The sequence below is a fragment of the Elaeis guineensis genome, chromosome 9, assembly GCF_000442705.2.
Source record: "Elaeis guineensis isolate ETL-2024a chromosome 9, EG11, whole genome shotgun sequence".
Lineage (NCBI taxonomy): Eukaryota > Viridiplantae > Streptophyta > Magnoliopsida > Arecales > Arecaceae > Elaeis > Elaeis guineensis.
In genome coordinates, this window is record NC_026001.2 from 17,544,305 (window position 1) to 17,616,393 (window position 72,089).

At 37.4% G+C, this 72,089-nt stretch overlaps 2 protein-coding genes and 1 non-coding gene across 6 annotated transcripts; all 3 read left to right on the forward strand.

Moving 5' to 3' along the window:
• Positions 1–8,386: 8,386 nt before the first annotated feature.
• Positions 8,387–8,469, forward strand: TRNAL-UAA (transfer RNA leucine (anticodon UAA)). The gene has a single exon. It is a non-coding gene; the product is annotated as a tRNA-Leu (tRNA).
• A 22,552-nt stretch (positions 8,470–31,021) lies between these two features.
• Positions 31,022–41,188, forward strand: LOC105051400 (cycloeucalenol cycloisomerase). Its single transcript, XM_010931841.3, has 8 exons — positions 31,022–31,147; positions 31,236–31,399; positions 31,754–31,837; positions 32,855–32,896; positions 35,114–35,224; positions 36,071–36,262; positions 37,625–37,722; positions 40,809–41,188. Exons 1-8 carry the CDS (start codon positions 31,141–31,143, stop codon positions 41,014–41,016), a joined length of 906 nt encoding a protein of 301 aa, XP_010930143.1. The 5' UTR covers positions 31,022–31,140; the 3' UTR covers positions 41,017–41,188.
• Positions 41,189–45,350: 4,162 nt separating this feature from the next.
• LOC105051399 (argininosuccinate synthase, chloroplastic) lies at positions 45,351–56,691 on the forward strand. 4 transcript variants are annotated; one of them, XR_003801791.2, is made up of 12 exons: positions 45,351–45,658; positions 46,292–46,350; positions 46,446–46,527; positions 46,929–47,027; positions 47,155–47,320; positions 47,569–47,617; positions 47,965–48,147; positions 52,348–52,422; positions 52,503–52,688; positions 53,716–53,804; positions 55,599–56,404; positions 56,489–56,691. XR_003801791.2 is itself a non-coding variant. In XM_029266558.2 (11 exons), the coding sequence occupies exons 1-11, from the start codon at positions 45,598–45,600 to the stop codon at positions 56,149–56,151; spliced, it is 1,602 nt and encodes a 533-aa protein (XP_029122391.1). In that variant the 5' UTR covers positions 45,351–45,597; the 3' UTR covers positions 56,152–56,691. The 4 variants fall into 4 exon arrangements, 3 of the variants coding, with proteins under 3 accessions (XP_029122391.1, XP_010930142.1, XP_019708499.1); XM_029266558.2 differs by having other exon boundaries at positions 55,599–56,691; XM_010931840.4 differs by lacking the exon at positions 46,929–47,027 and having other exon boundaries at positions 45,355–45,658; positions 55,599–56,691.
• The last annotated feature ends 15,398 nt before the right edge of the window (positions 56,692–72,089 follow it).

Below are 72,089 nucleotides of genomic sequence, written 5' to 3' on the forward strand. Positions count from 1 at the left end.
TTGTGATAGCTTCTAAAAATACATTTCACCCATAGTTTAAAAAAAAACAAATTTTAATTATGATAAGTAACATATATTATAGTCATTAATCTCTAGTAAACAGTATTACTCAAATGAAGTCCTTTTTTCATATACGGTCATAGTGGTCTTGGAGGATGACCCTTATAATAAAGAGTATAACGGCGTCAACGGGGTAAGCTCGCTCGAAGCCATGAGAAAGGTCGTCTCACTTTTTTTGGTCCCAAGGGAAATTATGACCACAAGCTAGCTTTTTTCGCACAAAGATGCATCCATCACGTGCTCCAAGCGAGATTCTTGCTTCCTGTGGGCCAAAGCAGGTGGAAATCTGGTGTGGACCACCAGCTGCCGACATCAATTAATACGGGAAGGGATTGAGAAGCTGTCTTCGTGTCACAATTTGATAAAAGTAGTACAAGAATCATGGGCCGACATCATGATCTTGGACAAGCAGTGCTACCAACTCACGTAGACTCCCAGATATTTTGACAAAATCCTCTCATGAGGCTGGCAAAATTGCAAGTTGTTTTTATTATAAACAAAAAATCATGGCTTGAGTTTAGCCTAAAATTGGGCTCAATGTCAGTTCATTTTAGCTAAATTTGAGGGGCATGAACTTGCATTTGAGCTTGATTCTAATTAGCTTTATATATATATATATATATATATATATGAGAGCTAGATTGGACGGTATTTGAATAGATCTCTATGCAGATTTGATCAGTTCATACATCGATAATCTAAGTTATTGAATATAAAGCCTAGTCTAACTGTGCCTGCTTTGTGCAGAAGCTTGTGAGCAATGTTGATTTCATTTTCAAAATTTTCAATTTTTTCTTTTAGTTTGGAGTGCCGCTAGCATGGCAGTAAGGGACAGCACTTTTTTTTCCTCTCTCGATTTCCTTGTGCATGGTTGGATCATCGTCTCTAGCCGCTATCGGCCATGCCACCACTCCCCCTTCCCCTCCAGCCATCTCGGTTGCGCTCGTGTTGGGCCACCACCCCCCTCCCTTCTTGGATTTTCAAGATCCATAGGAGGGTTCTATTTTAACCAAAGAAAAGAAAGAGAAGAGAGAGGAAAGAGAAGAGAGAGGATATTGGAAATAATCAATCAAAACATCCAGTGAGAAGATGTTGGAAATAATTGATTAAAACATCCAGAAATTGCTATTGTTGTTCATATAATTTTAAGATGATTTTAACAAAAAAAAAAGTACTAAAAGAAATAAAAAATTGAAAAGACTTTATCTGAATCAAAGTGTGTGAAACACTATCCTAAGAATATGATTCGTCCTCTATGTGTGGATCTTCGACGATCTCATCCCCAAGATACAACGATTCAGCTCAATCCGATCCTCCTCTAACAAGCACGATTGTTGGGGAGGTAGGCATAAAAGATTTCCTTCAAATACCTAGAAGAAGTGGAAAAAGAAAAAAAGACGGGCACTATCTCAAAAAGAAATAGAAAGAGATAGAACACAAGAAGAGATTGAGAGTTTTTATTTCTATTAAAACAGTCGGATCTAGAGCTTATTTATAGACTCTGTTTGGATTATCAAGAAGATACCATGATTTCGAAGAGATACGATATTTTAGAAACATCATATTTTTTGAAAACCAATGTTCTCTTCCGAATAGTCAAATCTCTTCAGAAAGAAGCATTTAAGTTAAAAATAGAATTTTAATTTTTTAAATAATTAAAAATTAGGAATAAAAAATTTAAATCTTTTTTATTTTAAATAAAACTTCAATAAAGGAAAGAGAAGAGCGAGAAAACGAGAGGAAAGGGGAGAAACAAAGGGCAAAGAGAAGAGAAAGAAAAAAAGAGGAAAGAGGAAAGAGGATAAAGAAGAAAGGGAAAGATAAAAAAGAAGAGAGAAAAGAGGTAGAGAGAAAAAGAAGGAGATAGATTCAATCTCTCGAATCCATCTTGTGAATCAAACTCTAATCCGACTGAGTTTAGATCAATCTAAACCATATAGATCTGATTTGTGAATCAACCCAAACTCTGACTTAGACCGAAGTCTGGCTGAGATTTGCTTTCTTTTTTTATCTAATTTTTCTCAATTGAAAGCTAATGACCTTGTTAACTTGTTTGATCAGTGCCTTCATTATTAGAAGAGTGCCAAATTTAGGGATCAAATTACATGCCACTTTTAGATTCGATTGTTAGTAAATTTTCTGTATCTCTGAGATTTTCCTAAAGCATTTTTCAAAAATTTAAAAAAAAAAAAAAATATATATATATATATATAGACACACACACTAAATATTAAAATTTAGAAGCTTAAAAGATGTGTATGAAAGGAAATTCAAAAACCTGGGATCGAGCATCACGGTACTCTGACATAATCGCAAAACTTCCACTATTGTTATTGTTGCATGATATTATTCTTGCTCAATATTTAAATAAAAATTTCTTTTTTATTCACAAAATATAAAAAATTGGTTGATATTGATATGAGTATAAGTATGTTTATGAGATCAGAGAAATAAACTTTGAAAATATTTACTAGATGTTATAAATTTATAAAAAACTCTCTAGTTGACTATGATTTAGATCTAACCAATAGAACTAATCATTAGCTATATGTCAGAAATATATTTTTTCTGAACCTAGCCGATCGGGGTGGATCATTAGCAGAACTAGTTCTTTTAGATCTATCCAGTTGGGGCTGATTGCTGGCATACGCTGATGCATCACATATATATATTTTAAAACTATTTTTTTTGTCTTGTCATGAGACTAATCGTGGTCATGTGAACCAGAGTTAGTTTCTTTCGAGCATATCCAATTGGGGTTGATCGCTGGTACATGTCGATTCATCGTGTATTTATTTTTCAAATGCTAGTCTCTTTCAAACCTTATCACAGGATTGATCGTGATCGTAGTCACTAAAGATCGAAAAAGAAATTTTAAATTTTATTAATATATATGACATATTTTAATTTTTTTGATACAGATTATTGTTAAATTATTATATTTTAAAAATTAATTATGCTTGATCATTTAGAGATATTGGTTACTTATTAAGCCCATAAAGCTCACTTTCTCTATTTTTTTTTTTTTAATTTCAAATGTAGAAGGTCCTATAGGACTTGGGACTTATCAGTGAGAAATGTAAGGATTTAGGTGTTATTTACTTAATTATCTTTAAATAAAAATTATTTTAAATCTTTGTTCAATTTCTTATTAGTCTTGAAAATTTTATCATTCTATTCAATAAAAATTATTGGATTTGTTTTCATCACTGCCTGAGTTGGATTGATAAACTGATAAAAAGGCATGTCTGGTATATTCATTAGGACCTTGTCCTAAGGAGTATGGCCATCACGTGCCCGATCTGAATACTGGATTTAGAATATGATATTAAATGTGATCTAATACTTTTAAATTATTTACATATAAAAAATCATGTAATTTAGAGACTCATAGCCTATACATCAAATAGTTAAAAAAATAAGATAGTATATATATATATATATATATATATATATATATATATATATATATAATCATCTGATGCATATTTATGGATCTCTAAATTATATAATTTTTGATATGTAAGTAATTTGGAGGTAATAGATTATGTCCAATAACTTAGACCACCAATATAGAATCTTTATGATCCAACATAGACTCAGCTGAATTTGAGTGAAGATCGACATAGCTAAATCCAATTAGTATAAATTTTATTATATATGACATTTGTTTCAGTATTTTTTGTTATTTTGAAATTTGTTATAAATATTAGATTAAAGTAGTTACGAGATGATACCACCTCGGTCACTATCCTCGATAATCATCCTCGTACTGCAGAGATAAATACACTTGTCAGACTTTATGAAAAATCCTTAGGAAAGGATGATTACACAATGTTAGATCCATCTTTCTTGAACTTGTCCTCAGATATTTTCATCGGCAAAGTATCAAGGAGAGCCTCAATAATACACATCATCTCGATATCCTGCTCTTTCTGTAAGAGAGCCCTTATCGCTATGGCTCCAACTCAAACCTCTGAGAGCCAAAAGGAGATAGGTGACCACATCATACCCTACTCATTCTCTTCGACCACAAGCTGAGGGCTATATTGCACCACATCTGATCGTTTGGTCGAACTCAATCTGATGACTATAGCTGATGACTCTTGAAGATCTCAGAACACTGAACTGTTATAAGGAGAACGTGGGCCAGCTCTACATCTCTTTAATGTCAGATGGTTATGATAAGACTCCCGATAGTTACAATCAAACGTGACATATGATTTAATGCCATTATCCATGACACATCGTGGATTGTGATTTTTCAAGATGGTTATCGGCAATTGAGGTAATATATCTCTCATTCTCTCTATAAAAGGGGATCACAAAGAACCCTTCAGTAAGTTTTTGGTTTAAGTTGAAAGCTCTTATTTGCGACTTCTCTCTCTTTCTATTCTCAAAGCTTCAATTGACTTAAGCATTGAAGGGTCTTTCATAAAAAAATCTCTAGTGAATGGATTTTTTGCAAGTTTCAAAGAGCACCTAAATCCTTCTTGGGCCACCATCGATTATTTTCTTCCTCCTCGGACTGCCACCGACCTTAGCTAGTCCTCCTTGATCTAAAGTGTTACAACATTAAAAGTCATTGACATAAAAAAGGGTAAAATAGATACTTCGTTTGTTAAACAATTCAATTGGTTAAGATATTTAGAAGCTCCTAAAGGCTAATAACAATACCTCTTTACCAAAAAAAAAAAAGAATAATGATAATATCTGATATTTTGCCATAGAAAAAGAAAGGAATTAGAACTTCTCAATGTATTGTTTTATGCTTCTCTCTAAATCTAATTAATAAAGATCTAATTGGACCTAGTTGCTTCTTGCCCTCCAATATATGATTTGAAACATATCTTCTTTTTTTTTTTTTTTCTCTCTCTCTTTTTATCATCTTCCTATCTTATTTTTCTCTTTCTGCTGCAGCTTTAGGGATACCTACCATGGGCATAAGAGACGGATATAGATAGCTCTACTCCTAATCTAGAGATCTTCAATTTTGAAAGCATGATAGAAATTTATGACATATTTGGTTTGTGACAGAATCATAATGGATTGAAATGAAAATCAAAATGACCATTTCCTTCGATATATTTAATTCTTAATCAAAATTCAAATTGGAATGAAATTTGAATCATAGAAGAAAGTAGAGATTGAATTTTGAGAAATTAAAATATTTCTATTTTTCCTTGGAATCAGAATGAGAATAGGGCTTCCTTCGAATCAAAGATAAAAATTAGAGTTATTTATTCTCATTTTTATTTTAGAGCCTAATTTTTTTCAACTAAATATGACTTTAAAAAATTAGATGGTGGCTTCAAACTCCTTCCTATTAAAAGGGTAAGAGAAAGATTAAGAACAGCTAAGTTTTATAGTGGTACACTGCATCTTCATCCATCCTGAAGTTCAATTCGGAATACAGGGCCGAAGAAAAAGAAGTTCATGAAAAACTGACAGGTAAAGGACATGTTAAAGCAGTTCTTCTCTCTCTCTCTCTCTCTTTCCTCCTCCTCCAACACATGTCCATGTATAGTTTTGAGTCTTCCTTTCAAGAAAATCCAGTATAGACGTCCATCGCGAGTGGAAAGGGAAGCTCCAGGCCTCACTTTCTCATTTATTGCATAGAAGTCACCCCCTTATACAAGGTACCGACAGGCTCCAATTAATGCAAGTTACCGACAGACTCCTATGATTAATCCTCACATTTCAAACAATATATACGAACGACTTAGGAAATTAATACAGATGCAAAGCCATTATATGTTATTATTTACATACATAATTATTTCATAATTTTGAAAATTTAATATAAATTATATAAAATAGAATGTATTCTAATTATGAGATTCAAAGATAATCCACAGGATTATTTCAAATTATATAAATAAAAGTTTTCAAATGACATTAAACTTTAACCAAACTCCTTAAATTAGATGTCAATTAGCATCTCGAGCCATGTGGCTCTAGAAAGTTTGTAGCTCCAATTTGATAACATTGTAATATATATATATATATATATTATGATGGTACGATAGGATTTATCCAATCATTTTGTGGTGATAGTGTCATCTCCATATAGAACTAGCATTTGTGGTGCTAGTTGAAGAGAGCGCTATCGTCGTATGCTGAAATGAACAGCCCCATTGGCTTGCTTGTTAGCCACCAGATAGAAGATGGGTGATGTAGACGCTAGAGATGAATGTTACATGGTGGAGAGTGAAATGTGAAGATGGGACCTACTATGATGTGGATTGGACTTCTGGAAGCTCCAAGACCATAAATTAGATACAAATGCAAATCTATTACTTGAATTTTGAATGTTGGGGATCCTTTTAATGTTGGTTTTGATGGGTTTAGGTCGGGCCTCCATATTTTTGGATTTATAGGTTTGATTGGTTTAATTCACGTCTAATTAAATTAAGTCTCATTTTGCAAAATTCATATGGGGCCTAGCTAGATATAGGAAAGGGATGCTCAACAACCCAATATTAAACAAGAGAATTATTGCGGCAATATTTTTTATTTTTATTTTATTTTATTTTGCGTGCATGCATGCATGCACATGCATGTTTATGTCTACAAAAAGGAGATGGGTTTTTTCTTCAAGCATTATCACGTATACAACAAAGGATAATATGTAAATTATCATACTTTTCTTTTCTACATTGGATGATTTGAGTGGATTAATGGAGTTTGCTTTTATTATTATGGACAATCAGGCACAAAGAGATGGAAAAAATTGTATATGACCTGTGATAGGCTTGCATGAGATTTTAGAAGTATACAGGGTAAAGATAGTGAAATGGCATGGATGCCTTTAGCTCCTGCGGAGGTAAAGTTCTGCAATAATATTTGTTTCCTCTCCTTTCCATGTATAACTCTCTTAAAATATGTAGAACCCTTGGTTCACTGTGCTTCAAGCTGTACAATTTCCTAACACTAGGCCAACCACAATCAGCTCCTGATCCACCCACCGGACCACAATTCAGATCATGTATACCACATCATATATGCCTTCAACATCATATCATATTTAGAAGGCGAAACAAGCACATGATATCGATGATGTTATTTCTTACTTGTATTGAGCCATATATACCACCACCATTGGTGCTAGATTTATTTGATGGTATCTATTCATGATGGATTTTAGATAAAATTGTACCCATGAACTATATAAATTGCCATAAATTTTAGTTCACAATGTACAAAATATGCGATCAAATGTATATAATTTTTTTAATCTTTTGGGTGAAAGAAAAAACATTGTTGAAGTGGATACAGCCAAAAATATCTATGAAGGCCAAATCTCGAAGACTAGGAAAAGAAACTTAATCTTGCGCAATCAATTAGGAGAACTGCAACATCCTTTACCCGTAGGATCATGTTGTTCGATTTTACCGGACCAGCTTGCAAGGATCACATATTAGATTCCTAGTTGTCATAGAACAAATCGAACTAATTTGGAGGGATCATATATTAGTTTTCTGATCGTAATAGAACAAATGATACTGAGGACATTAGTTTGTCAAGTTCCATCTTTCATCAATTAACACATGACAAGGTGTCCAGCTCCTTGAAAGAGAATTAGAACCCAACAAGAAAGAAAAAGAAATAGCCAACAGCAAGTCCACAAAGGACAACTAACAAACTCATGTCCAAGAGGAAGCAAGCAATCAGAGTAGTGATGGAGTAGCATCACCATTATCGACTAGATCTCGTCTTAAGCTTGAACCTAACCTTGTTCCCAATAGAACAGATGGACAGACGTCCCTCTCATCTTCTCAAGCATGGATCTAGAGTGTTAGTAGGCCCATTGCTCCAGAATTGCGAGGACAAGGAAATATAGTTAATGGGGGGATTATGAATTATCTGAAACCAATGATTGAGTGAGACTGAATTTAGTTGGCTATGGCACAGTGGTGGATCTAACTATATACCACTATACAAGGCTATATCAGCCTAATCATGGAATGCTTGGAGTAAGAGCTACAAAGTAGGTGTAAAGAACCAGGTCCTAGCTAATAGAGGTTGGAGACTGAGCGTGAAACACTTGAGAGTTAGGGCTACAAATGGGTCGGATTAAATTGGGACATGTTTGATCTTGACTCAATTTGGTTTCATTTATAGGTCTTGATATTGGACGTGGATTTGATCTAGTAGATGATCAGGTGGAATTAAGTCAGATCCATGGAAAACATTTTAGGTCTTGCAGGTCATTTGGATATTAGTTATTGGGCCTCGTTAGCACCATCAACGTTGGAGGCGTTGGCTTATGGTGAGTGTGCTGATAGAAGAATATAAATATATTGCGAAGCAGACCAACGAGTCAGCTGGTTTGCCCGAGTGGTTAAGGGGGAAGACTTAAGATCTTCTGCACATAAGTGCGCATGGGTTCGAACCCCATAGCCAGCACTTTCAACTATTTTTTTAAATATTTTTTAGGAGCATATCAGTTTTGTATAGATGTCTTCTACCGTGATGAACAACTGATTAGAAATCACATTATATCAGTTTTGTATAGATGTCTTCTACCGTGATGAACAACTGATTAGAAATCACATTAAGTTAATACAGGAAAAAAAAGGAGACCGCACTTTTTTTTTTTTTTTTGGTAAGAAAACCACACTTTGTTTATTTCTGTAGCTTGGGAGAGCCGTATATATTATTTTGTAGCTCAAATGTTTCACTTGAAAGATGAATTGTAGTCTGTTATCAATTGAAGGCTTAGAAGTTTGATAGCTATTAGATGGTATCAATGTCTCATCCTTTTAATATAAAGAACACAATAATAACCATTTTTTTAGAGAAAATTGAATAACCATCCAAGCAAAATCATATTACAACAGGACTATGTGTATGTTTCATAGCAAAAAAAGGGCACCATACTTTATTTATTTATGTAGCTTAGGAGGGCCTTAAATATTGTCATATGGCTCAAATTTTTGCTTGAAGGTGATTTGTACATCATTATCAATTGAACAAATGATCCAACAAAAAAAGGTGTCAACCTTTGGATACGTTAATTGAGTTGTAAAAAGGAAATTTTATCAAACTTAATTAAAAAATCTGCTGGGACAAGGGGGTGGAATAGCTATGCCCTGGTTTTGAGCTGCTTTTTCTTTTTTTTTGATGTAAATTTGAGCTCTTATGATGTCATCTAGTTTTCTTCTTTGCCCCTCTCTACCATGCCCTCTCCTTTCCCTGGGCTGCTAGTCTCCTAGTGTCATATTGGTTTCTTGATCCTATCAAGTCTTTTGGCTGCAGGCGAGCCAATCCAGCTTGATGAGGCCTTGATGTTCCACCTTTGCAAGGTTTGGAGCTTTGATCTCCTAAACCTTCACCCCAATCTCCATTCAAATATCCAAAAGTTGTGGATGAGGTGATCCGACTTAGCGACATCCAAATCCATCAACTAGTGGCCACCTTTTATTGGGCCTGTGGACTAGGAGCCTGCTTCTAACTCAGCTTTGTCTTCTCTTATACTTTCCTCCATCAACAAGGTAAGGAATGGACCATTATCCATAAGTTATTAATTTTTTATGGTGGAAATAAAATATATTTTAGATTATCTGGCTATATTATATTTGGGGATTATTAGATTTATATGCTTGGCTTTTTTTGTTGGAGTATGGCTCCCAATACATGCTTAATAGAGACTTTGTATTTTTTTTTAATAAAATTAGTGCATTTAAACATTTTTAATATAAATACAATCAAGAGAGTTAGAAAGCAAAATATCCCTAAGGGGCTTCAAAATTGTCTCTTCTCCTACCCAAAGAGACCCTCTAGAGTAATCAGCAACAAAGGCAGCCATCTAGTCGGTAGCAGTATTCATCTCCCGATAGACATGCCTAGAAATACACACTCGATAATCAGATAATAATATAAATATATTCTTCAAAAGTGGGTGAGCATGATCATCATTGAAATAGTCTTAAATTCAAGTCACCACCACAATCGGGTCGCCTTTAATGATGGGATGGTCGACTCTCAAAACTTGTCTGGTATGCAAAATCCCATCCCAAGCAGCTCGCAATTTCGCTTCAAGAATCATAGGTGCGAAGAGACGGCTTTTCCTAGCTATAATCAACCTGGAGTCGTGACCATGGATCACGAAGCAAGCTCCGCCCGTCTGTGTTGTATGCTACCATCAAAGTTTACCTTCAGATATCTCGGAGGAGGGGTCTTCTAAGTGATGAACACCCACTGGATCGCTACACAAGTCGGATGGGAGTCCCCAGATCTTCAAAGGCCTAGAGGTCACATCCATCATCTCCGCAGTCTAGATATGAGATTGCTCCACAATAAGCCTCGTTGAGGTTCTTCTAAACTCAAACACTAGGTTGTTGCTGGCAAGTCAAGTGTGATTGGCCATATAAGCTGCCCAGGAACCCTCCTATCAGGATCCGTTCTTTCTGTGCTCTTTCATACGTACTTTAGGAATGTCTAAATAGGAACAGTAGCCTAGGCAACCTAGTGATGCAATTGAAAATCCAGATCTGTTTGGCTCTTAGACACAAATAAGATGTGCTCCATCATCTTGTCCTTCAGACCATAGCACAGATAAGTTGACTGAATATCCATACCTTGACCCCTTAGAGTGGACTTTATCGAAAGCCAGCCCCAGGCCACCTTTTAGAGAAAAAGGCACACCTATAGGTGTACCCTCATCCTCTAAATCCACCCAGCATCCATCTGCCTTGTCGGCCCCCTCCCATATAAGTTGTAGAGACCTACTATCATTGCTCTTTGAAAACAAGAATGCCTCCAAACATTAACATCCGAACAGTTATGAATCAAAACTGAAAGGCTAGAACCTACTCCCCTAGTTGCCTCTAAATGAGACAAGCAACCACCGTTGGATCCCACTAACCACCATCTGCATCAAGGAGATCGCAAATCCTCATCGAGTTCGTCACCTCATGACTGATGAAAGTCGGCCATTAGCTGAGAGGAAGGTCATCAATCCACTGATTATGCAAGAGCTGCACCAATCGACTATCACCAATAATCCACCACATCTGGGATATCACTTTCGGAGCACGCACAAATTTCCTTCCATAAGAAGGACGCATCCCAACCAACTTGGATCTCTTCATCCATCATCCACATCTTATATCTAGCCCTCATCACCGTACTCCAAAGGCTTCTTGGGTCTAAAAGAAATCTAGCCATATGTTGGGCAATAAAGACCTTCTGCCTAGAAGCTAGAGACTGAACCCCAAGACCTCTATCCCTTAGTGGCTGACACACCACCTCCCACATCAACAGATACATGCCACCCCCACCTCCCAACCTTGAGCCCCACAAAAAACTCCAAAAAAACTGCTCCAATCTCCCCACCAAAGTCTTGGACAGAATAATATTTGAAAGCAGATAAACTAGGATGGAATTAAGGATAGATCTTACCAGAGTGACCCTCCCCATCATAGAAAGGGTACGAGCCTACAATCTATCGAGCCATTCTCAAATCGCTGTCTCCATTCCTCCACAATCAGCTCTCCTCAACTGACAGTTCGAAATAGGAACATCCAATTATTGCAGGGTCCCACTGTGCTCTCCAATCCCTAGACTCTTGCTAATCCTATGACAAATCTAGGCTGGCATCTTAGGGCTGAAAACTATAGTGGATTTGGAGAGGTTCACCTTCTGACTAGATGCCTCACAGTACTCTTTCAAGATCCTCTTAACCCAGTCGCATTCCGAGCTGTGGCCCGGCCCAGCAAAATACAATTATATGCAAAGAGCAGGTGCAAGATCGGCTAGGCTCCAGGGATTAGTGCATAAGGATCAAGCATCGGCCCTCAGACCGTAGCACATAAAACTCGTGAAAGAATATCAACACATAATAAAAAGATATGATGATAGAGGACAACATTGCCGCAGCGCAACCATAGAGTGAAAGAAAGTCGATGGGTCCCATCGATGACAAAAGCAACAGAGGAACTCTAGATGCACTCTAATATCCAACTAATCCAGCAAGGGTGGAAGCCTACGGCCGTGAGAGCTCCCTCCAAAAATTTCTAACTCATCTGATCGTAGGCTGTTCTATGTTAAGTTTGACCGCCATGAGGCTATGGCGAATGGAGATACATCGAAGATCATACATAAACTCCTAAGTAATGAGTATGTTATTTGATATACTACAGCCACTAATAAAAGGCCCATGTTTCGAGCAAATCAGTTGGAGAAGATAAGGCTTCATCCTGATCACCATCAACTTTGCACAAATTTTGTACAAGGTTGTGCAAAGACTAATCGATCTAAAATGGCTTGGCTCTGAAGCATCCTGTCTCTTTGGTATTAATGTGATGAAGATCTACTTCCACATGTCTGGCATACAGCTGGTCACAAAGAACTTCTGCATAGCCGCCATCGCCTCCGATCAAATAATAGGTCTGTATCTTCTATAGAAGAGGGGGGAAGACCATCAAAGCCTGGGACTTTATCTTTGGTCATGGACCACACTACTCTCTGTATCTCCTCTTCAGTCACCTCACAAAGGTCTCTATTCTCTTGCACACTAACCAAAATATCAGGAGGAGGAAAGTGGCTCTCCTGATTTGCTTCCAGCTCCATCGTCTAGTAGGATCTGAAGAAGTTCACAACCTCCTATCTAAGCTCATCCTCACTCATTATCCACTATCCCCTGATATCTTTAATCACCCAGATCTAATTCTTATTCCTCTGGATAATGATAGATTGGTGGAAAAATTTTGTACTCCGATCCCTCTTTCTGATCCAGTACATTTTAGATTTTTGCCTCTATAGGATCTCCTACTGTCTGAGAACGGAGTGATGGGTGGAGAGCAAACCCGAAAGGTCCACAGCTCCCCCTCAACAAGACTGCCATTCCAATCCTCTCACTTTTGAAGCTCAGCAATGAAAGCCTGAACTACCTCAAGTCTCTTGAAAATATCTCCTACCTCGATCTTGTTCTACCTTATTAGCTTGAGCCTCTTGGTCACCTAATATCTGGCATCACCATGAACTGGTAGCATCCAAATCTCCCACACTATATCCCAAGACCAAGAATAGGAGAGCCAAAATTTCTCGAATCTGAATGGGCTCCGATGGGAGACGCGTCCATGATCAACAGGAGAGGGTAGTGGTCTCAAGCAATCTTCAGTAGATGATGAATCTGATGGTATGGATAATGCTGGATCCAACTGATCATGTCCAAGACTCTATCAATCCTCTCCCAGACTCTGCCCCCCACAATCGATTGTTACACGAAGTGAATTTGGGACTAATAAATCCAAGATCCACAAGGCCACAAGATTGTATGAAAGCCCTGAGTTTCTTGGAGCTCACGTCGTCTACAAAAGATCTACCATCTCTTTTCATGAGGATCAATAATACAATTGAAATCACTAGCAACAACTATAAAAAGATTTTGATCAATCAAAGTTGTCATCTCCTACCAAAGGAGTCTCCTATCTCTATACTCTGTACTAGCATACACTCCTAATAAGAGCTAAGTGAAACCATCTATTTTCGTAATAACAATAATAACTTCTTGATTATATCAATGGAAAACATCCACCACAACAACCTTCTTTTTTCATACTACAATAATTTTCCTCGATAGACCCATAGACTCAGTAGCATAGAACCCCCATCCTATCAGAAAGTGACGTCGGATGTGGGCAAGACTCGGGCCACAAAGTTTGGTCTCCATCAACACACATAGATCAGGATCATGATTCTATATCAATCTTCTATAAGTTGAGGGGAAGGATGATTCCCCACCTCTCGCATATTCCAAAATACAATCTTTATGTTAAGATTCAAAATTCTACAATAAGCACCTAGATGAATCGACCAAAGTGCCCCCACTCTCCATCTTCCCCTCTTGATTTTCCCCTGAAAATCCTAATCCTGCATCTCCTGTAAAGTTGACTTAATTTAGCCAACAACCTCTTCATAGGCCAGACCCTCTTCTGAAGTTGCACCCATACCGCTTCCCCCATTATTGCTCCTCCCCATCATCATCAACTCTGCCAACGAGGATGCACTAGCCACCAGCATGGCACTCTCCCTGGATCCCTTCCCTTAGCTACATCCTCCCTATCTCCTTCATTGCGCTCACCACCATCGCTCCTTCTGATGGTTGGGATTTCTTGGTTGGTAATGTAGGGTGGATAGAACCCGACCCCAAGCTCCAAGCGATGGCACCTCCGATCGGGATAGGATGAGAGCTAAGAGGATCTGACCCCCCATCGACTGGTGAAGCTTTTTCTCTCTCTTGTGACAGCACAAGCTTTGCACCGACACCACCATCAACGAACTTGATTGCAGGCCTGTTTGGCTTACCAAGGGAGCCCATCTCTAGGGTCCTTATTGGGCTCCGACCTGCATCATGTTGGGTTGACTGGATTGGGCTTCTGACCCATTTTAGAGAACTCCCACCCACATCTGCCATATATGAGTCCATAGGGCCTGCGTCCACCTCCAGGCCCACTTCCATGCAATCATGGCCTGGTGGCAACTCGGCCAACACCTGGTAACCCAGTGCCGACTTGGGCACTTCAACTCATCCTATCTCCAGTGCAAGCTTTGATTTTCTTAGTGATCACAGTTGGACAAATTTAGTTAGCTTTTGCCAACCGTTTGAGTCCGTCGGTAACTTGCAAGAGCTCTCTTGAGGATGGGATATGCTTGATCTTGACAAAAAAGAACTGGGAGCCAATGAACCTAGGTTAGAGTCAGTTGCCATTGTCGGTTTCATCGGAGCCCTATGCTGCCAAGGCTACCGAATCCGTGAAGTCACCACCCATGGCACCATCCTTGGTCGAGGGATAATGGTATGGTCCCCTCCACTCATTGATCCCTCTTCCATAGCCATAGGAGAGACATAGATGTTCTTCGACTGAAGGCAGCTCACCCCCTTCTCCTTTTCTATTGGTGGAGCATGGCATTCCTTATGGGAGTGTCCTGTCTAGCCACACCGGTAGCATACCCTCAAGATAATCTCATACACAAAGGGTCGCCAGAAAATGCTCGTGACTTCGAATTAAGACCTCTGACTTCAAGAGTTCGGACGCATCAAGATCAACATAGATCCTCACAAATCTGATTTTCTAAAATCAGTCAGTGAAATCGTCAAAGGCCACTGGATGTCCAGCTTCTGACACGATCCCCTTTAGCATCCCTGATTCTCAAAACTCCATTGGTAGCCCTGGTAACCAGATCCAAACCACTGTTCTCCACATCATGTTCATCTTGAGTACAAAGCTAGGTACCCATGGTTCCATTGCCAGGAGTTGGTCAGTGATGAATCACAGGCCATCCTACAAAATCCCTTCACAGTCCTTCATCGATCGGAATCGGAGAAGATGGTGGTCTTCAGCTAGGGTAAAAGCCTTCGGACACTACTGTAGCTTGCTGTGCTCCTTAAACTCTTCTGTAATCCAGTCTGATGGCACCGGCCAGCCCAAGCTTTGGATCAAAAAATAGATGTTCTCCCATTTCTTCCAGGACTTTATCATCACTTCTTCCGAGAACTCAAGAACTTTAGTGAAGAACTTCTGCAACTGTTTGACCTCCTCCGGCGTGCTCTTATACACCATCCACTAGAATTATCTTGGCGGCCCCTGAGCCACCCAAGCCCAGCTCCTTCCATCATCTATCGATTCCGGCAAGGATCGACCCCCTTGGCTTGGCTCTTTCCCTCGATCGGCCATTGGCCACCCAACTCTGGTGCAACTAGTAGGTGTTCGATGAAAGGCCCAAAAAATTTGTATGACTTTCAACATAATTGCATCTAGGTGCATGTACCTGTGCATCCATTGCTTCATCCCCTCTATATGGTTGTTGATGGAAGTTCCTAGGTCATTTAGCAATGTTTGCATGTTGTTTTCCTTTCCTTCAGTCACATAATTTTGTATGTTTTATTTTGATAATTGGTAGGCTTGTATGTTACACCTTTGTCAAGATGCCCCCAATTGATACTTGTGAATATTGTAGAAGGGGATAACACACTCCTGTACTCACAACATGCTTGATAGCAGGTCTATGATGGCACTACATGGGCCTTGACTTTGTTTAAAATTTTATTTACATTGGATGCCTTTCTATAATTTTCTTACCTCAAAATATTTCCAATGCAATTGGATGGCTAGAGCACAAGGGGATAATGGCATGTTAGACAATGATCTTTGAGGGCTTTTGTCAAGTTTGGCATATACTTGGCGTTATCATGATTTACTGATCGATGTATGCACCTCACGTAGCCTGATTGCGTGGTTCATTGGTCGACATCTATATCTTTTTTTTTGGTACAAACGAGCAGTCACACCACTCTGATATGAGAGCAGTCTATGAAATCAAGATACAAAAGATCTTGCAGGTCTGACGGACAAGAGTCATCCTATCTTCAGACCCAGTCCTTGAAGTGATCCACCATATAACATAAGAAGCAATCCAGTCCACCGCACTATTCACCTTTCGATAAATATGTCGGATCATCATCGTAGCAGAATAATGTTTCAAAATTTAGACATCACGAAGGAGTGGATGAGCCTCCAACTACTTCATGCTACCTTGAATCCAGTCAATGACGGTAACAAAATCTTCCTTAATAAAGATCTTCTCCGCCCATAGCTCCTGTCTGACATAAGTGTGTCTATCTAGGCGGCATGAAGCTCAGCTCCTAGAATCGAAAGCTTAAGAAAAAGAGCACCTCCAGCCACTAGCAGCCTAGCATGAGGGCTCCAAATGATAAATTCTCCACCACTCCTGCCATTTTTGACACTGCCATCGAAGTTCATCTTGACAAATCCCAAAGGAGGCTCTCAGAAAATAAAAATAATCCTCTGAATCATTGCAAGAGTAGTATGAGAGTCTCAGAGATTGGAGATATCAAGGGACGGACCAATAGTGTTGAACTGGCAATACTCTGCAGCCAAGCATGTGGCTCTCTCCAACACTAGATGGGAAGGTACCATCTTAACTTGAAGATCAAGTTATTTCTGGAAAACCAAATCTGATAGACGATATAGGACATTCGATCCCCCCAAGTGGGGGTTGCCCCCTCCACCATACTTTGATGGACCACGCTTAGAAAGAAATCCAGCCATGGGCCATGACTCACCTCCCAGGGTTGGCCACCCACCCAGCTCCAAATCAGCCTCGCCCTTAAACATTGTAGGATGGTGTGCTCCATCGATTCATCCTCCACCCCGTACACCGAGCCGAAATCTTCATACCTCTATCTCTGAGAAGCGTACAAGTCTGAAGTCGGTCCCAAATGAACTTTTGGAGAAAGAGCCTTACTCTGGGATGGACGGTCACTCTCCAAATCCAAGCAGTCTCAATCCTCGTGCCCATCATCGGCCTACACATCTCTGACAGATCCCTCAAAAAAATGCTAGAAAAATAGGAATGACCCCACATCCTCAAGTCTTGGGTGGGATGAATTAGAATTGGAGTAGCAAGGATCCAATCAGTGAATGGACCACCAAAAAGATGGATAATCTTCTGGGCTCTCCAGCCTCTACCATCGACAGCGAGCATATCGTACACACGTAGATGGCCATCCATGTCACTACCAACATAGGCCAACCAGCAGGAGAGAGGAAGGCTCGAGATCCAAGCATCTTGACTCACATTCGTTGAAGTTTCATCCCTAATCAATCATCTGACTCGTGCTAGAACATCAGACCTACGTGCATAAATCTCCTTCTATATGAAGAAGCATCCATGGGTGGCCTAGATCTAGGTCTTCTGACTCCACACCACATATCGGACCCTCATCATCTTGCTTCACAGGCAATCAAGCTGGATAAAAAAATCTGAGAGCATGTCTGACGATCCATACCTTTCATTTAACCAATAGAGACTGAATCCTCAGACCTTCATCCCTCACAAGCTGGCAAACTACCTCCCAAGACAATAGGTGGATCCGATGACCATCGTGCTCCAATCCCCACAAGAAGTTTCAAAACCGCTATCCTAGCCCTCTGAGACAAGAAGTCGGCATAATCTTATTTGCAAAGAGATACATTGGGATGGAGCTAAGCACCGATCTCACAAGAGTCATTCTGCCCTTCATGGAGAGGGTATTAGCTTGCCAGCCCTTGAGATGCTCCTGAACCCACTATTCTATAGGTCTGCAATCGATCCTCTGGAGATGCTGCTCCATGATTGGAACCTCCAGATAGATCAAGGTCCCGATCTACTCCTGGATCTTTAGTCTCTTCCGAATCGTCTGCTTCACCTGGATCCTCATCCTAGGGCTGAAGATGATGGTAGACTTTTGAAGATTCATCAACTGGCCTGAGGTTAGACAATATACCTCAACAATGGACGCAAACTACCATATGTTTCAAATCAAGGTCCGTCCAATAAGGAGGCAATCATCTGCAAAGATAAGATGTGAAAGTAGCTGGGCCCCAGGGGTGGGCCAATAGGGCTCCATCATCGATCTTTGAACCACCACCCTCAACATCCAAGACAGAGCATCAACACATAAATGAACAAATAGGATGTGAGAGGACAACCTTGGCAAAGACCAACAGATGAGTGGAAGAACTCCATTGGAGACCATTGACCAAAATGAAAAAACTCAAAAACTCCACATAGTCCATGACCCAACCAATCCACCTTTCTCCAAACCCTAAATCCCGAAGTGTCCATTGAAGAAAATGCCAGCTTGTTCGGTCATATGCTTGCTCCATGTCCAGCTTGATCGCCATAAGACTGCGGCGACCTAGAGCTCGTCGAAGATCGCACATAAACTCTTAAGCAAGCATAACATTGTCGGTGATAGACCGGCCACTAACAAATGCATTCGCTCCGGATCGGCATCTATATCCTTTGTAAAACCCAATGATTATATTTTCATAGTTTGAGCTCATTTTAATTTTAAACTGATTTTCCATGCTTTGGTTTTTAATTTGCTTTCATTGACATTTGAGCTACAATGTAGGGTTATCTATTATTCATCATGATGCTTGGTTTAATTATCAATTGCCAAATATGAATGTTAGTTTAGTCGTGCATTATAGCTAAACAAGTTAGCAGGGGAATGCTATCAGAATAAGAATCATACTGAAATTTAGATTTTTTGTATTATTATAATTATCTATGAAATTATCGATGCTATACTTTTTGTAAGGCTGAGAAGCTGTTGAGATTTCATACCCCAAAAACCTTCATATACACTTAGCTTTATATATATATATATATATTGATGGAAGGGGTTGTCAATACAACAAAAATATTATTTATTCTCTCAACTTATTCCTCAAAACCAAATAATATCATGACAAAATAATCTAAGACTTATCCATTCAACCAAATGCACCAAGCTTTTATTTTGCAGAACAACCATATTTCTATAAACTTATTAGAATAACACTTCTTTATTGTTCTAAACTTGTTCTGTAACCAAATAGCAGCCTAACTATCTTCCATAGGTTTATCAGATGTTCTGTTGATAAAAAATAGGATAAGTGCTAGCTAGATCACTGTTCAGTTCATTGATTTGACATAGAAGTCAATGATCGGTTAAGAGATAGATAGCCCAATCTTGTGGGACTAATTAGATTCATCAAAAGTGTGATGGCTCGGCCCATGTAACAAACCCCAGCCCAAACAACAAAAAAAAAAAGGAAGAAAACTCCCGACCGGAGTCTTCTTCGATGAAGGGGAGTTTGAATCAAACTCTTGGGCTCCTCTATGAGAGGAGACCCTCATTCCTTCCCTTCCATGAACTTCCACCATCAAGAAGAAGCCGAGCCTCTTCCTCTCTCGTCGTCTTCCTCCCTCTATTCATCTCTCTTGTTTCGGATGGTCATCATCATGTTCGAAGAATTTTGGACTGAGCATCACCGGAATCAGGTAAAAAATCCCTTGAGGAAGCCCTTCATCAAGTTCTTATGATTATTAAGATAGATTTTAGTGGTTTATTTGTCGATTTTGGAAAGAAAAAAAAATTGAATCTCAAGTGCCCTATTTTTCCTCTGCGTCTTTGATTGATTCCGACGTCGTCCATCGTCGTTGATCATCGAATCAGAGATCTATGATCTCGTCGTCATGTGCTGCACCTCTGGTCATCTTCCTCAGGCCTTGAATCCCAATTTTCGACCGACAATCATCGAATTTCTTTTGAAAAAGGTCATTCCCTGTTTTGGACTATTCCATCCTTATTTTTCTTGGTTTTCAAGCACCGATGGTCACCGTCGACCATCGGTTTGGTTCCTTTGGGCCACACTATCGCCGCCCTCCTGCCGATGGCCATCCCCATGCCGGCTGCACTGCCGGTCGACCAGCCAATAGGGGATTGTGAGGTCCCTTGTTTCGGCCCAAAGAAAGTCTGGGAAGAAGAAAAGAAAAAGAAGAAGGAAGAAAAAGAAAAAAAAAAGAAGAAGGAAGAAAAAGAAAAGAAGAAAAGAAGAAAAAGAAAAAAAGAAAAGAAAGAAAAGAAAAAGAAAAAAGAAGAAGAAGAAAAGAGAAGTAGAAAAATAGAAAAAAAAATTATATAAAATAATAGGACTCTCTCTCCTCTCTCTCTTGTGAAGAAAAAAAAATTAAATAAATAAATAAATAAATAATGATATAAATAATAAAATATGAGAAAGAGAGTTTCTCTCTCTTTCCTCTCTTTCTTCAACCTGAACTAGTATTTTCTCTCTCTAAAATTGAACTTTCTCTCTCTATTTTCTTTCTCTAGATTATTTTTCTTTCTTAAGATATTTTTAGAATTTTGAGAAGAATGATGATGAATTTAAATGAACCTAGTGATAGATTTTTGATCTGCGATCGTCGGACGATACACCGACACCCACTTTGATCAGATTAGGTATTTTTAAGATTCTATTTTTCATGATTTTATTGAATTATCTATATGATAATCTGAGAAATCTAAGATGAATTTTCTCTCTAAAATTTTTTCTCTCTAGAATTTTTTCTTTCTAAAGCCATTTCTCTCTCGATCGATTTTTCTCTCTTAATCGATTTATCAATGAATTTTTTTTTTTAATATTTTTGATCTGATGAAGAATCTTGATCCATGATTGTTGGGCAGTGTGTTGGCACTCACCTTGATCAGACCATGAATCTTTAAATTTGATCATCCATGATCTCGATCTAGCCATGACTTGATTTGATCATGTTGATTTCACCAATCGAGATATTGGACCAATCATAATGTTGGATTGTGTCACCTGATCCATTCAAATTGTACCTCATAAAATCTCTCTCCTCTGATTTTCTCTCTCCACTTGATTTTTATGAAACCAATGAAGAAATCTCAATCCTATCACTTCGAATCTGATTTGATCTGATAGTCAAATTTTAGATCGTTTATGTCCTAATTAGATTTTGATTAGATGAAATTAGATAATCGGATCCAATCTAAACTGTTAAAATATGATATTTATATTCTTTCTGATTATTGAATTTGATCTTGTATAGGTATCATTGACACCTGATAATCAGATATTGTGATATGGTTTATGAACTAAAGAATTTTGAAAGAAAATTTATAGAATTATATGGATTTATTGAAATGCATTCGAGATAAGTAATATTTCATTTTTTTTAGATTTATCAGTAAATTATAATATATTTTTCTAATATGATTTGAGAAACGATGCATGAATTGGATGAAATGATATTCTGTTATGAAAATATCTTATTTGAAATGTTATGATGAAGCATGATTGAACATATTGATTTCATGATGCATTATATTGATTGATTTCGATACTATATGATTATATATTTTCTTATTGAAATTAGAATATGAAATATGATTTATGAAGAATTCTGATATAAGAACAATATGAATTGATAATCTGACTATGTAAAGGATCCCGTCAATGGAGGCATATATGTTGGCAATTGATTTGTCCTGAGGGTCTATATCGCCAGAGAGACTAGCAGTTTCGAAAGACTTTGCTGTCAGATGATTTGTAGCTCACCGCAAGAAGATACGCGGTGTTATGACCCTGCCACAGAAAAAATATGGTCATAGCTAATGGTTAACAAAAAAAATTTAAGAATGAAAGAAATTAAAATCTCAGGAGAAACTCAAATTTTGAAAAAGAAATAAATTTGGCATGAACTATATTGCATAATCGAAATTGATTTCAAATTGATGAACTCGATATGCTTATTTTTTTTAAATAATTATTTACTTAAATGCCTGATGAAATATGTTGAAAGTGATCATTGCTTACTGGACTGTCTAGCTCATTACCTTTTATTTTACTATTTTTACAGATGTTGAGAAATTAAGATAATACAAGATATGAATGAAAGAGTGATCAGAAGCAGAATCTCCATACTTTTATTTTAGGTTGAAAGTCTTATTGAATTTGATGTAAGGCCTATGAATTGTTGTTGAATTTATTGAGATATTAAAAAAAAAAATAGATCCTTATATTTTGAATTTAATTTATTGACTAATTATTCTGTTGTTGTTTTAGGATAGCATGATAAGATGCCTTGCATGCTTATGAGAAGAATTTTCTATGAGTATGCGGCGGTTGCCATGACCCTCGATTCACAATTTCGGATTGGGGGCATGATAATTAAAGTAGTATCAGAGCATTAGTGGATGAACTAAGATGTGTATAGTATGGGTGCCAGTGGATAGACACTAGGGATATTATGGTGTAGATCTTTAATGATTGTAGTGAAAAAAAAAATCTTTATAATTTTTGGTTAAATATTGAGATTATGTATGAAAGGATCACAAGAGATTATGATATATAGAATTTGAAATATGATGGATGATCTATTGATCATAATATGATTAGTTAGATTTTGATCGAAAGTAATTGCAAAAGAATTGACATAAAATTTTATTGTGCATTGTGGTTATTAATTTGATCATTGATTATTCAAGTGAATTGTAAGCTCAAATTCGATGTAAGAATAATACTATGATATTACTTCTAGTTGAAAAGTTGATTAGTATTGACAAGATAAAGATTTGATGATAAAATATTATTCCAGGATGGATTAAGAAAGTCTTTTATAATGCTTGATTGAAATATTTATTAAAATTGAACTTGGTATGTGGATCATATATAAAGTGGTGTATTGAGATGAATACATATTTGAGAATATTGCAAAGAAGTTTATTTCTTATTAATGAAATGGATTATGAGATTGTAGGATATTCATTGTGCTAGAATTTTTAATTATCATCCTTGGATCTAAATAATAGATCTTATTTGTATCTTTTAAAGACTACATAATATGTATAAAATTTTAATTTAAAGATTTCGTATCTAAGTTGATCAAAAGATTTTCTGATATTATTGTTGAAATTATTAATAAAAAATTGATATCTTTAGATTAAGATAAAAGATCTGATTTATTCGAGATTATGGGATCTATGTGAATTTATAATTTAAAATTTTTGAATTTAGGAATTGATATGGAGTTCCTTTACTTTGGTTAATGAGGTCTCCGATTGAATCTATTAAGTGGGGATTTGATTTTTTGAGGTTTGTATGATTGTTATGAAAGGATATTTGATAGATATTGAAGATCTTGATGATAAAAATTTTAGAAAAGATAATGATTTAAAATTCTTATATATTCTGATTATGTCCTAACTTAATAGACCATCGAAAGATTTTCTCATTGATTTAACTTATAAAGATTTTGATTTGAAATTTATCTAATTGAATCGATATGAAAATTAAGATTTGATTCATATTAATTATAGTAAATCTATATGATGATTTTAAATGTGATATTGAACTCAAGAGTTAATCAAGATTATTGTATACCAGTAGAAGTATGAATGAGAATCAGAAGTTAATCTTTGACTTCAATTGAAATTTAAAATTTTAAATTTTTTTTCTATTGATAAGATAAAAAAATAATTTGATTAAAATTTTTTTGGTGAACCTAAGAAATTTTGATTGTTATAACAGAGTGTGCAGCGGAAGCATGGTGATCTGGATTACTTTGAGTAAGTCAAGAATGTTGATTCTTTGAGTCAAAGAATCATGATAAATAATATGTTTTGATATAAAAAAAATTATTGATATTGGAAAGAATAATATTTAAAAAAAAATATGATTTTTAAAAGTAGTGCTTCCACCTACTATGCTAAAAAAAATATTTAGCATCCTAATTCTAGGATGAGTGGACCCTTAATTTTTTTATTTTTGATTTAAAATATTTAGAGATAAATTTTTTCTATCTTAGAATTAAATTTTATAATTCTCTATTTATTAAGAAAAATTTGAGATTATTTATCAAATAATGATTTTGATCTTAGATTATTATACTCAAATATTTATCTCCAGGATATAATAAAATTTGAAGTTTAAACTCTTTTGATCATTGTTATTTCTCTGACTGAATAGAAAAGATTAAGGTTATCTATTGATATTGATGATTATTCTACAAAAGATGGATTGGAGTTATTTATAATTTAATTTGATAATGAATCGCTTAATTAAGATTAGTTAATATTTAGATAAAGAAAATTGATATACTTACTTAGTATAGAGACATTGATTTTGATTATAAGAAAAAAAATATAGTTTTAATTTAGATCAACTTTTGAGTTATTGATTTTTTTTATAGAATGACTTAATGATAAAATTGCTTCAAGAATTAAAATATTTAAGAGTTTGAAGGTTTGAGTAAGAAAAATTTCGATAACTAGAAATAGTGATTTTGATTCTAATCAACGCCGATGATATTGATATTTATGAAATGATTAATGATAAAGTTATATTGAGAATTAAAATATCAAAATTTTGAGAATGAGATTGAAATGATAAATCTTCAACCTTTAAAAGTATGAATAAGAGAAAATATTTTTGAATTTTGATTGATTGGGATGTCATTGTATGATTCATATAAGTATGCTTTCCTATCTTATGATGGGTTGATTAATTAAAAGTGGTTAATATTTTAAAAAAAAAATAATGATGATGAATGAAGTTTTTGTGCAAGAATAGAGATATTAATTTTCTTCTAGCTACAAGAGATAGATTTGATTTTAATTTGAGTCATGAGATATTGAACATTATTTTTATAGGAAATGAGATCATAATTTCGAAATCTTGAAATATTGAAAATCTTTAAGATGTTGGTCTTGATAAATAAGAAAAAAAATAGTTCCATTTCAGATTAATATTTGATGTATTGACTTTTTTCTTATGAAATTATTTAAGAATGAATTTATATCAAGAATTAGAATATTAAAATATTTTGAGGATGAGATTCAAGTAAGAAACTATGAAGACTCAAGTAAAAAAAAAAATTTTGAGGATGAAATTTTTTTTAGAGGGGAAGAATGTGATGGCCCGACCCATGTAACAAACCTTAGCCCAAACAACAAAAAAAAAAAGAAGGAAGAAGACTCCCGACCGGAGTCCTCTTCTCCAATGAAGGGGAGTTTGAATCAAACTCTTGGGCTCCTCTATAAGAGGAGACCCTCATTCCCTCCCTTCCATGAACTTCCACCATCAAGAAGAAGTCGAGCCCCTTCCTCTCTCGCCGTCTTCCTCCCTCTATTCATCTCTCTTATTTTGGATGGTCATCACCATGTTCAAAGAATTTTGGGCTGAGCATCATCGGAATCAGGTAAAAAATTCCTTGAGGAAGCCCTTCATCAAGTTCTTGTGATTATTAAGATGGATTTTAGTGGTTTATTTATCGATTTTGGAAAGAAAAAAAAAATCGAATCTCAAGTGCCCTGTTTTCCCTTCGTGTCTTTGATTGATTCTGGCATCGTCCATCATCGTTGATCATCGAATCGGAGATCTATGATCTCGTCGCCATGTGCTGCACCTCCGGTCATCTTCCTCAGGCCTTGAATCCCAATTTTCGATCGACAATCGTCGGATTTCTTTTGAAAAAGGTCATTCCCTGTTTTGGACTGTTCCGTCCTTATTTTTCTTGATTTTCAAGTGCCGGTGGTCGCCGTCGACCATCGATTTGGTTCCTTCGGGCCACATCGTTGCCACCCTCCTGTCGATGGCCGTCTCCATGTCGGCTGCACCGTCGATCAGCCAGCCAACAGGGGATTGTGAGGTCCCCTGTTTCGGCCCAAAAGAAGTCTGGGAAGAAGAAAAGAAAAAGAAGAAGAAAGAAAAAGAAAAAAAAAAAAGAAGAAGGAAGAAAGAAAAAATGAAAAGAAGAAGGAAAAGAAAAAGAAAAGAAGAAGAAGAAGAAGAAAAGAGAAGTAAAAAAATAAAAAATAAAAATAAATAAAAATAAAAAAAATTATATAAAATAATAGGACTCTCTCTCCTCTCTCTCTTGTGAAAAGAAAAAAGAAGAAGAAAAAAAAAGAAAAAAATTTAATAAATAAATAAATAAATAATGATATAAATAATAAAATATGAGAAAGAGAGTTTTTCTCTTTTCTCTCCCTTCAGCCTGAACTAGTATTTTCTTTCTCTAGAATTCTACTTTCTCTCTTTATTTTCGCTCTCTAGATTATTTCTCTCTTCTAAAATTTTTTTAGAATTTTGAGAAGAATGATGATGAATTTAAATGATCCTAATGATGGATTTTTGATCTGCGATCGTCGGACGATACACCGATACCTACTTTGATCAGATTAGATATTTTTAAGATTTTATTTTCTATGATTTTATTAAATTATCCACATGATAATCTTAGCATGATTTGATCTGATCGATCAGATTTGTTGAATCATATCGTCTGAGGAATCCAAGATGAATTTTCTCTCTCTAAAATTTTTTCTCTCTAGAATTTTCTCTCTAAAGCCATTTCTCTCTCGATCGATTTTTCTCTCTTAATCGATTTATCAATAAATTTTTTTTTTTAATATTTCTGATTTGATAAAGAATCTTAATCTATGATTGTTGGGTAGTGTGTTGGCACTCACCTTGATCAGACCATGAATCCTTAGATTTGATCATCCATGATCCCGATCTAGCCATGACTTGATTTGATCATGTTGATTTCACCAATCGAGATATTGGACCAATCGTAATGTTGGATTGTGTCACCTGATCAATTCGAATTGTACCTCATGAATTCTCTCTCCTCTGATTTTCTCTCTCCACTTGATTTTTATGAAACCAATGAAGAAATCTCGATATTATCACTTCAAATCCAATTTGATCCGATAGTTAAACTTTGGATCGTTTATGTCCTAATTAGATTTTGATTAGATGAAATTAGATAATCGGACCCTATCTAAATCGTTGAAATATGATATTCGTATTCTTTCTGATTATTGAATTTGATCTCGTATAGGTATTATTGACACCTGATAATCGGATATTATGATATAATTTATGAACTGAAAAATTTTGGAAGAAAATTTATAGAATTATATGGATTTATTGGAATACGTTCGAGGTAAGTAATGTTTCATTTTTTCTAGATTTATCAGCAAATTATAATATATTTTTCTAACATGATTTGAGAAACGATGCATGAATTGGATGAAATGATATTTTGTTATGAAAATATCTTATTTGAAATATTATGATGAAGCATGATTGAACATATTGATTTCATGATGCATTATATTGATTGATTTTGATACTACATGATTATATGTTTTCTTATTGAAATTAGAATATGAAATATGATTTATGAAGAATTCTGATATAAGAACAATTTGAATTGACAACCTGTAAAGGACCCCACCAACGGAGGCATATACATTGGTAATTGATTTGTCCTGAGGATCTATGTCGCCAGAGAGACCAGCGGCAAATCGCCAGATAGACCAGTGGTTTCGAAGGACTTTGCTGTCAGATGATTCGCAGCTCAACGTAAGAAGATACGCAGTGTTATAACCCTGCCACAGGAAAAATGTGGTCATAGCTCATAGTTGACGAAAAGAATTTAAAAATGAAAGAAATTGAAATATCAAAAGAAACTCAAATTTTGAAAAAGAAATAAATTTGGCATGAATTATATTGCATAATCGAAATTGATTTCAAATTGATGAACTCGATATGCTTATTTTCTATAAATAATTATTTACTTAAATACGTGATGAAATCTGTTGAAAGTGATCATTGCTTACTGGGCTGTCTAGCTCATTACCTCCTATTTCACTATTTTTACAGATGTTGAGGAATTAAGATGATACAAGATATGAATGGAAGAGTGATCAGAAGCAGAATCTTCGTACTTTTATTTTAGGTTGAAAGTCTTATTAAATTTGATGTAAGGTCTGTAAATCATTGTTGAATTTATTGAGATATTAAAGAAGAAATTTAGATCGTTATGTTTTGGATTAAATTATTGACTAATTATTCTGCTGTTATTTTAGGATAGCATGATAAGATGTCTTGCATGCTTATGGAAAGAATTTTCTATGAGTATGTGGCAGTTGCCATGACCCTCGATTCACAATTTCGGATCGGAGACATGATAAAAAAAATAAAGATATTTAGCTTGACCAAAAGTAATGATGATGGCGCCCCATGTTTTTTTTTTTTGGTAGTACAAAAGAGAATAGTAAATCTTATAAATAAAAATAAAGACAAGAAGAAAATACAAAATGGATCTGAGATGAGCGAAATTTCAATAGAGGATCTAAAGCATCGATAAAAAAATCATCTAATGATCCGCAGCCTGATTCGTTTCTCTGCAAACATGAATAATGTTGAATAGTGCCGATACTTGCTTCTAAAACATGATATCCTGCAACAACAGAGGACACTTATGTCGAAGAAAAAGGGTGCATAATCCAGACAATTATTGTTGAGGAGTCAACCTCTATCAATGATTGCTGAGTACCTAACAAAGTTGCAGCCGCCTGTAACCCAAGGCACAAGGCAGCATGTTCAGCAAAAGAAATTGAATAGACTCCCATCCGTTTACCTCAAACTATCACTAAATTACCTGAAGAATCACAAATAATAAAAGCAGCATTTGTGGCCGAATTAATAACCCAACCACCAAAATTTTCTTTTGAGTAGCCAAGAAATAAAGAATGTATTCACTGTACGAGGAGAAGTATTGCAGACACTAAACCAATATCTTGATTGAGCATGAAACCAAGCAAAACAATGATGAACAACTATATCCAAAAAAATAAAAAAGACAGAGACTGAAATAGCTTGCTATTTCATCAGCAACCAAGAGAAATAAGTAGCTAAGACTCTCTTCCACCTCTCTACCCCGACTACAGAAATAAAAATAAATTTCTTTATATATCACATATGGTATAGAATAAATATATCGTCTTATCTAATTGAGCCACGTAGTCACCATTTTTCAATACATATTTAATATCTGCAGTTTCATTTTTTCGTTTGAAATCTTAAACGATGAAAATACTTTTCTTCTGTTGAAAAAATTATGACATCTTATGACGATATTATGATTTCCAGTATAGGATGTTATAATTTTTTCACAAGATGTCATAAAGAAGGAAAGATATTTTCATCATTAAAAAAATTATAAATTTTTTAAATAATAAAAATATTTCTATTAAAATTATGACATCCTATAGAGAAATTATGATTTCCTATACACAGAATGTTATAATATTGCCACATAATGTCATAATTTTTTTGAAGGGAAGAGATATTTTCGTTATTCAAAATTTTAAATAAAAAAAAGAGACTGTGGATATTAAATATATGTTGGAAAATAATGATAACGTGGTCCAATCAAATGAAGTGGTATATTTTTTTACATTGCATGCGGCGTACAAAGAATTTTTTTAGAAATAAAATTAAGAAGAGCCGGTTTAAAGAAATTCAATGCTATATGTAATCTATATGGTGCCACATGGTTTACATGGTATCCAATGATATATTTAATCTTGAGTTTGAATCCTCTTCTCTTCCCGATTGAATCGAAGAGATCTAACCATCAAACCACAGATAAGGGGCACGGATCTGATTCCAAAAGGCATTGCTTCGGTTGGAGTCCTAATTACATTAAATCAATCAAATTAAAAAGTCTAGTCACCGATCTTGGTTTCAATAGTAGAATCCTTGGCAATTTAGGGATGGGGGGTTTGATTTGAAAGAGCACTAGCTTGTTTTGAGCTCTAATGGTACTAGGTTTTATGCGATTAGTGGCTCAGTTTGGCACGGGTAATCATGTTGTCATCAGCATGAATCAAGTTGTTATTAATGACTGATGTTTAAAATTTAAATATAAATTTAAAATATATTAAAAATAATAATTATATTGATATATCTTGTGATTGTATGTACCAAGTCGACTGTCGATGGCTATTATTTAAAACTTAAAATTTAAATATTAAATATATAAAAAATGATAATCAGATTGATGTATCTTGTGATTTAGACAGATACAAAGATAAGAAATATTTTTTTGATCTTAAAATAATTTTAAAAAAAAATTAATATTTAATTCTAATAATATGTAGGACATCAGTAGTCACACATCAATTATGAATCAAAGGACTCATGCTTGTATGGAGGAGATCATTTTTTCTATATGAGATATTTTTAAAATGTAAAACCGTCAGGTCCACGAGTTAGAACGGACAATATCTTATATATCGGATTGAGCCATAGAAGTTGAGATCGAGGTCCGTCTCAATTCTATGAGATCGAAATTTTTCTCGACTGATTATAGGATTCTTCATATTGTACACAATTGGAGGCTCTCGTTGGAAGGCTCTACGTAGTTTTAATAGTACGGAGAATATTAATTGTCACACATCAATTATGAGTTAATAAAAATTATTATTTATAAAAAAAATATTTTTTTTATATAAAATATTTTAGATAAAATTATAAAATTTATGGATCAAAATAACACCTTACATATCGGATTGAACTCTTGTCCGTGATAATATTTATATTTTTTTTTGATAGAAAAAGGTAGACTCCCGTTGAACCAAGCGGTAAAAAGTTTAGCAGACGGCGTGCCGTCCAAAAATTCAAAAAAGGTTTGCTCACGTGGCTCATTCCAATTGGGTGTCCTTTGTGTTTGGCGATGTCTCTACTCCAGCGGATAGACCGAACAGGATCACGTGTCACGGGCGTCCACTACTATGTGTCCTTTCACTGGTGGTGACAAGGCCACAGGCGGCAGGAGTGGGAGTATCGGCCTTCGGTCCGCGACGAAATCCGCAGCCGGCCGATCGACCGGGAGAGATCACCAAGCGTCCGACGGATGGGAGGTAAAGCGCCACGCGTGCCTTTCCTCACCTAGTGGTACTCCAATGGCGATCTCCGTTTCCTAGATTTTGCCGTCTCCCATTGTTGCAGGCCTGGAAGGACGCAAAGGAGCGAAGAAGAGCTCCGCTTTGCCCCAGAGCTTATGGTTTGCTTCGAATCCGAGCAAGAGATGGGGGGAGGGGTTCTTTCTACTATACACCCCCTTCTGGCTCACCCTCACCATTGGAATCGTGGTTCCCTATAAGATCTACGAGGTCTGGAACATTTCTTTGCTTCCTTTTTTCTTTCTTTTCTTTTTTTTTTTTGATGCCCTTTTGGTTCTTACTGGAGGAATATAGAAAAAGCTCGAATCTTGTTTTTTTTTTTTTTTTTGTGGTAAAATTTGTTGTTTAACTGAAAATTTAGTTATTTTTCAAGTGAAAAGGATTTATGTTGTTTATATCCAATCTAGATTGTGTGTTATAACACACCATTGTTAGAAGAAGTTTTTTTTTTTCTTCTTTTTTCCGATTGATGTATCCATTCCATTAGCTTGAAGTGGTCTTTGTTTTACTTAGGATTTTATTGTTATGAGAGTGGCGTTCTAACGAAACTTCTTGTGATGGCAGAGATTCACTGAATTGGAGTATTTGCTTCTTGGGTTGGTTTCTGTCGTTCCAGCTTTCTTGATACCTCTTTTTGTTGTTGGAGAGGTGCACACTTTGCTCCCAGCTATTTTATTGTAAAGATAGATGTGCAATGCCAAAGTAACTCAGAGATCTGGGTAGAAGAAGTCTCTCAGCTGTCTTACAGCTTTCTCTTTGCTTCATTAATTGGCATACTCTGTGATGCCAATTCAAAAGGGATAACATAATTGCAACACACCAGCTAAATGACTTTTTTGAGCAAGATTTCTGAGTTACTAAAGCATCGATCTTTTTTAACTCAAAGTCAGTATATGCTCTTTGACAAAGAATCACCGTTTAAATTTAATATGCCTTGCTGTTCGCTGTAAACCATTGTTATATTGATTAGTTGGTTATGTAAATTATCTTCAGTATATTTTGTATTGTGTGTGATATTATAGGTAGCATTTGCATTCATGTTGACATACTTGTTGCTGTTATATGTAGCAAAAATTGCCTGATGGGATATTGCAGTAACCTGGAATACAAGCATTTGCTAATGAATATGTTGGAGATAATTGAGATGTTGCTAGTGCTATAATTTTGCATTTATATTCTATGTTAGCTCACATTCATATATAGCATGCCTGGACTAATGAAAGTTCAGATCTGTGATGAAGCTGATTAATAACCAAAGAAGAATGGAACATAAACAAGTATTGTCTTATTGCTTTTACCTTAATATCTGAACAGTAGCTGCTGGACTCAAATTAGTTCAGAAAACAATGCAAGAAACAGAAATGAGCATGCGAAAAACAAATAAAGATTTACCCAAAGGGGGAAGTTAATGCATAAAATGGGAAGCCATGCCAACCTTTCCTTTGAAGAAAAATAAAGAAAAAGCTATTCTAAATAATCATCAGTTGGACAAAGCACTTGCATAAGCTTGTTCCTTATCCTCTTTATACATAGTATTTGTTCATTGTACTCTTTAAAAGTATTCCATACTTTTAATCTTAACTGAAATCAGGATAACCTTTGATAATTAGATTAAGTATATTATTAGCATGTTTAAGGGGTTTGATTATTTGTTCTTCCTTGCAGGCAGACAGAGGCAAATGTTGGACAGATTGCTACTGGGTAAAGGTAACTCTTCTGTGTTTGAACCTCACACAAGTATAAAACATGAGTGTGGCCACGTTAGTGAAATTCCTTTTGAAAACTTCACAAAGTCATATATATGTAAACTGTCCTATGGCTAACTTCAAGCCATGAAAACAAGCACAAAAATATCTAGGATAATTTTCTCAAAAAAAAAAAAGCTCTAGGATAATCTGTTAGAATTATACTTATTTAATAAGTTCTTATATAGGAAGGACATACTTAGTATATCTTTAAACATGGTATGTACTTGCTTTGCAAGTATGTACTTCTTTCCTTATGTACTTGTTTCTCATCTATTTAAAGAGATGGGATCTCATTAATGAATTGAATTCCTTCTGAGCTTTTCTTTTCAACATGGTATTAGAGTACCAGATTGCATAACCCTAGCCGCCACCCATCTACACCACCTCAAACCACCGTCGCCGCCTCCTCCCTCACCACCCACCATCTCTCTTCTTAATCTCACCCTCTATTTCTTGGTCTTCTCCTTATTTCTTGATCTTCTCTCTCTTCTCTTCTTCTTCTATATGGTGTAGGTATCTTTCCTATGTCATGTGAAGGTTATCTGACTGTCTTTCTAGCTATCTACTAATCACGGAAGTGGTACATTGCCTGTAATTTCTCTGGCTGCCGTGTAAAGATATCCTTAAATCCCTCTTTTACTATTCGATTGTTTGATTGTTTCTGTCCTCCTCTCTGGCTGCTATGGCGTTCTTAAATCACGACAATAAACAACTCTCGACGCATCAGACTTTCGGTTCTGATGCTGCAATAAGAAATCTAACGGTGACTACAGTAAAGCTTAATGGCACTATCTTTTGTGGGTCCAATCATTCAAATTGTTTATTGGTGCCTAACAAAAGGTGCGACAACTGACTGAAGATCCTCCAAATTTCAAATATCCTACCTATGACGATTGGCTGGCTAGTGACTGTTGTGTTATGTCATAGTTGTCATCCGAGCAGCTAACCGATGTTTTGACTAAATTTCTGTCTTTTGGTATTTTCAACTCTATGTATAACAAGCTGGGTATGTTTAATATATATGCTCTAGTTTGAGGGGGAGTGTTAGAATTATGCTTATTTAATAAGTCCTTATATAGGAATGACGTACTTAATATATCTCTAAACATGGTATGTACTTGCTTTTCAGGTATGTATTTCTTTCCTTATTTACTTATTTCTCATCTATTTAAAGAGATGGGATCTCATTAATGAATTGAATTCCTTTTGAGCTTTTTCTTTCAACATAATCAAAAGTGAAAGGCACTTGATGGAACCTACATTATCTAAGACTAGAATGATTCTGCAGGAGTTTATTTATCTGGTGTGTATGGCTTAGTTATTTTATGTGGTTAGGATATTCAGATGTTGAAGGTTCTTTTTGTTTTGATATCATCATCATCATCATCATTTATCCACAAGCAAGCTTTATGCAGTTGTTCTCTCTCAACTACAATGTCCAGACCAAAAAAAAAATCATCATTATTTTTTATCCACAAGTACATTTTATGCAGTTGTTCTCTCTCAATTATGATGTCTACAAAAAAAAAAAAAAATCAGAAAATCATATTTTTTGTCTTTGGTTGCAGATTTTTTATATTCATCTAACTCCTGATGCAAACCATGGCCACAAATATTTTTTGGAGTTGTTATAAAGTACTGCAAGATGAAGTAGTGTTGAAATAAAGGAGTTTTGATTATTCGGGTTAAGTGGAACTAATTTATATGAAATATTTATGAATTTCTGATGGAAGGAATTGATGGATGGCAGTAACTTCTGATTACAATCTTGCAACCATGGCAACGCCATGGGCTATTGATCCCTTGTAACTATGAAGTCTGCTGGTTCAAAATCTTTCTTGTAACTATAATTATGAGATTTACATGTGAAATCCTTGCAATCTAAGTCAGGCAACAATGTTGAATTAGGTTTTCATTTTCATTCTTTTGAATAAAACTATAGCACACTCAACATTATTGGCCGAACAGAATAATCCAGTTCTTGGATTACTTATATTAAATGTCCAGTCCTCACGAAATGCCTATTCAGAAGTTCACACACACACATGCACGCACGCATGCCCACACATGCACACGCACATGCACGTGCACAGAGAATCCCCTTATGTTATTCAGAATGTTAGTTTGGATCATGCGCACTTACTTTTAAATGATTTCTGATTCTATTTTGCTGCAGGCAAATCTCTGGATAATGATTTTTAGTTATGTTGGGAACTACTTTTGGACTCATTATTTCTTCACAGTGCTTGGAGCATCATATACATTTCCATCATGGAGAATGAACAATGTAAGAGACAAGCAATAGTGATGCCAGTGTCCAGTTTTATCATTTTCTGGTCATTGTCGTATATTGTTGATAGAAATTAATAAAATGCGATATATTATTTTTCATAATCAAAATATAAATTTGGTGAACTATCAAATGTGGTTAATAATTCATCAAAAAACATAGCCAGCAAGCAATACCCTAAATATTTGCATTTGATTTATCCTTCTCTAACATTTATTCCTAAGTTAATCATATGGAATGCACATTCTTTTATTTTTTTTTTATTTTTATTTTGGCAATATTTTATGTTTCCATGGGCTTTCCCCTGGCTTCCCTAAATCTTTAAAGTCTCTTTTTAGCAAGGCCCCATCAAAGTTAGTTGCTTATGCTGAAATCAGTCTATTAGCTACTCTTCATGATTAGACATGAATATATCTAATTGTTATTATTCAAACAATTCTATGTGAACACTAACTTATGTGATTCTCTTCGGGTACCAATAGCAATTAACAGTAACAAAAATTAAATATCTAACTTTCCACAAATATGCACTATTTTATCCTTGTAATTTGCTTTGAATAAATCAATTGTCCTAGCTGGATGCTGTAATATTCATGCAAGTCATGAAGGACAAGTTAAAGGTGTAGTTTGTTATAGTCTGTTTTCATGGGGACCGACATGCATAATATTTACACATTTCTTTTATTACTTTATGTCATATATTATTGATTGTTAAAACAGTCATACTTGAAATTTACTATGCATGATTTTGCCTTAGGTGACATGGTCATAGAGTTATTGTATCTTATGCAGAGGTGATTGTTACTGAATCCAATATAACCTTTTCAATTTGGTACATTACAGGTGCCCCATACAACGTTCCTTCTCACTCATGCTTGCTTCCTATTTTACCACATGACTTCCAATATAACACTTCGTAGACTGCGCCACTCCATTGCAGACTTACCACAGTCAATTCGGTTGGTCACGGAAGCTGCATGGATTTTGGCCCTTTCTTATTTCATAGCATACTTGGAGACTTTAGCTATTTCAAATGTATGTGGTAACACAATGATCCCATTAATTTGTTGTCATTTTCTTATTGATTAAAGTCTTCAAAATCTGATTTCTAATAGATATGGAAATTTGCTGTCTGTGATGCATTTATTTTTTGATTTGAATGAAGTCAGGAAATGGTGGTATGTGAAGATGTGCTGGATGTCATATTCAATATGATAATCTGGCAGAAACCTGAATGTGAAATATTTATGCATGCATCATTCAAGTTCCATGGTCAAGCTTTTAGACTATGGATTTTGCTTTGGTATAATAATGGATATTCTAGCTAGGCTTGAGAAATACAAGTATAGGATTCAAGGTTGTATGCTATTTGGTGAACTAGTTACATCATTTTATGATGTACTATTTGGTGAACTAGTTAGATACATTATTTTGATATATTTCACTGAATTGATTTATGTCTACATTAGAATATGAAAGACTTTCATGAAGCTTACTTTCTTTAAAGAGGATGATCACAAACAAAATTTTTATACCTAAAAAATTCAAACGCTTGCTGGCAACCTTCCCTGGAAATGTTGCTTCTGAAATTTGTTATTTCATATTATATTTCTTAAACAATTCTTAACATGATTCCTAGTGATTTCAAAATCTCATGAATCCAAAATTTCATGTAAACTTAAAATGTAACATTCACATGGTCATAGCTTGCAAGATGTAAATCTCAATGCGAAACCAACTGGGTGATGTTGTTGCATATAAAGCCTGTAAAATGTTTTCTAATGCTAGTGGGCCTGAATTATATACAATGATTCAGATAAAAATGTGGAGCTGAATTTACAATGCACTAAAGACACAATGCTTGCACGCTTGTAACTTGCAACATGTAATTTAACCATCAAGGTAAAGCCAGCATTGGAGGAGGAACTAGGTGACAGTTGACAAGCATTGATGCTCTAGAAATGCGGCAACTGATGATCTTTTGTTATAATGCTAACGAAAACAACCTTCAACTGTTAGGTTTGTTTTGGTGGTACTCAAGCTTGAGTGGTGGGATGAAATCTTCAACTGATGTGGTTGCTGTCCTTCTGTAAGGACGTTCATGCAATGTGTATTTTTCTTGATCAATGCTTGCTTCTGTTACCTTATGTGTATTTCATGCTGGAGGTTTGCTAATCAATTATTTTCTTTCATTTTTCCATCATACCTTCAGTATTTGGTATGTTAAATATTGATTTTATCTTGTTATTGCTAAGGATCTGACCAAGCTTATGTGGAATTAAAACACGTAAAGTTTGCTACTTGACATGACCATTCATTGGAATAACTTCTGTTCTTGGATTCCAATTGTGTGCTGACAACATATTGACATTCAGTGGATTATTTGAATTGCTGCAGTTTCCTTACTATGAGTTTGTCGATCGAGCATCAATGTACAAAGTAGGATCCTTGTTTTATGCAATTTATTTCATTGTGAGCTTCCCCATGTTTTCAAGGTAAGAAACTGATTATGATTTTCTTCATCATTTTATCAAGGAATTTGGGGAAAATGCCTGTAAATCATGGATATTATATTATAATTTGTTCGCATCTTGTAGGCAGTATTTTCAATATTAGCAACCTGTTTCTCTTTGCTTTATTACAATAAGATGGGGTTCCTGGGTTATGCCAGTTCATAGTTAAAATTGAGATCTAAGATCCTTGGTCTTTGTATTTATCAACCATATACTTGCATGTTGACAATACATTGATGCGTTTATGCTTTATACGCTTGCAGTCTGCATGCATCCATCATATATCTTCTATGCATCTTAATGAAAGCATTGATCAATGGGAATCGAAAGACAAAGGGGCAGAAGAGGTTAACAGGAAAAAAGAAAGAAATTGTTGGACAACAGTAGAAGAAAGTTTGCTGAGTCAATCATAGGAGAAAGAATTCTAAGCATCATAAAACCTTGTGATAACTCAGTATGACACTTCAAGATAAATCACAGACCAGGTCATTTAAAGCTAACTTACTAAAAAATTGCAGGTTCCGATGTATGTTTTACTTCAAAGCAAATAGCTCTGTTGTCTAAGAAACTTAATTATGATGATAACTGATTAAGTTATTAGATCCTATGTAGAGATGGAGTTAGGTATCTACATTCATGCCCTATATGACTATTGATATCATCTGGAAGTTTAATGTCAAAGTAACTAGAATAAGCAAAATGAAATTCTTATATTATGCGGAAGAAAAGGCTTTAGCTACCACTCCAGATATTTGCAGTGTGTGGAGCTCTTTCTCAAGCCTGTTATAGCTGCTGCAAGGCATCTCGAAATTTCAGTCTTAAAATACAATTCAGTTATATGAATACAATAAAATATAATCACAAACAATTGAAGTTGATAAAGTTATCCTACTGCAACCATATGGCCTGATGTTATATGGTTATTTCCTTGTATCACAATTTGACTCGTGCCCACATCTTGTTCTTAGATGACCGATCCACCATCATACTCAATCTTTTTTTTTTTTTTGTTAGTTCGATAGTTTTTTGGTTGTGTAATAAACCTATGGTAGCTTCACATCCCCTTTGAAAGCAGTTCTTGCAGATTTCTTGGTTCATAAAGACACATTTACGAGACACTTGAGTTTGTGTTTCCATCAATATGATTGTTGAATGGTTTTGGGTAGATCCTCATATACAGAGACACTTCTAAAACCTCTTTTTGGTAGTTTGCTGTCTTTACCCAGACCCGTCAGTATTTCAGTTTGTTTCTTGATAGATACCTCTTGTCATGATAGTGGTACTATTTAATACCTATTGTTGCAGAGGTAAATATTTTGCATCTGACCTGCTAAAATGAGGGCATTGGTTGGCATGTTTCACTAACATGCCAGGTATGAGGAGCTCCTGCATGACCAGTTGGGCCATTATTTATATGAAGATGATATTGTGTATACTTTCATATGATGTTAAAATTTTTAATATTGAGAATATTTTCAATTTAAAAATTAAAAAAAAAAAACTATTGCCAGTGTCCTACATTATTTTCAATAACTTTTGTTATGCAGATTGACTTTGGAAGATGGGGGATAATGGGTTAGGCAGGTCTTCATAGTTCAAAGTATTAATGGGTACGGTGTCAAACAATCTGAACAACTCGAGCTTGGCTTAGAAAAGGCTCAGTTTGAAGCTAAATGAACCAAGCTTGAATGTTTATATAATTGCTTACCAAAAAAAAAAATGTTTATATAATTTTTTAGAACCTATTAAATATTAGATTTGAACCGAGTTTGAATCAAACTTTAATTCAACCCAACCAAGCTGGGTTCAAACTTGAATTGAATTTTAGCTCGACTTCGGATTTTCAAGCTGATCGATTAGGCTTGTGTTTGGCTCAGTTCAAAATTAAACTTGAGGCAAGCTCAAAATGATCGTTAAAAAGCCAAGCTTATTCTCAACTTTCAATCTTGAAATTAATTTCAAACCAAGCTTGATCAGACCTAGGCTCAATCAACCTCAGCACCCCTACAAGTGGGAATTGGTTGAGTAACAACAAATTGTTGGGTCCAACCTAGTATCGGTCAGAGTCTTCCTGAAGCTCACGCAACCCAAACCATAGCCACCCTTAGCTTCAAGGTGGAGAAAAGCTGTACTTGTGATACCTCTTGATTAGTTAGATGGATTACATCAAGCTTAGAGTATTGAATATTGTGCTTGTGCCAATTATGGTGACGTGGTAGGCATATGTTGCCATGTCATGCCAATACCTGTCCTGAACTGGAAAGGATAAGCTTTACAAGCACACAAAGTTTTTATGCTAATAAAATACATTGCTTTGTGCATTTTCCTGTTCAGGTAAATATTAATTGTCTTAGACTGGTGTTTTGCTATTAATTAACAAAAACACATTTGTAAACTTATATGATCATAAACCATCTATTGTATATGTATTGATTGCAATGTAACATGTGCATTGCCTGCCAATTTGTTATAGGAGTCAAGGTTACAAGACTATTTACATATTAGCAACACAAGTAAGCTCAACATTCATGATAGAAATCACAAGGGCACATATGATCATGTTTAAACCTTATAAATATATTTCAAGTGTCTAAAGATATGGCTAATACTACAGGAAGGTCATATGCTAGTGTGTGTAACATACAGAATACAATTGTTCTGGGTGATCCCTTACATGATCCTTTCCAGAAGAGTATTAACTTAGTCATTTATAGATCGGAAACTCTGTTGACATGGTTTAAACATTATCTCTGAGACATATTGATAGTTTTTCTCACTCATTTTGACTTGTGGCACAAGGCACATGGATTTCATTCTATGTGAAGAAACAGATTTATCGGTCATACCTTGAATTTAGCATGCCACCTTAGAACCATTCAGAATTTTTTTTTTGGCACAGGCTCCAACAGGCCAATGTATTCACTGCAACATTGTTGATACTATCACCAACTGTTCTATCCAAAAAGTCTGACTCTCCATCTGGCATGCATCATGCTTCATCCATCGATAGCCAAAATAAGATTAGCTTATACTTAGTATTGCCTCACTCTTTCTTTTCTAATATCCAGGATCGATGAGAAAAATGGTGATCCATGGGACCTTCCAAGAGTGGCTGTCGATGCATTGGGTGCTGCAATGCTTGTCACTATAATACTTGATTTATGGCGCATATTTTTGGGGCCTATAGTTCCTATCTCAGAATCAGGACAGTGCAACCAACCAGGCCTTGTTTGGTTCCACATGCCTGGGAACTTTATGCAAAATGAGAGCGCATGATATGTGGGGTTGATGTCTTGCTGCACAAGCAATGTTGTGTTGTAGTTGCTTCTCTAACAAACCTTGTACTAGATATGAAGATTTTGACCACTTTTTTCTGATGATTCTCTCAGAGGCTCATGATGTAGTGTAGCTTAGAAATCAGTATTTAATAAAGAGCTGTAGCATGCAATTCTCGCTGTATGGTTTCAATTTTAAGGAACTGCAAATGCTAAACTATCTAACTTTCAACTTAATGCACTTTCGTAGTATGATTTGATGTACTGGTTTGCAGCGAATTATCATGAATCATCAACTTAGTACATAGCTGGTGATTCTAATAGCATTAGAGGATGCTTTCATTTTCCGCACAAGAAAAGGTTTTTTCTTTTTGGTAATATAAATTGATGCACCCATGACTGTTGATTATTGATTTATTCAGTCTATTTGTTAAGCTTATTCGAAAGATGTGCTTCTTTTAGATGAAGCGAGGTGGATCTAGAAGGAAAATTGTTTATAAGACAGAGCACTGGCATGGATGTTTCACAAGTATTACAAGACTGATCATGGATGACGTTAGGACTAAATAGGATATCTACAAGCAACCAAATTCTTAAAATAAGACTATAAATCATTTCTTTATTGAGACTTAGTTGCATGAAAAGTTGAAGCATGTATAGAGTAACGTAATGAAACCTTACCTTGTAAGAGAGAAATTAGTGCTTTCTAAAAGCTGTCTAATGCAAAACCCATCCAAACTATTTAGGTTACTATTAGTGAGAAAATAATGGATGTTCTGGCTTCTTAGTTGGGACCTTCGGAAAGCTAACAATTCTTTCCCCTGATTTTAAGAGCCTAGAAACATGAACTTAGAAGATGCCCTGCCCCGCAGGAAAAGTCTTTCTATACGTTTTATTTATGACGATGGCATATATAGGTGTCCCCATGGTTAAAACCTTTTGGTAGCAATTACAATGAGAGAAGTTACCTACTAAGGAACTTCTTGTTCGGTATAATATTATTTTCTTATAGACCCACTTGTGTGGTTTATGCCTAGGTATTATTGAGGATTGCTCCCATGCTATTACTTCATGTGTATTGGCTAAAGAATGTTGGAGGATTCTATGCAGTACGTACCAACTGTGATTCTGCTTCATAGATTTGCCGGCATTGCAATACTTTATGGAGCATGCCTTGGTAGATTTGAATCAGAAGACAGTAGTGGTATGTCTTTGCATGGTTGCTGTGGCAAAACTGAAATGATCACATCTTCAATCAAGCTGAAGCTTCTCCAGTTCAGTTAGTTTAGAGAGTTGCAGTATATTCATCTATAATGGCTCTATTTAGGTATTAGGGCAATCCTTCTCCTTCTTCTATCTCTATTTTTATGTCAATAACAATGTCTTGGATAGCCCCTCTCTTTGGAGTTGTTAAGATCAACATCGATACTTCAGTGGTTTCTGATAGGGCAGCAGTGGGCTATGTCATTAGAGATTATCATAGCTGGTTTATCCGAGTAGGGAGTTGGTCATTCGTGCATGCATCAGTACCTTATGCTGAAGTACTTGCTGCTTGGCTGGGTGTAAAGACGGTCATGCGGTAGCTTCACAGTACTAATTTTATCTTAGAAGGTGACTCAGCTACAGCTATCTCTTGGCTCAAAGCTCATCATAAGTCTACCGCACAACGTATTTCTTTTTTTCAAGATCTGCAGGTTTGGATGCATGATGCTTCTTCTTTTAAGATATTGCATGTATTTAGGGAGGCCAGTTGACTTACTGATTATAGGGTTAATGTAGCATTGCAAGGAGATTTTCTATGGATTTCTGAAGCTGATTTGGATTCTCATTGCAAACTAATTTTATATGTAGATGCCTATGGTGTTCATTATCATCATTTGAAGCTTGGCGTACTGCCTTCATCTGGGTCCTGAGGCCTCTGGGTTCTTTCAAATGCCCACAACCTATCTTTGCCATCTGCAATGATGCTACTTATGTTGGGTTTGCAGTAGTTATCTCATAGTTACACCTACCATTAAATTCTGTTTTCTCTGTCAGTTTATTGCATGCCCTTGTCCGTGTACTGTACCTATTTTTCTCCTTGAGTATTTTGCACATTCTACTTGTTATGGTTCTAATAATATGGAGGGCACCAATAATTCCACATCGGTTGTGAGTCAAGGAGAACTCGCACTTATAAGGAGAAAAATATCCGAGGTGCCTTTTAAAAGATAAAACCGTAAGACCCATGGACCAGAGCGGATAATACCTCACGTGATAGGTCGAGCCCTTGTCCGCAACAATGACATGCCAGGAAGAGATCGAGATCCGTCTCGACTGACTGTGAGGCTTCTCGAACTGTACACATCAGAATCTCCTTTGACTGGAGAGCTCTGTTGTGATTCTAATAATGTGGAGGGCACCAATAGTCCCACATCGATTGTGAGTCAAGGGGGACTCGCACTTATAAGGAGAAAAATATTTTTTCCACGTGAGGTGCCTTTTAGAGGGCAAAATCGTGAGGTCCATGAATCAGAATGGACAATACTTTACGTGACGGACCGAGTCCTTGTCTGTAATACTACTCATCTTGAAATATTTTTCGTATTTTATCATGCTACTGCTTGGGCTGCTTGTGTTGGATATTACAACACTGCCTGGTATATCCACTGTAACACACCACTGCAAGGCCCTTACCAAGCCGTGTCTTCAATCTGCATTCTTCAATCTCCTAGTGATACATCTAATTGCTTTATACTCCATTACGCTCCTCATGTCATGGATTCTTGCTGCTTTGTCTCTGTTGTAGAGCATCAGAATCATAACTATTTGCTGTATGGATTTCTCTTCAAATACCAACTATATATCTCAGCATACAGGCTTTTATCTAGCTGCGGTTTTCTGTTCTCGGAACTTCCCTGCTATAATCTGGATAGCGCACAGGCTTTTGCTGTTTTTTCTCGTACAACCCCCCCTCTTTTTTTTTTTTTGAGTGAATGTTTTTCTCATACCGTTGAATTCGGCAACCTCTCTGCAGATTTTGATTCCGCCGCAAATACTCTTTTACTTTTCATGTGTTCTGTTCTGTAAATACTTTATCTTTTATTTGCAATGCAGCTTCGGCCTCTTGCTTACCAAAAAAAAAAAAAAATCGAGAAATAAAGTTAAAGCCAGTGCTCTCCCAGCTGGATTACCAGATTCTTCCACCACTTGATACCAAGCAAAATGTGTACTTGAGATAGGATTCCGATTCCAGCCGCTCGAACGAGATATCATCGAGTGCAAAACCGACAAACAACTTACGCGCACGAACACTGCTCCGTATCCTCTCATCCCATCCTTACCGTCCGATCTCGATCCAACGGCAGAACAAGCATTCCTTCGCACCGCGCTTCGGGCCTTATGTATCTGAGTAGATCCCCGCGTGTCGTTTCCCCCGGGCGCGTGCCCCCAGATTCTAAAGATGTTACGCCTACCCCGAATCCATTCCCCGACAAGCTAACCCGGGATCCATTCCGGTTCATATAGGGGTAAAATGGGAAATTTACCTAATAATGAACTAATCGCGATAAAGTCACACGTGGATTTGGAATGCCTGCGGACCGGCGTGGGAAGCACTGTCACGTGCGGCGAGCTAAGGGCCGTAACCCTGCGAGAGGGTACAAAACCTAACGCTTTGACAATCATCAGATTGGCAACCTGTCAATAGATGATCGGAACTGTAAAGATGGGTCTACACGTAGGAATGACAAAATCAATTTGGTCCATCTGATCCAATAATAAATATTCTATTCAAATATAATTAAATTTAAAAAATAAAATTTAATTTAATTTATATTTAAATTTAAATAAAATTTAAAAATTATAATACAAATATGTACGTATTTCCTATTCAAATCTGAATCAAATTTATGAATATAGATAATATTTAAATTTATATTCAAATATATATATTTATAATTTTATTTTAATAATTCTATTTTGTTTGATGATATATATTAAAATTATTTTAATTATTTATATATTTTATATTAAATTATAATTTTATTTTTATATTTAATTTTTATAAATTTAAATTTATAAATTATGTTCTACGTTTAATTAGTAATTTTAATTTGATTGATAATATGTATAAAATTAATCTAATTTTTTTAAATATAAATTAAATATAAAAAAATAAATTATTATATATATTTTTAAATTTAATAAATATAAAAATAAATTTTTTATTTAATTAAATATCAAATAAAATATGAGCGTAAGATATTAAGTCAGAATTTGAAGATAAATAGTGTGATATCCAAATCAAAACCTACCCACTGCCATCCCAACCTACACGTCTTTCGAATTTTGGACCATCGATTAGGCGGTGGACGGTGGAGGTGATGTAAGTACAAGAAGAGACAAGAGTCGGCCGAACCGCGCTTCGCGTTGCCTTCCCCCCATCACTCGCCATTTTAGCTTGCCGAGAGAGGGAGCGCGCGAGAGAGAGATAGGTGGGGGAAGATCGAAGCATTTTGGGTTCGTCGAAGCTCTAGATCTGGTTTGCTTTTGATCCGTTGGTTGTTGCCGGCGGTCGTGGTGGATTGGAGGAGATCTTTCCATGGCTCAGCTGCAGGCTATTGGGGCTCCGAAGATTTCGGTTCATGGATCGAGGATTTGTGGTAATTCGGATTCTTTCCTCCTTGTCTTCGATTTCTCTTCGTATCCTTGGTTCTTTGCATCTCTATCGGATTTCAAGGGTAGACAAATGGTATCTTGATCGATATTTCGTGTTCATTTGGGCAAACGATTTGTTCTTTCCGTTTTTTTAATCTTCTTGAACCCTTGTCATTTGTTATTGATTTCTTGTTTCGAAGCCTTTGTTTTAGTTTTTTTTTTTGGTTCTGTAAATAATATTTCTCCATTGGGTCTGAGTCATTTCATGTGTCTCCTAATCGCCCCACGAAAACTTTATTCCGGTTTAGAATTTCAATTAGAAGATTTTTCGGAGTAAATATGTTTGTTTTCCATCAGTAGCTGGTTTTCCAAAAAGTTTTAAAATATTAGAATAAATGAAAACAAAATATGTGGAATAGTGATGCAAATTTAAATTTATGGGGAAAGAATTTGCGGTTAACCTCACAAACTGGATATTGTAATTTAATCATTATGGATCCCCCGAATTGTTTTCTCATTTCTCTCTTCATATTCATTGAAGAGGGGAATGATGAAGTTTGCGCATTTTGTACAACAAATGCTTGCCTGACTTGTTTTGCTTATGATCCCTTGTTAACCAAAGTTTTCTGTTCTTGAAGGGACACCCACCTACCGGGATAACTTGTGCTGCTTTAAGCAGTCCAACTTCCACCAAGAGGTACTGAACCCGTTGAATTTTTCTAATTTGACTTGCTTCTTTTTGACATTTTATATTCTCTGTGTAATGCGCTGACTGTGTTGATATTTTATTAGGTGGGTGCAAGGTCAAGTGGGTTCTGTAGTAATGTGATCATTCACCAGAATTCACAAAAAACATGTGTTTATCGGAACCAAGGTTTGTGAAGAGGAATGCTTGTAATTTGTTTTAATTTTTAGTGAAAAATTATGCAAATTTGGAATTCATTTTTCTGTAGTTGCATGTGCACCTAAGTTTTAGATGCATGCACAAACAAACACTGAATGAATATTGTCAAAACAAAATGAGGTTGGTTATTGATTGCTTCTGGTTGAAACTGAAAGTTTTCAAAATTTTGGAGTTTGAGCTGTGTGTTTGAACTTTTTCAGCAAGTTTTCATGCAAAATACCTTTGAAATGATAAGATGGGTTAAAGATTATTAATCTGACATCTTGTTCATTATTAGGGGAAAATACAGGGAATATGGAAACCATGCTTTTGAAATGCTCTCTCTCGTTCTCTTTCTCTCTCATCTTATGTTTGATAAGTCCAATGACGAGTGGTTACTCAAAAGAAGAGCAAACAGATTGGGAAACTACTTTCTGCATCAGAAAAAAGAAGCTTTTTACATGTCCGCCGTCAACTTAATAGAAATACCAGTTAAATTCATCTAAACTCTTTGCTTCAGATTGTATTTGAGAAATGTTGTTAGGTTCGTTGCTTTGGTGATCTGTTCTGCTGTTGGTGTTATATGTTATAATTTCCTTTCCCACTGTCAATATTCAGCTATTCAGTGTGTACTGGCTGGTGAAAAAGGGGCAGATACCATGCTTTCAGGAAAAACTGACATCCATGGCAGTCATAATGGATGCGGGTTGCGTGGGAAGTTGAATAAAGTGGTTTTAGCTTACAGCGGTGGCTTGGATACATCAGTTATTGTCCCTTGGCTAAGGTTAGCTCATGCCTTGCATAGAATGTGATTTTCCTCTATTTGTCATTTTAATAATCTTAATTCCTTATATGGTGTAAATATTCTTAGGGAGAAGTACTTGCAGTGTATGGTGTACTATTAATTTCGCATTTCATACAAATGTATTTGTCATTGTACCTCTGAGTCAGAGGACAATAAATGATCACCTTATCTCTTTACTTTGATTTGCATTTCCCATCGTCTCATTATCTGTCATCTATGAACTGCAGAGAGAACTACGGATGTGAAGTTGTGTGCTTCACTGCAGATGTTGGTCAAGTAAGTGCTGATTGAATTGTCAGTTTGCTGTCAATAAACTAAAGAGTATTTATTTCTGAACAAATCCTATACTTTAATGCCATTTCATTATTTAGTACTTTTGATTTGACATGTTTTAACCTCAAGCATGCTGATCCTATATTATTCTTGTGAAATAATAGTATGAAACAGGTGATTTTTTGCTCATGAACATTTATTTAACTATTTTGTATAGGGCACAAACACACCTAAATACTCGAATTTCATTTAACATGTTGGACTGAAACTTTTGCTGTTTAGTTTATCATAAATTCCCTACAGATATTCATTTCAGCTCACGTATCAAACATGCCTGTCTTTTTTTAAAGGGTGTCATGGAAATGGATGGTTTGGAAAGGAAAGCCAAAGCCAGTGGTGCAAGTCAACTTGTTGTAAAAGATCTCAAAGAGGAATTCGTTAGAGATTACATATTCCCCTGTTTGAGAGCTGGGGCTGTATATGAAAGGAAGTATTTGCTTGGGACCTCAATGGCTCGCCCTGTTATTGCTAAGGTATTGTTTATATGTATATATGGTATTTATGTTTCATTTTCAGTGGAATTAGTTATTGATTATCGAAAATTGGTATGTGACTATCTGGATATTTTGGGTTAATACTTAAATAACTTATTTTTTAATGCTTGTATATGATAGGGCTGAAACCGGATTGGATACCAACATATCTATATTCATATTTGTTTTGTCTGACGAATAAAATGTGGATACGGATATTTTTTGGATGCAAAAATTCATATTCATATTTGTTTTAAATGGATACAGATACAATTCAGATGAAGTCTAAATATATTTATGGATATAAGTTGGATAATTAAACTTTATGACTATAAAATCAAAGATATTACTAAATAGTGATAAATTAAATTAATATCACGTTCATATGGTTATATACTTTCCATAAAAATTAATAAGTGCTATATAAAATTATATAGGGTTACAGATAAATTTGGATATTCGGAAATGGATCGGATTGTTGTCTATCTATATCCATATTTCTTTGACCGATATGGAGACGAATACCGATATTAGTCAGATCCTTAAATTTCTGTCCATATCCGGATTGATTTGGATACGAAAACGGATCCAAATGGTTATTATCCATACCACTTTTATCCCTAGTACTATATGATCTTCAGGACAAGATACTCATTATATTTTATTAAATTTGATGGATTTAATTCTGCAACAAATATGACTTCAATTCAAGACTCTGTAAGGAATGCATCATTGATAACTGATTACATGCCATTGCCTTGACAGTCTTTATTATTTGCACCTTAGCTATCTTATGAGTGAACTTAGCTAAAAATTCTGACTATGTATTTTTACTTACAAGTTCACTGTAATACATACATACATACATACGTATATATATCCCTTGTCATTAACGAATCTTAATAGAAGCAATAGTTCGACAACTTACATCATTTTGCCTTGGTAGAAGTAAGATGTTATTAGTTTTCTTGTTATGGTAAAAAAAGACAGCTCAAAATACTTTTCTTAGACATATGTCCTGCCAGAGTCAAATTCTGTGTTTTGGGATGTCCATTTTAAAAGTCAGATAAGAGAGCCATGAGATCATATATCATCATGCTTTCTTTAGATCTGACATGGTCTACTAGGTGGTTTTCTGCTGTTAGGCCTATATGATACAAGGTCAGCCAACCTGCTATCTTGACCATGGTCAAATCTGTTCAACCTAGGTTGTAGGTTGATAGAATTTGGAAGTGAAAATTTTGCACTCAAAAAATTTGGAAAACATCAATAACACAATAGATTATCACAATCCTACCTCTGACTCTGCCTTTACCGCCTACAATGCTACAACCCATGCACCCATTGCTAATCACTTTAACCCACTGCCACCACCACTCATACCTCCATGTCCACTACCCCTTGAGGTCATCACCACTACCTCTCCACTATTGCAGCTGCCACCACCACCACAACCATGATATACCACTATGTCCACCCTTTGCAGCTATCACAAACACCACCACATCCCCCCAATGCTGCCACCACCAACATGACCGCACCCCCACTATCATCCACCACTACTTGCCATTGCCACCTACTACCACTACCACCCCCATCACTCACCCTAGTATCATTGCCATCGAACAATGTAGCCACCATTAATAATTTGTTATTGCTTTAACTGATTTTAATAATGAAACAACAGTGCTTCCTAAATAGTTATTATTTTCCAAGCTGTCGACCGGCTGAGTTGGTAAAGTCTCTTGTGTGGATTTGAGAGATTTGGGGTCCATCCCATTGATATTTGGCCTGGCTTCCACCTATCCTGGTTCTCAAATACATATATTTTGTTTTAGAAAATTTAAGACAAGATAGAAATAATTAGAAACAAAAAATAAGAAATTAAAACAAAAAAGTGGCAGTGGTGCCAGATGAAGCCTAAGCAACCTTCAGATGGCAGAAAAGGGTGGATGAGAGTAGACAAGCTTCAAACAATCCAAGGCACAGGTATAGAAAGGGAATGTAGGTTATTACTGCTGCTTATTAATTTCTTAGCTATGTGGTACACACTGAAGCAGGTTTATATTAAGGGATACCAGTCAACATGGATTATACGAAGATAAAAGGCATGGGTGCTCTCTTGTACTCTTCTTAAAAGTTGCTGGCATGGTATTCGTTGTAAGATAGGGTTTATTCCTCAAGTAGGAGATACAATATTATGGAAGGATACATCAATAAATGTGCAGGTGCAACATTACAGGAAGCATGCCTCTAAAAGAGTAAAGACTGCTTAAAAGTCAAAGATAACTAAATGAGTTGTAGAAAGGTACTTACTGGTCAGAAGGCTAGGTTAGTAATGCATATGAAAAATCAAAAGGAAAACACAGGCGGGTTAGATTAAGTATGAAACTGTGAAGACATTGGTAGATGAGCCATCTTACAGCTACTAATGAAAAAGCCAATAGAATCTCAAACAGACATGCAGAGAAAAAGAGAGCACAAAATCATCCAAAACCTATATCTTGTCAAACTTTTTAGCAGCTTGTAATTGGAGAAAAGATATGGAAACCATCATCAAAGCACTGCAAAAATTTCACAATTCAAGACTACAAAGTACAAACAATATTGAGGCTGTCCTCTAAAGCTTTTGAGGGGCGCAGGAATACAAGAAATGCAGATTGCCATGAGGAGCAACTACTGGATGACTTTTGACAGTTCAGTAAATTCAGTAGTGGGGACAATAGCATTCATACAGTAGCCTTTCTGCCTCTCTCCCTCATAGTTTCGTGTAACATATGAATGTCATAGATGATATAATAATATGGCTGTAGGCATACTACCATAATATGGGAGCAAGTAATAAAGCAAAGCTGACATTTGATTAAGAGATTCATTGCAAAAGATATTAAAGAGTAGGGATGTCAGAAACATGTATTAAATGATGAATATGTTGCATACCTAAGCTGATAGCATAGAGCCTGGTGACTGCTATAATGTGGCCAAAACTTGAGCAGTACACTTGCCTAAAGGTAAACAAGAAGAAGTTAATCATTGTTCTGTTTATTCCATTTTCGAACTAAAAGGTGAAACCATTATACAGCAGCTTCTCCAATGATAAAATGAGAGTGTGATGGACAAGATGGTATGTTGAACACCGGATAGAAAGGGAATTAGGTGATTTCATGTTTACGGGTCTTATTGCATAGTCTTCTATTCACATGCAAAAGACATGTACATGTTTCAACTCACCTTTAGACATTCTTGGAGTCCTGAAAGGTAGTCCTATAGATTTCTGTATTCCAACACAAATCGATTAAAGTTGTTTTGTTCATGTTGATGTTCTAGTATTATGTAGTGTGTCTGTGGGTGTGTGTATCTGGTCTTGGTTATTTGTAAAAACTACAGGCAAATTAAAAATGTTGTCCTTTTTTTTACTGGCTCTGGCTGATAATTCACTTTGCAAGACTTTATGTTTCCATTTGTTGACAGTACCCACTTATACAGGTTCATCATGGGATGGACTTCTAGCCTAAAAAAAGGTTCAAGATTTTGATTGTTTGACATTGTGGCCTTCTTTCTTTCTACTTTTTATAGAGTTGAATGCTTGTTGATGGTGAAGAGAGGGTTTCCCATTTTTTAAGGTGGGTTTGTCTAGGCACTGAAGAATTTATAGGAGGGAATTAAAGAACTTGAGTATTTGGGTATCTACTGAAATTTTGGTGAACTTGGTTTCAATAGCATTAGCAAAAGGAACATGAGTGTATCTTGAGCATGAAGATTAGTAAAATTTTGGTTGTTAGGCATGCTGCATTTCATGATGAGGATCATGGTGACTTGAATGCATTAGGCTGACGTGGTTCTAGTGATGTTGAAAATCTGTGCCAATTCATGGCTTAAACTGGTTATCTGCAGAAATAAGATTCTAGTTGATAGGAATAAGGGGCACTATTTGTTTAGGTCTCTGAAATGAAGTACATAAATAAATATGTAGTGCAACATCTATGCATCCTTACTGACATTGCCTAAAGGCTTTAATATGTATCGATTATGGATATCCCATTGCCCCATATTCAGGAACATGCTTGCTGAAAGATTCTATATTTTTTGCTCATCACATCAACTTCTGCATGATTCTTTAATAATCTTAAAGCTAAACAAAGAGAATATAATATTAAAAATAAGAGAAGTTTGTCTTATGGATCTGACTTTGGATGGCAGGCAATGGTAGATGTTGCAAAAGAAGTTGGTGCAGATGCAGTCTCACATGGATGCACAGGAAAAGGAAATGATCAGGTATGCTTTTTTTGCTTCTAGGAATCTTTCTACATCTTTTTTTTTTTAATCATCATTCGTGTCATCATCTTTGGTTGCAGGTTCGATTTGAACTTACCTTCTTTGCTCTGAATCCTGAACTCAAAGTTGTGGCACCATGGAGGGAATGGGAGATCACAGGTCGAGAAGATGCTATCGAGTATGCCAAGAAGCACAATGTTTCTGTTCCTGTTTCAAGGAAATCAATTTACAGCAGAGACCGTAATCTATGGCACCTTAGCCATGAGGTACCTTAACTTTTTCACTGAGTCATTGGAGAACCAGTCTATGATTATCTTGATGCTACTGTTCTGTCTTATAGTTATTTCAAGTGACTGATTTGACATCTTTATTCTTATTTTCACATGTTTATTTGTTCTACTAGCACTCTTAAATTATTCTATTGTTGAGCAGATGTTATTCTGGTTAAATTTTTCAATGATTTCTGCACCTCTGCTTAAGATGCCTGAGTTCTGTTTTGCATGTAGGAAAATGCTTTAGAAAAGTGGCAGAACCCCAGAAAAGACAACCCAGTCACTGAGAATGGGGTATTGCAACTGAAGCATACTGTCATTCACCCCAGCTGAGACCACAGATTGTTTTTTTGGGGCTCATTTGTGGGTAGCTAAGCATTTCTGTAGCTTATACACCTATTCAGAGAAAATTTTCTGTCGGTCTTCTATTTTCATTTTTATGTTTCAGTTTTTATAAGCTATAAAATACTTGGAAAATGGAAGCAACGAATAACTCAAAAGATTAGAAATATTTGTCTACACACACACACAGATAGATAGATATGTGTGTGTCTGTGTGTACACATACATACATACATACATACATAGATATAGATATAGGTACACACATATATACCTTGGCCTCCAAAATGCTGTCTATCATGGGAACAACACAGACCATACACCGGATGCTGTTTTGCAGATGTGCTATGGTCTATCTTGTGAAAGCAATCTCCTCCCAAACCACTGTCTCCTACCTGCAAATGTCAATAACTTGGTGTCAGCTGGGCAATTTGTTACACTTTTATTCTTAGTTTCATTGAATAAATTGTTCTTATATGAACTTGGAAGTTCTCCAGACAAAATGGTGAATAGGAGGCATAAAAATGTTTTTTTTTTTTTTTTTTCTAGTACTACCTCCTTGTATGTTGGTAGTGTATATGATTTTTTTTGTTTACTCTACCCTAGTCTTTAGCTTATTGCAAAATGCAGCTGTTGATGAAATCATGAAAGTATGACAATCTGTTGTTTAATTTTGTAGGGAGACATTCTGGAGGACCCTGCAAATGAGCCAAAGAAGGATATGTACATGATGTCAGTTGACCCAGAAGATGCACCTAATCAACCTGAGTAAGTGGCCTCATGTTTCTTAGATTAATCTATCAGTTGACTGCTAATCTCATACCTCAGTAGCATTTAGTTTCAGGAATTTGGTAATCTCCAGGTTGACTTTTTAGTCGAAAAACATTGCATGTGAAATTGGTGGTATATGCAAAGATCCAATTTTTCTGAACACATTTTTATTATGATTCAATTGTGGCCCTTTGCATGGTCTTCCTGAGTTTCTAAGCAGACCTACTATCCACTTAGATGAAGCACCTGGTCATCATGGGAGGTTCATTGTAGTTTGAGTCCTCTATGATTAATCAACTCCATCTTAAAATTAAAGAAAGGAGTATTTCATATATTCATTCATGTTGTTGTTGTTTAAGGGTGGGAAGGACAAATGGAACGATTACCCTTATATCCAGTTTACTACTTTGCTACTCCCAAGTTGTACTGCTTCGATTATTGACAAAATGGTAAAAGCTATCACTCTTGCGCCCCCCCGCCCCCCCCAAATCTCTGTATAACTTTGTATTTAAGCTTTTATTCTAAGAATACGCTAACCGTGGCATGTAGTGTTGTAACCCAATTGGCCTTTTTAGTGTCTACCTGTTGCTGCTTGGTTAAATACAGTTTCTTTCATATAAAATCTCTTTCCAAAGGCGTCCTGTAGGTTTCATTAAATTCAAGTTGTCTTGATATAGGGGTTGAGGGAAATGTTGTTGTTAGACTGGGAGTGAGTTGTAAAGTTTTCTAAAATTTGGTAATACATACTCTCCCGTGTGGGAGAAGGCTGCTTTATTAGTCTTTCACATTTTGATTACTTGGGCAACTTGTAAAGGTGATACAACTCAGCTAATAAAACTTGCTGTTATGGTAAATGTTATACATGTCAGGCATATCAAAGATTGATATAGATGCGTATACTCTAGGTGGTGCTTTAGTTTGTGAGGTTACCATCTATGCTGCCACATAAAATCCACTTAAATCGCCTAGAGATGTACTTCTAGTTGGCTTTTGCTAGGCCTATGGACTCACCACAGTGCCTGGATAGAGACGCATTTCTGCTTCTGCGGGATGTGTTCTGACCACAAAAGTTTGGCTCGTGTCTCAGAGCATGTGGCACACGTGTCAAGGTGCATAAGATGGCCTCCCAGCTAGTGGAAACACAAATCTGCACTAGCTTGTGGAGCCAGCTGGCATCCTTTTGTCACATCACAAGTCTTTGTGATTGTGTTATTGACCTTTGCAGCACCAGATGACAAAATACTTATCTGGATTTAGTTATGATTTCTTACCTTAAAACCTACCATAGTTTCTGATGAATGCTGCTACTTTGCTTTTTTTCCCCCTCTTTTTTCTTCTTCCTTGAACCGAGGATGGTTAATTTCTCATACTTTTGCTACAAAAGAGTTGCATACAGAAGTGTTGGTATGGTGCAGTGTACAAATTAAATGGACATAGTGCTGAGTGGTGCAAGGTGCTTCTGGATTGATAATTACCCTGTTTTCTAAATAGATGCAGAGTCCACCTCCTTGTCATGTACCGGAGACCGACGAAAAGGGAGTAAATCTATGAGTTATATTCATCATTACTTTCGGAAGACTCAGAAGTTTCATGGCTGCTTGGTCAATGAATATGCTAAGTATGTTCTTCTATATTCCACGTAAGATGTGCTTGCAAAAAACGGAGCATTTCTTACAGTCCTGACAATAGAAAGCAGACTGCTGTATGTATTTATTATAACTTAAAATGATCAAAGATGCTATTATCCCTCTTTAGTCAATCAGTATAATAAACTAAATTGTATGCTTGCAGATATGTGGAGATTGGGATCAATTCAGGCATACCTGTTTCCCTCAATGGAAAAGAGCTCTCTCCTGCATCCCTCCTCACAGAGCTTAACGATATTGGTGGCAAGCATGGGATTGGACGTGTGGACATGGTCGAGAACCGGCTGGTTGGCATGAAGTCCCGTGGCGTGTATGAGACGCCTGGCGGCACCATCCTTTGGACAGCAGCCCGTGAACTCGAGTCCTTGACGCTCGACCGGGAGACCATGCAGGTGAAGGACATGCTCGCCCTCAAGTATGCCGAGCTGGTGTACGCTGGCCGCTGGTTCGATTCCCTCCGCCAGTCGATGGATGCCTTCATGGAGAAGATCACAGAGACCATGACCGGGTCAGTGACTCTAAAGCTCTACAAGGGGTCGATCAGCGTTGCATCAAGGAAGAGCCCATATAGCTTGTATAGAGAAGACATCTCATCGTTCGAAAATGGTCTGATCTACAACCAGGCTGATGCTGCTGGCTTCATCCGGCTATATGGGCTTCCTACCAGAGTCCGGGCGATGCTTGAGAGGGGCATCTGAGAGTTTCATCTTCTCCTGGCTGTGAGAATTAGGTAGTGCAAGCATAGCAGATCTTGTAGGCCTTGTCATAAGGTTCTCCTTCGTGTGCCACACATCATATCTAGGTACAGGTATTCTGAAGGTTGTATGATACTGTGCACCCTCTCATGGTATCATTAGATAAGATTGTCAGGTTTTGTGGGTCGGTTGGTATCAATATGCAAGGGATGTGGGAAATGGATGCCGCAACAAGTGATATGGATGTGATGGAAAGGTAGTGATTGCCTTTTTTTTTAATTTTTTGGTAAGAGGGTGGCGAGTGCCTCTATTGTTCATGTGGAGCCCTTTTTTGGTGCAGGTAGGAGCTGTTTTTGTGGAACCCTCTTTTGGGGCAGGTTGAGCTGTTTTCGTGGTCCTATTATTATGAAATGTCAGGATGTTGATTGATCTCCGACACCTCTGCTGCTGTTGGCATTTTTTTTTTTTAATTTTGGGTGTGCTGAGGATTGCAACATTCCTTTCGTAAAAGAAAGATGCTTAAGGCTGCATCTTTTTTGGTTATTTTATTTTTATCTATCTCATCTTTATTCTGGTCTAAATGGTATTTTTGTTTGCCGAGTCATGTCTATCCTCAACTAGGACGAAGGTATCCTGCCGTGAGTGTGTGAGGGCAAGCGGTATGGAATGGACGAAGTGTGAATACAGAGACCACAATTGTGTATATTGATTTTTTTTTTAAAATGATTAAGGAGTCTGTAAAAGCCGCCACCTGGCTTTTCTGGATTATCAGAATATTTACAAGAGAGGAAAGAGTTGCAGCTGGCCACAAAGAGTTAATAGAGGGATGAGAATTAAAAGAGGTCAGGATTACCAAAAAAAAAAAAAAAAAAACAGAGATAAGGTCAGCAGATCCAGATCAAGAATAGAGATGAGAAGTCCAAATTGCAACCAGCTAAGAGCAAACATGCGACCATGGGAAAAGGGATAACAGAGATGATCTTGACGGTGATGTTATCAGCGGGATAAAACCATCAGATAAAAAAAGGCAGGAGTTCCTTTCAGCTGATACCAAACAAACAACCAGCCGCGATAAAGCGAATTGAATCATACCTGCAAAGTGGGATTCAACATAGTTAGGTGCCGCTTAATTATCATGTGGGAGATTCTTGCGTGCTCTTTGAGCAACGAAGCTGATAGATTGGACCAAAACGAAAAAAAGCTGTAAACCTTCTGCAGCAACCTAGCTGATAGATTTTTTTTTGTTCAGAAAAATACATGAGTTCCTATCTCTCCAGCACAACCAAGAGATGGGACCGATCAGCATCAAAATTGCGGCCTAGGTGGCTATTTGTAAAATTCTTCCTTCTCCAATCCAAACATAAACCTTCAAAGGTACTGTGCGAATGCAAAACACCAATTAATCGACAATTAGATCGCCATATGGTGGCAAAAGAACCATACTCCGAATACAAGTGATCCACCGATTGACATGGCACGCATTCTTCCAGGTTTTTGCGAAGCTTCCTTCCAATATTGTTTCTAGTACCGAGCCTCTTCTTGCAGCCGAGCCATAAAAAGAATTTAATCTTAAATAAGTGGTACTAAAAGATTTCAAAGCGATGTGGCAAAGCTGCACTTCACCCCTCTTGAATTGATGAATTGATATTGAAACTTGATTCTTCTGGTTTGGAAAATCGAACATTTATTCTTGACAGTAGAATTCTGGTTTTATGTCAGTACAAACTGGCTATGCGTGGCACCAAACTTACACGCCAGATTGTGATGAACTGAGCTAACTCTCAAAAAATCATATCGATCCACGTCTACCTGTGTTAAAATCCCTACGAGTCCTTCGGAGATATGCTTGTGAAATAGAATCTCATCCGAGGATGCCACCAACCATTAACTTGAATCAACTTTTGGTCCGTCAAATACTTTTCTGCTAAAGCAGCCACATCATGTGCTAGATTACCTCAACCCACCTAAACTGCACAGAAACATGGAGTCCACTCATCAGGGCGATAAATTCTATTGAACACGTAGCAGCACTCCAGTCATGTATGAGAGGGGGAAAAGATGAAGTCCGGACTCGGCAGACTATGGCAGCTGTTCCTCATGACGGTCAATAACAGCGTCTCTAGGGATCGAAGACCTCGATCAAGAAAAGTCAAGATTGAGGTGGGTCGACCGTTGTGTGTTACCGTTAGTGCTTTAAGATTTATGCTTAAAATCTTCCTCATGTAAGCACCGGCCGGGGCCCTGCAAGGGGACACGGGTGCGGCCGGATATGGGACGGAAGAGGGCGGTGCAAGGGGGCACCATTTGGATTTTACCGGAATCTTCACAAAAGGAGATGGAGGAGCTTGTGAGGTGGTTTCTGAAGGTGGTTAAGCTCTCGAAGGAAGAAGTTAGGATAGATACGGAGGAGTGGGCGGCCTTGGTGGTGGTGGCAAGGAGCCTTAGCCGAAAAGTGGTGGTGAAGGCGGTGGTCAAAGAGTTTCAGCAGCGAATAGGCCTCAAAGGATAGGTAGAAGGATAGGTGGTGGGCTATAGTTTGGAGCAGGGCCACTTTTTGTTCCGATTTGTGAAGGTTGGGGAGAGAGAGTTGATCCTTGGCCAGCATGGATGGTCACTGGCCAGGTGCTGGCGATGGAGTTTTGGTGGTTGAGATTTTTCCCATCGAAGGAAGTTATTCGCTTGGCCTTGGTCGGGTCTGATTGCTACATCTCCTAGTGGAGCTCTAGGGGGAGGTGGCAATCCAAAAGCATCCTCAGTCTGGTCGGTGAATTAACGTCAGTGGATGATTGCATGGTAGAGCGGAGATAGCTTGGGGCTTGTGTCAGGCTTGATCTTTTCCGACCGTTGAGATCGGGGGTGTTGATCAATAGACTGGAAGGCCCCCTATGGTAGAGGTTCATATATGAGAACCTCCACAGGGTCTGCCTCCAATGCAGCTGCTTCCATTCTATGGCGGTGTGCCCGACAGATGTGGGAGAGGGGAGTTCAACGGCCGACCTTCACTCGAAGAACATGGTTCGAGCCGGAGGAGAGGAGGTAGGGGCGAATGGTGGGCCGCGCTTGGGGCCATGGCTGGTTGCGGTCCGGCCTTGGCTGCCCAAGCTAGAGGTAACGAGAGGATTGGGGAAGAAAAGGGTCGAGTCAACTTGGACCTTTGGGTTGGATCCCAAATGGAGCCGACTTAGAAAGAAGCCAACCCAGGATGGCTTGGATCGAGTCACCAGTCAGTCGGATCCAATGGCCAGATCAAACTGGCCAAGATCGCACGACAGCAATCATCCCTCCATTCCATGCCCGGATCAATGGCCGGACTGGAGGTGGGGGGTAGCATAGAGAATTGTGCGGAGGACGGCATGAAGATTGGCGTGGGCTCGAGCACGAACATGGTCTGGCGTTCGGCTTGTTGGTGCCAGGCCATGATACAGGGTAAGGCTCACGCATGGGTGCTAGATCCTCTGGACTGCAGGCTGGTGTAGTGGACGTGGTGGGGGTGGGCTCAGCAAGCCCAAGCGCACCCGACCCAGTGAATTTGATGCGGGCCGAGTGCCTGTGAAGTCCAATGGGTAGGAATAAGGCCAAGGGCAAGGCCCTAGCCTTTCTGGAGGCCCAGATGAACTCATCTGCTACCTCAGGAGGCCTTGGGGTCTTTATTTTCTCAATCGGGACCCTAAGGGAAGAGAAAATGACCATACTTCAGATAGATGCAGTGGTGGCTGACCTTGATGCCCCAATGGAGGTAGGGCATTTTGAGTAGCGGATGGTGCCCATGATGGAGGGCGACCTGGTGCATATGGATCCCTTATTGAAAGGACTAGTCATGGATCATGGTGAGGTAGTGGTCTGGCTAAGGCAGGCCATCCAGTGGAGGAGGGGAGTCCGTTAACAATGGACTCGATGGCAGTAAGGATGGAGGCTGACTTTCAGGCTGAGGGGGGGTACTAGAGCGGATCCTCTTCCCTACTAATTGCCTCAATGGGGCTATTGATTTGAAATACCCGGAGGGCAGAAAAACCTTAATTTTAGACGTTGTTTGGCAGACTCATTCAGCAGCACTGTTTGGATATCTATATCTTGCATGAGACCCATCTATTGGAGATGAGCCTTGCCCAGCCCAAAAGATGGATTCCATTGGTATGGAGCACCTATGCAGTGGATTCCAGAAGTCTGTCCGGAGGGATCATGGTGCTGTGGTGCCGTAGCTTGATCAAGATGGATGCATTCTATAGATGCAAGCAGCAAGTTGCATTAGTCATCTCAGAGCAGATCGGAGGCCCTTGGCTTCTATCGGGAGTATACATGGGTAGCAAGTATAAGAAGCAGAGGATTCTCTGGTTCGAGATCTCTAGGATGGTAGAGCAAAGCCTGCCTTCTCTTATCACCGAGGACTTCAACTATATTATAAGGTCCCACGAGAAGATGGATGGTAGGCAGTATATTGATAGTATTGGCTCCAAAAAGTTTAAAGAGTTCATCGATGACTTGAGCCTTATTGACCTTGGCTATATTGGACCCAAATTCATTTAGTGCAACAATCAACTAGGGGCAGTCAGGATTTGGGAGAGGATTGATTGGATGCTTGCCACCATCGATCGGTTCCAATATTTTTTTGGGCATCAGGTGCAGCACCTTTCGAGGATCGTTTTGGACCACTGTCTATTTCTCATCACCATCGATGGCCCACACTTGCCTAGGGCTCCATTCAGATTTCAGAAGTTTTGAATATTCTATCCGAAATCATGAGATCTGATTAGGGAGGTTTGGAGGATGCCAGTCTGTGATGATGTGAGATATCGCATGACTAGGAGGCTTCAGTTGGCGAAGAGCAGGCTCATTCAATGGAACCATCTTGAGTTTGGTGATATCTTTAGATAGATCGAGGGGATAAAGACAAATATTATGGACCTTTAGAGGAGAGAGGATCAGAAGAGGAGCCTCCAAGAGTCTGACTTGAGGGAGTTTCAACATAAGCTCTCCATGTACCATTTTTTATTGAGACAATAGGAGACACCGTGGAGGCAAAAGTTCAAGATGCAATGGATCAAAGAGGGTGATCGAAATATCAGATTTTTTCATCAATCGATAATGATCCAGAGATCAACCAATCACACAAGACAGTTGAGGGAGGGCGACGGTAGAGTGGTGGAGGATGGGGATGAGATCAGAAATCAGATTCTAGAGTTTTTCAGCTCATGTTAGATCACTCCTTTGGATGGGGATGGCCTCCACCAAGGGTCCTAGCTTGTGTGCAGCATCTTCGATGAGGAGAATTAGGCCCTGACTCATCTAGTATTTGCCGAGGAGGTGTAGGAGGCCCTCTAGTCTCTTGAGGAAGATAAAGCCCCGGGACTAGATAGTTTTCCCCCTCTCCTTTTCTATCAGTATTGGCTTATCGTCGGTGGAGAGGTGGTTGAGGCGATGCAGGTGATTTTTGAGTTCAAAGATATTCTAAAAGAGTGGAAGAAGATATTGATCACCCTTATCCTAAAGAGACCTAATGCTGAAGCAAAAATTTAGTGCAGGGGCAAAATGGTAATTTTAAATTTTTTTCAAAATTACTATTTTACAGTAAAATTATTAATTAATCTCATTAATTAATACTAATTAACCCTACACTAGGATCTAAATATGATACAATAGCATATATTTAAATTTGAAATTCAAATTTGAAACAGTAAACTTTTTACTGTATTGTGTTCAGAACACATCACCTTTTGCGGGTAGTCGATCATCGCAATCTGATCACCGTCGGAGGACTCTGATCGTCATGTCACAGCCACACTAGTGTCTGACCTCTGTGGATCATCCACACGAAGCTCCCATCTGATCGGCTCCTCACGAATGCTAGTTCGTGATTTCATCCTTTTGATGGCTAATGTTGATCGAACTCCTTCGATCGATGTGTGCCGACTCCTCGGATGCTCCGGATTATCTGCACGATTGGTTGAGAGGCTGATAGATCTCTTCCTAAAATTTGGTGGACTCACGACACTCGTGGCACACCAATCTCACTTCCCGAACCCTAGGTAGAAACCCTAGGGTACACACCAAAAACCCTACGCCCAATTTTCTTTCTTTTCTTTCTTTTTCTCTTGGAAGGTTTTGGACCTTCACCTCACGCATAAGGTTTCCTCACGCCCCACTTTCTTTCTCAGAATTTTTCTACGCACGCCCCAGCTCCCTATCTCTTTTTAAAACAGTTCAAAACGTGTCTTATCCGCGTGAGAGGATAAAGATAAGTGGTTACCCATTTGAATTCAAATCAAATTTGAATTCAAACTAAAACCAACTCATCCCTATCCACTTGGGCGTGAGAAGAGAAGGTGCGAATTGCTTTGTGCGTGGAAAGGTTTCACGAGAAACTCTTTCTCGTGTGAGATGTGGGGCGCTAAAGTGGATAATGTCATGTATGCGCAAGAGATAAGTTATCCATTCAAATTCAAACACGCTTTGAATTTGAATGGCTAACTAATCATCTTTATCCAAATATTGGCCCACAAGAGTGGGCGTGAGAAGGGCTTTGCATGAGAAAAAATTCACGAGAAGTTTCTTCTCGTGAATTCAAATGGGCGCAGAGATTTAAGGTGGTGCAGGGATTCAAATTCAAATGGTGGTTTGATCTTAATTGAACCAACCTAATCAAAATAAGTTAAGCACAATTAGACTAAATTAAACCCAACTTAATTAGGCTTAATTAGGCTCAATAAAATCCTAATCAAATCAGAAATTGACTAAGCCCGACCCCTGATCAAATCAGGGACCAAACCATCTCGATGATTAGGTTAGGTCAACTCTTAACCTAATTGGGTCAAACCCAACTGAATCTAATTCAATTGGACTTGATCCAAAAATAATTACTCAATCAAATTGAGTTAATTAGCGATCAAATCACTAATAAAACCTCTCATAATTATTGAGTCCAAATTCGATGGGCAATTAGGCATCAGAGACCATCGATATGAAACCCTGATCAAAGAGTTCAAATTTCAAATTCAAAATTTGAAATTCAAAATTTTGACCCCAGTACCCTAAATGTGTGGAACTCATGATCAGAGAATCCTAATTCTCAATCATAGAGTCCCAGACACATAAGACTCATAATCAGCCATCAGATCAGAAAAAAACCTCTAATGTGTGTGACCCCGCAGGTTCGAACCTAAGCTGGTAGCACAGGAACCAATTCCTGTACTAATCGAAGTGACCATCTAGCAATGATATCCGACGATCGGATAGGTCGAATAGTTGCAATCGCAACATTCAGAACCTACGTGAATATGGTTACCGTATAATTCATCCCTTTTGACCCCTGTGTTTAGGACGACTCAGGATTAAACTGTCAACCCTGATGAGATCATCCGAATCGTACTCAACTCAATCAGTCCTGTGACTCCTCACTAGGACTATCCTGGCCAAGATTTTGCTAAATTGAAACACGACTGTACACAGCTCCTAAATTGGAGTGGTCAATCCCATCTTGACACACGCACCGACAAGTCAAGTACTTGACTACACCCAGCAGCCTTCCGTCACTGAATTAGAAATTCAGGTAGTCCAGTGTCTAAGTGCAGTGAGTTGCTTGTAAGTCACCGTGGCGGTCTCAGGTCGGAGGGACATTTATACCCATATCCCATCGGAGCAAATCTTGACAGTAGAAATAGCTCCGGAGTCGGTCACGTTCAGTGCAGATGTACCATTATATCTCACCTGTATGCCATACCAGTGTCTCCACACTCCTTGGTTATGAAGACAACCAACCCATATGGCATACAACGACTTATGCTCGATAAACGTTGTCGTCCTTGGTAACAACGTATCATTTGGTCGCGAACAAGTTTAAGGACTAAGCGATAAATCCTCCTTTGTCGAGTCTAAATAGTCCTAAGGACTTCACCACAACACAGGAGTTCATTAGAAGATAAAACATTTATGATGAAAAAATATCAAAATAACTTTTATTTATTTATAATTCATGTACTAATACAAAAGGAGCACAACTGTTAACAGGTTGACACTTGGCTTTGGGATACTATTTCCAACAATCTCCCACTTGGTCTAAAGCCAATCGGTGTAGTATCTAATACCCATCTTCGACTTGTAGTCGTTGAACTCCTTCACCGTAATGGCTTTAGTGAATGGGTCGGCTAGGTTCTCTTTTTCGTCGATCTTCTGAAGGTCGACGTCACCTCGATCCACGATCTCCCGGATGAGATGGTAGCGGCACAGAATATGCTTTGTCCGCTGGTGTGCCTTCGATTTCTTCGCCTGAGCAATGGCTCCAGAGCTGTCACAGTAGAGCAAAACTGGACCAACATGGGAGGGTGCTACTCCGAGCTCAGTGATGAATTTTCTCAGCCACACCGCTTCTTTGGCAGCATCTGATGCAGCAATATACTCTGCCTCGCATACTGAATCAGCCACAGTGTGCTGCTTGAAACTCTTCCAGCAGACAGCCCCACCATTAAGGGTAAAAATAAATCCTGACACACTCTTGCTGTCATCGCGATCAGACTGAAAACTAGAGTCTGTAAACCCTATAAGTCTCAAGTCTGATTCACCATATACAAGCCACTGGTCCTTAGTATTTCTTAAATACTTTAGGATGGTTTTAACAACCTTCCAGTGATTCTCCCCTGGATCAGATTGGTATCTATTCACTACCCCTAGTGAGTATGCCACATCTGGTCGTGTATATGTCATGGCGTACATGATAGATCCCACTGTCGAAGCATATGGAATCCTACCCATACGCTCTCTCTCTTGAGGTGTTGTCGGACAATCCCTTTTCGAGAGAGAAATTTCATGGCCTATCGGTAGATAGTCTTTCTTGGAATTCTCTATGCTGAACCTTTTCAGTATAGTATCAATATACGTGGACTAGGATAAGCCAAGTAACCTTTTGGATCTATCCCTATAGATCCTCATCCCTAGGATGTAGGAAGCTTCTCCCAGATCCTTCATAGAGAACTGTGATGATAGCCAAATCTTTATTCCCTGTAATGCAGGGACATCATTCCCGATTAAGAGAATGTCATCCACATACAATACAAGAAATACTACTACTGGACCATTAGCCCACTTATAAATGCAGGGCTCTTCTCCATTCTTAATGAAGCCATACATTTTGATTGTCCTATCAAAATGTATGTTCCAACTTCGAGATGCCTGCTTAAGTCCATAAATAGACCTTTGTAGCTTGCATACCTTAGACTCATCTGTGGATGTGAACCCTTCAGATTGTATCATATACACCTCTTCGTCCAGCTCTCCGTTTAGGAAGGCTGTCTTCACATCCATCTGCCAGATTTCATAGTCTAGATGGGCAGCTATCGCAAGCATAATCTGAATGGATTTGAGCATTGCTACAGGAGAAAATATCTCGTCATAGTCTATACCATAACGTTGACGATATCCCTTGGCAACCAGACGGACTTTATAGGTCTCCACCTTTCTGTCTGCGCCCCTCTTTCTCTTGAAGACCCACTTACACCCTATGGGTTTCACTCCTTCGGGTGAGTCAACCAATATCCACACATCGTTGACCTTCATGGACTCTATTTCGGATTTCATGGCCTCTAGCCATTTCTCAGAGTCAGGTCTCTGCATTGCATCCATGTAGGTGATCGGATCCTCATCATTTTCATCAAGTTCGACAGGATCGTCATCCCAGACCAGGAAACCATAGTATCTATCCGGTTGATGTGGTACTCTACCAGACCGCCTTAAGGGTACATAATCAATGGGCTCCGGATCTGATCTAATCAAATCCGGTTCAGGTTCAGTAACATGTGTTGGATTTTCCACCTGTCGAACTTCGTCAAGTTCGACCTTAGAGGCAACAGTTCCTTCACTAAGGAACTCCTTTTCTAAAAAGATTGCCTTAAGGCTGACAAACACCTTTTGCTCATCAGCAAGGTAGAAATAATACCCTTTGGTCTCTTTTGGGTACCCTATAAAATTACACTTGTCAGACCTAGGTCCAAGCTGTCTGTAATTAAATGTTTAACATAAGCCGGACACCCCCAAACCCTAAGGTGCGAGAGTACTGGCTTACGTCCTATCCATATCTCATATGGCGTTTTGGCTACAGACTTACTCGAAACTCTATTTAGAAGGTAACAAGTCGATTCGAGCGCATATCTCCAAAGGAAGATTGACAGACCAGCAAACCCCATCATGGATCGAACCATATCCAATAAGATCCGATTCCTTCTTTCAGACACACCATTATGCTGTGGGGTTCCAGGAGGAGTCCACTGAGAGAGAATCGCATTCTCCCCTAGATATGTCAGAAACTCATTGAAAAGGTATTTACCTCCTCGACCAGATCGAAGAATTTTAATACACTTTTCAGTTTATTTTTCTACCTCATTTCGGAATAGTTTGAGCATTTCAAATGACTCCGACTTATGCTTCATTAAGTAGACATACCCATACCTCGATAGGTCATCTGTGAAGGTTATGAAGTAGAAATATCCACCTCTTGCACTTGAGCTCATAGGTCCACATACATCAGAATGTATCAGGCCTAAGAGTTCACTGGTTCGCTCACCTTTTCCAGTAAAAGGTGACTTGGTCATCTTTCTAAGAAGACAAGACTCACAGGTTGGAAGTGATTCACAATCACCAAGTTCAAGAATTCCTTCTTGAGCCAACCTGTTTATCCTGTTCTTATTGATATGACCTAACCTACAGTGCCAAAGGTAAACTTCTGACACATTATCTATTCTAGGGCATTTACCGAAGTTTTGAACCACATTAACAGGTTATGATAGTAAGTAAATTCTATTATTTAATTATCCAACAAACACTGTAACACCATTCAAAATGATATTGTAAATATTTTTTTTATTAAAAAATTATAACCGTATATAGCCAAAAGGCCTACAGAAATAATATTTAATAAAAAGTTTGGACAATAGTGACATTCACTCAGAATTACATTACGAGAATTGATTACAAGACTCATGATTCCTAAAGCTAGAACTGAAACTTTGCTTCCATCTCCAACGTTCAGGAACCTCTCGCCTTCATCAAACCTCCTACTGACCTGCAGACCTTGCATCGAATTACAAATATGATAAGGGCTTCCGATATCCAATACTCAGGCAGTAGTATCACAAATGAAAAAGTTGCAAGGAGTTATCATATAATTACCTTGCTTCTTCTTCGGCCTGTTCGGGTCCAGAGAGGCAATGTATTGAGGACAGTTTCTCTTCCAATGCCCCTGCTTCTTGCAAAAGAAGCACTCCGCCTGGCTCTGGTCGGGCTTGCGCTTCTTGGTCTGACCCTGTACAACCGTCCCAGTATGAGGCTGCACCTTCTTGTTCTTCTTCTTCTTTCCAAAGGGTCGACGACGAGAAAAAGACCCTCCCACTACATTCACCGACTCCTTATGGAGCTGGTGATCCTTCTCAAAGTTCTGCAGCAACCCCAACAACCCGTGGTAGTTTACTGCAGGCTTTGTCATTCGAAAATGAGTAAGAAATGGGAGGAAGGACTTGGACAAGGAATTAAGGATCGCATCCTTACCGAGCTGCTCGTGCAGAGAAAAATCCAATTTGCTCAGGCGCTCAATCATCTCGATCATGTACAGTACATGATCAGTGACTGAGGTCCCATCCCTCATCCGAGCATTGAAAATGGCACAACTAGTTTTGTGCCTTTCAACGTCGTCAGGCGTGCCAAAGGAGTCGTTCAACATTTGAAGCATCTCCTGTGGCTGGGCGTTCTCAAACCTGCGGCTGAACTCGTCATTCATTGCTGTCAGCATAATACATCGGACGGTGGTGCGGTCATTGAGCCACTTCTGGTAAGTGTCTCTGTTCGTCTTACTAGCATTCGGAGCTAGCTCCTCAGGTGCTGGATCCGTTACTACATAAAGGATCCGCTTATGCTCAAGGACGATTTTCAATTTTCGATACCAGCTATCGAAATTAGGTCCCATGAGCTTGTCATTATCTAATAATGATCGGAGCGACAGGATAGTGGCCATAGCTGTATAAAGAAAAATCAGACCTCTATTAGTACATAAATTAATACTAAAGACTTGGACTTTAGTCTAAAGTTTTTCCTAATATTTTTACGAACTGGTAGCCTCAACCTCCAATTCGAAGAATTACTTTAATTCCTTAATGGGTACTAGAATCCACACAGACTATACACGAGCCCAACTTTGGTTGGTCAACCCATGTGCATCTATGGGTAGGTTCTTAACCAGTTGTTTCTCTAAACAACTTCTAGTAATTGATTTTGCCCCAGAACCTAATCAGTAGGCTTTGGCCTCCACTGAAAAGATCTGGTTAGGTCCAACCATTAACATGACTTAATTTGGTGAATTAGACCAATAAATGATCAGGCCCGACTTTGGCCGGCCAACCTAACCACCATCAGAAAGACTCAACCAAATTATCATATTATGAATGATAATTCCATTAGCCAATGAGCACCAGGCCTTTGGGCCTCCAATGATTATTGAACTAATGGACTCATTATCACTCACTTAATGGGAGGCATTGACTTAGTTATCATTATAACTTAATCATTTTAGGGACCTAATAATTTTTGAGGATTTTATTAAAGGATAGTAGAGAAGAAATCATCCAGCCAATTTCAATCCTCCCACTGACTTCACCAAGTCAGATTAAAAAAGATTTAATTAAAGCTGGCATTAGGAGCACCTAAATCAGTCACACTGATTTACCTAATGACATGGGTGAGCTCTAATCACCAAGTGATCTAATCAAAATCTAACTTACCAGATTGGCCAGGTAAGTGAGATCAGTGGTGGGGATTTGCCATTAACTCGTCAATGATCGAATCAATGCGAGTAGCTTTCGCTTAAGAACCACTGGTCAAAACTGCCGAACTTACCTTAGACAGCAACCGATTCATTAGTTTTAATTTTGATCAACTTAGTAAATAGGGCTCCACCGCGTAGCCATGAATTAAGTCCATCTTGGTCTAGTTAAAGACATAGACCCATTCAACTACAACTATTGAAGTTGAGTCTAGAGTATCCTTGACCTAATCTAATACAACTTTTGATTAGATTTGATCAATTACTCCATTTAGTCCATTTTTTAAGCTAACCTTAGGTCTAACCCAATTATGGACCTAATTCATCTAACCCATTGACCCACAAGTTTATGCAATTATCTTAGGTCTTAATTCATAATTCTAGACCTACTAGACAATACTTAATTCTTTTAATTAAGTACTTGGACTGATGGGTCAGGGTTTGGTATTTCGAAAATAATTTTTAAATTTTGAAAGATTTTATTTTCTGTTCACCAAATGTGTTGCCTCATTTCACAAACGGGTCAGCACAATTCATAAATAACAATCTTATTGCTCATTTCATAACAGAAAATAACTCAAAATAAATCATGAATTTTTTTTTAGATCTAATCTAACACATTCATGATAAATTTTATAATTAAGTCCTTTCGCTGTTTCATCGGCATGGGATATAATTACATCGGCATCCCCACCGCCATAGGAGACCCCATCGAATGGGAAGAGAGGGCCTTTAAACCCAACTTTTCTCCTATGACCGGACGGCCATGGCAACCAACCCAATTAGATTACTTGCTACTTGGATCAAATATATCTAAATATACCAATTTCAAAATTTAAATTTTGAATTTTAAATTTTAAATTTCAAATTTTAAATTTCAAATTTGAGATTTCAACCAAATTTCAAATTTTGAATTTTCAATCTTTGAATTTTAAATTTTGAATTTTAAATTTTAAATTTTGAATTTCAAATTTTAAATTTCAAATTTGAGATTTCAACCAAATTTCAAATTTCAAATTTTTAATTTTTGAATTTTAAATTTTGAATTTTGAATTTCAAATTTCAAATTTTGAATTTCAAATTTCAAATTTGAAATTTCAAATAAATTTTAAATTTTAAATTTTAAATTTTAAATTTTAAATTTTAAATTTTAAATTTGAACTTATAGATTACACCTTAATCTACGCATGCATATGTATATCATATTCTAGAACCATGCTCTGATACCATTTGAAGCGAAAATTCAGTGCAGGGGCAAAATGGTAATTTTAAAACTTTTTTAAAATTACTATTTTACAGTAGAATTATTAATTAATCTCATTTATTAATACTAATTAATCCTACACTAGGATCTAAATATGATACAACAGCATGCATTTAAATTTGAAATTTAAATTTGAAATAGTAAACTTTTTACTGTACTGTGTTCAGAACACATCACCTTTTGCGGGTAGTCGATCACCGCAATTTGATCACCGTCAGGGGGCTCTGATCGTCACGTCGTAGCCACACTAGTGTCTGGCCTCTGCGGATCATCCACACGAAGCTCCCGTCTGATCGGCTCCTCACGAATGCTAGTTCGTGATTTCATTCTTTTGATGGCTGATGTTGATCGAACTCCTTCGATCGATGTGTGCCGACTCCTTGGAGGCTCCAGATCATCTGCATGATTGGTTGAGAGGTTGATGGATCTCTCCTTGAAATTTTGTGGACTCATGACACTTGTGGCACACCAATCTCACTTCCCGAACCCTAGGTAGAAACCCTAGGGTACACACCAAAAACCCTGCACCCAATTTTCTTTCTTTTCTTTCTTTTTCTCTTGGAAGGTTTTGGACCTTCACCTTATGCATAAGGTTTCCTCACGCCCCACTTTCTTTCTCAGAATTTTTCTACGCACGCCCCAGCTCCCTATCTCTTTTTAAAACAGTTCAAAATGTATCTTATCCGCGTGAGAGGATAAAGACAAGTGGTTACACATTTGAATTCAAATCAAATTTGAATTCAAACTAAAACCAACTCATCCCTATCCACTTGGGCGTGAGAAGAGAAGGTGCGAGTCTGCTTTGTGCGTGGAAAGGTTTCACGAGAAACTCTTTCTCGTGTGAGATGTGGGGCGCTAAAGTGGATAATGTCATGCGCAAGAGATAAGTTATCCATTCAAATTCAAACACACTTTGAATTTGAATGGCTAACTAATCATCTTTATCCAAATATTGGCGCACAAGAGTGGGCGTGAGAAGGCTTTGTGTGAGAAAAAATTCACGAGAAGTTTCTTCTCATGAATTCAAATGGGCGCAAAGATTTAAGGTGGTGCAGGGATTCAAATTCAAATGGTGGTTTGATCTTAATTGAACCAACCTAATCAAAATAGGTTAAGCATAATTAGACTAAATTAAACTCAACTTAATTAAGCTTAATTAGGATCAATAAAATTCTAATCAAATCAGAAATTGACTAAGCCCAACCTCCGATCAAATCAGGGACCAAACCATCTCGATGATTAGGTCAACTCTTAACCTAATCGGGTCAAATCCAACTGAATCCAATTCAATTGGACTTGATCCAAAAATAATTACTCAATCAAATTGAGTTAATTAGCAATCAAATCACTAATAAAATCTCTCATAATTATTGAGTCCAAATCCGATGGGCAATTAGGCATCAGAGACCATCGATATGAAACCCTGATCAAAGAGTTCAAATTTCAAATTCAAAATTTAAAATTCAAAATTTTGACCCCGATACCCAAAATGTGTGGAACTCATGATCAGAGAATCCTAATTCTCAATCATAGAGTCTCAGACACATAAGACTCATAATCAGCCATCAGATCAGAAAGGAACCTCTAATGTGTGTGACCCCACAGGTTCGAACCTAAGCCGGTAGCACAGGAATCAATTCCTGTACTAATTGAAGTGACCATCTAGCAATGGTATCCGATGATCGGATAGGTCGAATAGTCGCAATCGCAATATTCAGAACCTACGTGAATATGGTTACCGTATAATTTATCCCTTTTGACCCCTATGTTTAGGACGACTCAGGGTTAAACTGTCAATCCTGATGAGATCATCCGAATCGTGCTCAACTCAATCAGTCCTGTGACTCCTCACTAGGACTACCCTGGCCAAGGTTTTGCTAAATT

Coding starts and splice junctions, on each gene's coding strand:
- LOC105051400 (XM_010931841.3), top strand. Junction 31,400..31,753: donor TTCCCTATAAGATCTACGAG/GTCTGGAACATT, acceptor TTGTGATGGCAG/AGATTCACTGAATTGGAGTA. Junction 31,838..32,854: donor CTCTTTTTGTTGTTGGAGAG/GTGCACACTTTG, acceptor TCTTCCTTGCAG/GCAGACAGAGGCAAATGTTG.
- LOC105051399 (XM_029266558.2), top strand. CDS start 45,598: ATGGCTCAGCTGCAGGCTATTGGGGCTCCGAAGATTTCGGTTCATGGA. Junction 47,321..47,568: donor GTTATTGTCCCTTGGCTAAG/GTTAGCTCATGC, acceptor TATGAACTGCAG/AGAGAACTACGGATGTGAAG. Junction 52,689..53,715: donor TATGGCACCTTAGCCATGAG/GTACCTTAACTT, acceptor TTAATTTTGTAG/GGAGACATTCTGGAGGACCC.